Source organism: Pangasianodon hypophthalmus, chromosome 15 (assembly GCF_027358585.1).
Source record: "Pangasianodon hypophthalmus isolate fPanHyp1 chromosome 15, fPanHyp1.pri, whole genome shotgun sequence".
Classification (NCBI taxonomy): Eukaryota; Metazoa; Chordata; class Actinopteri; order Siluriformes; family Pangasiidae; genus Pangasianodon; species Pangasianodon hypophthalmus.
Genome location: NC_069724.1, coordinates 17216137 through 17288225, shown reverse-complemented (window position 1 = coordinate 17288225; position 72089 = coordinate 17216137). Strand labels below are relative to the sequence as shown.

The window sequence follows — 72089 nt, the reverse complement described above, 5'->3', positions numbered from 1 at the left end:
TCACTCTGTTCCCCTTGGTGTACTGACTTCCTATTTTTTCTGTCTCCCATAATCCCTTGCTGCTCATCTCCAAACCCGCACCAGCGTGTGGGTCACAAACACAGCGCACCCTCGTGTTGAGTGTGTATGTGTGTGTTATTGTCACTTGTGCCTAAACTCAGTCTTCCCGCATTGCCATCTTGTCTTTGACTGGGCTCGCGCTTTAATTTTTCTTTAGTTCCTTTTTAATCTATACGATGAACAAACATCTGTCATGCATTTGCACAAAGGTTTTAGCTGTACACATCCAGAATGCTCCTGACTATCTAGTGTGCACCTCTCTAGGCTACAGCACAGTCAGATGTTCATAATGTCACTCTAGTCAGAGATGTATGGAACGGTTCTTTTGTATTTTTGTGTGTTTTTGAGTCTGTTTTGCTGCAGCATTGTCCTTTAGTTTGAGTCATTTCTCTTCTGTTGCACTTCGTCCCCTTTTTTCAACTCTACATTAGTGTGTTCAATTTTACATTGCTCTTGTCTGTCATCTGAGATCGACTACCATGTTGGCTCAAATTCAATGGCCAATTTTGGATTGGGCTGCAAATGATAACCTTCCCACAAGGTCCATAAGTGAGTTAATAAATCTAATTGAATATCTGTTGGAACATAAGCAGCTTTGGGATCATTAACAAACTGCTTTAGATGCTAAGGGATAAATCAGTTTCAATTTCTTAAAGCTAACATTATACAAGTAGTTTGATAAATCCACTTCTAGTAGTTTGTTTCCCCTTATAGCCAGAGTTCTGTTAAGTGAATTTTAAGTGCACCATTATATAAAGCTAGTCAAATAAGTCACAGTACTTACAGCTAGCTGCCAGTTTGGCTCCAAAGTGACATAAAGATGGCTGCCATTTTGGCTCTGGACTAAAGCACAGTAAGTTATGTATGGTATTGCTGTAGTCCATTTAAAGGTCATTACTTCTGAAACAGCCAGTATTTAAGCTGGTTTATATACATGAGGTAAAGAGGGAGAGAGAGAAAGGTTTGAGTCATAACAATTGCCCAGTTTACATGCAGTGCTGCTCTGTTTTTCTTTACATTTTTAAATCCTTTTATGTTTTATGTATGTTCTTGTATTTTTGTTTCATAATCAAGGTGGACACACACACATCTTATTGTCTCTGCAGTGTTTCTTTGCTTATTATTGATGTAATGGAACCCCTCTGAACTTTGTCTCTCCTGAACAACCAACCAAAGAATGCAGTTTGTGTGAATGCATGTGTGGGTGTTTGAGGTATGAAACCCAGCAGACAGTAAGACCCCTGACAACATCTGAGTCACACACTCTTTGGGTGTATGTGTGTTTGTATGTGTGTTTGAGACCAGGCTTTAGTGTAGTGTAGCTGCTGTATGACTGTGTGTATCCTGGCAGGTATCTGGAGAGTTCTAATGGACCCCTCCTGTATAACACCACCACCTGCAGAGAACTGCGCCAAGAAATCACAGACATCAAAGTGCTGTCCACGTGAGTCACACACAACTCTGATTCCCAGATATCGGCAGCCTGGGCTCTCCTGAGGGAATCATGTTTCTAGAATGTTTCGATTAGAATGAGAAAGTCAGCGAAGGACGTTTATTCATAGACTTGCTATTTCCGTGCCAGCGTGCTCGCTTATCCTTCTTGCCTTCTCTTGATTCTCTTTTCCCAACATTAAATATATAAAAAGGCCTGATGTGTGCTGATGTATAGTAAATTGTTGTTGTGAGTTGAGTTGTCACTCTGTGCGTGTGTGTGTGTGTGTGTGTGTGTGTGTGCATGTGTGTATGTGTATGTATGTTAGGGTGAAGACATCAGAGTTGTTTGAAAGATGGAAAAATCTGCAGGCTTGTTCATGGGAGCAGAACAAAGAAGAGACCAGCAACTTCAAGTATGTACACACATAAACACACTCGTTCATCCTCATAGAAGTGTACATTTGTATCGTATGATTCCAGTTTTGCTTGAGTCTAAACCCACCCTCCGCTCTGCAATAGGATGTCTCTGTCACGGTGCTGTAATGCTCCCTCCTTCTTGTTTACAACGCAGAGGAACACACCATCCAGCACAAAACTGCGCTACGAAGTTGACACCAGTGGCATCTTGCACATCAGCCCCGAGATATTTAAAATGTTTCCGGAGGTTGGTGTATGCTTTCTCTCTCTCTTTCTTACACACACACGCACACACATATACACACACACATGCACACGCACACACACACACACACACACACACACACACACACACACACAGAGAGAGAGAGAGAGAGAGAGAGACAGACAGACAGACAGACAGACAGAGACTAAAAAACAGACAGACAGAAGAAAAACTAGCAGCTGTTGCCTAGCATCTACTTCATCTACCCACACCTAACAGCAATCTGGCAACTGTTACCTAGCAACAGTTCCACACTGGGATAATATCATGACAACGACTTTGCAGAAAAGTTGCATCTGCCTATTTTTTCTCTCTTCTCCTTGTAGGACATGCCTTACTCTAAATCACAGTTCAAGAAGTGTGCTGTGATTGGAAATGGAGGAATAATTAAAAACAGCAAATGTGGGAAAGAGATTGACTCTGCTGACTTTGTCTTCCGGTAAGACATTTTTTTCTCCTCTGTATCAGTCAGTGTCTTTGTTTACACTGCCTCTTTGTATGGTGTCTGCAGTCAAAATGTCTCTATGCATTCAGTATCCCTCTTTATGACCAGTGTCTTGCTATAGCTGTCAGATTGTCTTTGATTATTAATTAATGTCTCACAGAATGTATGGTGTGTCTCTTTTTCAGCTAGAGCCACTCTCTTTATAGTCAGTCTCTGGCTTTATCAGTCATATTGTGCTGGTAAACCATACATATCTGGAAACAGTGTTTAAAAGACTTGGCACTGTAATAACATTACTCCCACTGGCTTTCCCGCTAAACCCAACCTCTATTTCCTTTAGTCCTTTTAATATCTGGAGGAGTAACATCTGGAGCTTTCTTGAGCAATTTAAGTCTACAAAATGAATGTTTTTTTACTTTGCTATGCTAAACATAAAAACATAAAGCTAACACATTGCACAATACCTTTTGGCCATTCTACACACACACACGCACACACACACATAATATACACCGATCAGCTATAACATTAAAACTACCTGCCTAATATAGTGTAGGTCCCCAAACATGCCACCAAAACAGCTTTGACCAGTGGAGGAATGGACTCCACAAGACCTGTGAAGGTGTGCTGTGGTATCTGGCACCAAAATTTTAGCAGCAGATCCCTTAAGTCCTGTAAGTTGCAAGGTGGGGCTTCCATGGATCAGACTTTTTTGTCCAGCACATCCCACAGACCCTCGATCGGCTTGAGATCTGAGGAATTTGGAGGCCAAAGCAACACCTTGAACTCTTTGTCATGTTCCTCAAACCATTCCTGAACAATATTTGCAGCGCAGCAGGGCACATTATCCTGCTGAAAGAGGCCACTGCCATTAAGGAATACCATTGCCTTGAAGGGGTATACTTGGTCTGCAACAGTGTTTAGGTAGGTGGTACGTGTCAAAGTAACATCCACAGAGCATCACACTGCCTCTGCCAGCTTGCCATCTTCCCATAGTACATCCTGGTGCCACCTCTTCCCCAGGTAAGAGCACCCAGCCATCCACATGATGCAAAAGAACACGTGATGCTCTGATTGTAGGCGCTTGTGCCGGTAGACAGGGGTCAACATGGACACTCTGACAGGTCTGCTACACAGCCCCATATGCAGCAAGCTGCAATGTACTGTATGTGCTGACACCTTTCTATCATAGCCAGCATGAACTTTTTCAGCAATTTGTACAGTAGCTCTTCTGTGGGATCGGACCAGACAGGCTAGCCTTCACTCCTCATGCGCATCAGTGAGCCTTGGGCGCCCATGACCCTGTCGCCGGTTCACCGGTTGTCCTTCCTTGGACCACTTTTGGTAGGTACTAACCACTGCATGCCATGAACACCTCACAAGACCTGCCATTTTGGAGCTGCTCTGACCCAGTCGTCTAGCCATCACTATTTGGCCCTTGTCAAAGTCGCTTCGTTCCTTACACCTGATCCTTTTTCCTGCTTTCAACACGTCAACTTCGAGACTGTTCACTTGCTAATATATCCCATCTCCTGCCATTGTAACCAGATAATCAATGTTATTTACTTCACCTCTCAGTGGTTTTAATGTTATGTGCTGGTCCTAGTGCAGGTCCCAAGCCCAAATAAAATGGGAGGTTTGTGTCAGGAAGGGCATTTGACGTAAAACCTGTGCCAAATGAAACATGCTGTGGTGACCCCTAACGGGAGCAGCAGGCTATGTTTACATGCCAAGATTTTCACCAATATAAAATAATTTATTCCGATTGCAGATTCCTAATGAAACATTTATGTGAATGCTAAACAGTAAAAACAGACAGTCTTCATTTATGTGCACATTTACATGTAATCTGATCCAAAGTTATGCGTGTCCATGGAGTGTGGTTTATTGTCAGCGTTACCATAACAACATGGAGCTTGCGAGTCTTGTCAGTTTTTTAGTGATGCTGCTTATATTGTTAACAAGCTTTAAATTGTTTGCCATCTCAGCAAAATGTCACCCAAGTTTTACTTTTAAAATGAAAGAATTTGTGACTACAGTAAAATGGCTCAGCGATTATATTTGTCAAACATTCAGGAGAGCTATGGTTGTTGAAAATCAAAAAATGCATATATTAACTATCAGTATAATGCTTTTATTCATTTTTTAATGTTACCAACATTAAAGGCAATTGTTTGGGAATAACACAAGAAAGAAGTTCTGCAATCCAAAGGTGTATACATGATTTTGTTTTTTTAAATTCTGATTGAGTTGTCAGTTGGATTACTAGCAGATTATTAGGCTGCATATAAACATAGCCAAATAAGCGATTAACTTCTTGCCATGCTCTATAGTATTTATATAAATGCTGTTCAGGCCAAGTTGACCTTGATTTTGAATAAAGATTGCAAAAGGAAAAAAATCTAAGTGACTTAGAAAGGTTCATTATTGGGACACGGATGGGAAGAGTTTCAGTCACTGAAGACTGAAGTGGCTAGTGTTTCAATAGGAACAGGGACAGTGACATCTGACATCAGTTAATAGGGTCAGAAATTCAGTGGACATCGGACAATGGACATTCTGTGACAGTGATATTTGTGCATTAATATGACTTGTATGGAGAACAGAAGAGCAAGTGTTTTTCAAGTAACTGAAAATATCAGTGCAGCATGTGTTCAGACTGTCAGAAAGAACAGGCCATCTTCAAATACATAGAGAGGGATATTATAGTAAAATCTTGAATTGAAATGAATTATTAAAAGTGATTATACATTTGAGAATATAGTGGTGGAAAACCACAGACACTGGTCTACATAGATGTGGGGGAAAAAAGATAATATCAGATGAGTCATCCTTCACCATGTTCTCAAGTGCATGTGTGATGTACAGCAAAAGAGCGGTACAGCCCTGAACACCTGATCCCTACAGTGAGGAGATCTGATCGCTCTGTTATGCAGTGGGAGGCATTTTGCTGGTGTGGTTTGGGAAGAAGGAAGAGGCATTGCAGATCAATCCAGAATTATTATGACCTTTATCCTATGATGAAACATTTCTATCCTGATGGGAGTGGTCTCTTCTACACTGAAAAAATGATTCAGTGGTTCAGCAAATTTGACAAAAACAAATGTTTTTTTTTTTTTACACAAAAAAGCAAATTATTAAAATTACTTAAATGCTTTAAATTCTGTACTAAATGAATTCATGTAAATATGTGTCTAAAACCCAAAATGTATATTTTACTTAATTTACTAGGTTAAATTTAATATTATTTTGCAAGTGCACACAAAACTAGAAAAAAGAAGTAATGTTTACTTGAACTGATTGCATACTGAAGTGTGGATGTGGTTTTTAAACTTGATTTGCATATGCGGTCACGATACTTTAAACTGACATGGATGGGTTGTTTTCAATATTTCTTGTTTTGTGTTGGCTTTAAGGCCTAAAGCTATAGTATTATGAAATGTTTTGAAAGATCAAGTGTTTTGGGAACATTTTCTTGGTTCACCCTCTGTGTTTCCTTGGTCTCTTGTAAACTTTACTTAAAATGTTTTAGTTATATTTACTAAGATTTTATGTATGGAAGTTGTTACCACACTTTTCTTAAGTAAACTTCACTCCATTACTATTTTCAGTGCAGGGGTCAGTGAATGGTTTCATGAGTATCAGTGTGATCTTAATCATATGCAGTGAATATTTGTGTCATTGCAACCACATCACTCTTTTAGAGTCTTGTGGTCATTTATCTCACTTTTAGATACTTATTAGCTAACAAGCGTTTCTCATTTGTTAGAGTGAACAAGAGAGAATAGTATGGAATGAGAAATGTGCAACTACATTTTAAAATGCACAGATTAGAATTTTCTGCCTTCATTTGTATTTTTTAAATTTTTTAAGTTTCTGTTGAATTACGTGAAATAGAAATTTAATTCCAAGGCTTGAATTTGTTTGCAAGATTTCAAATTAAATTTTAATAACAAGAATAATCAAGTGTAGAAATTTAAAGAAAAATTTTGGTCACACAATCAATTTCAAATTCAGATTGAAGTTTTTAACACGCTGTATCTGGGGACGCTCAGATTTGATTGCCATCATTCAAATCAATGATGTAATATTTTGAAAATATTCATATGAATTTGCAGAAATTTGAAATAGATTGTGCCACCAATTGATTTTTCCATAGCTGATGTCGTGGCAAAGCAGAATAAGAAAATGAGTTACAAAAAAAGGGGGTTCTGGATGCCAAAAATCTATAGACTTTATTGAATCAGACAACAAAGCTGAGATGGTCTGCAGAGCATCTGATTTACATAGTCGTGGCCCATGCTTTTATACAATTCTAAAACGATGATCTCATCGGATGGAGTTTTCTCTTCTTTCATTCAATCACACACCTGCCTCTCGCCCCTATTATTTCAATATCCCCTTATCTTAGTTTTAGCCGTGGCAAGAGTTCAGTCAGTTTATGTTTCAAAAACAACATTAGCCTTCACCTTAAAAACACCACCTACAAGGTCACACCAGTTTGTTCTCACAGAAACATCCTTGTAGGATCATAGGCATAAAGTCACCCTTCTAAATGTACTAGAAATGGTACAGTGTAGTATATAAGTAAAGCTCTGAAAGTTAATACATGAGGTGATTTTTCAATTTTTCACTTTTCAATACTGTTGCATAGATACTGACTGATATAATACTGATTAACAAATGATATTGGTGTAGATAACAGGAAATTCCTCCATACTGATTATAAAAATGAATATGACACCTTGCTCACAAATTCAAGCCATGGAATAAAATTTCAGTTTGATAATTCAACTACAAAACTTCACCTACAAATACAAATAAACAGATTACAGATTTGTACATTTTAAAGTCAAATTGTAGTGCCACATTTCTCATTCCATAGAGAGCTGCATGTATCAGTAAGATGAAAATAACTGGTTCATATGGAACCTAGATAGGCTGTGACGTATTTGTTCTATTTTTAAAAGAGCACAGACAGCAAAGAAGACCTTTAAGCATTTCTCTGAAGTTGTTACTATAATTATAGGTGTTGTCTGCTAAAGGCCCCATCTCAAATGGTGCCCTAAACCCTGTGGGCCTCCTGCATGTCCGTACATATGACACTTTATGCAAGTACTTATGCAAGTCCTCAAGGGTGCGTGACTTAAAATACAGTGATACAGTGTGCAGTTCCACTAGCTTTACAGCATTAGTATTTCCTGTTTTAAATCAAAGCCTGCAGTTTGTAGTAGCGCCTGTTTGACATTGTATTAACATTCTCATTGTACTTACCTCAGGTTTACCTCAGAACAGCTATGAAGCTGCACGTTGTGCAACAGAGGAGATAGCCAACACTCAGCTTCCCATCCCACTTAGCTTCTGTACCCGAGAATAAAAAAAGATGTGATGGAAGCTATAGTTGCCTATGAATTTAAACTGCAATACTTAAAAAAGGTAAAACAACAACGATCAGAATATGTAAAAGTGAAACAAGTATTCACTGTGCTTCAGTAACTGTGGGCAATTCACCCCCCTCCAAACATATCACCCTGTTTCCCCCAACTCTGTGCCTGTGTGTGGTACCGTATGCCTGCTGCCAGTTGGCCAGTGTTTACAAGTGCAGCTTTTTCAGTTGTGGCCCCAGCTTTGACCACTGCCTTCATAAGACATTGGATAGGCTCCGAAATTGAAAAGATTTCACACGATGTTCCCACTCACCCTTAAACCAAATGTTCTCACCAGTGTATCATTCCTTTATGGTCCCCCGAGACTATTCTCTACAGTGTGTCTCTTGTTACTAGTTGGAGTGCATTGTATAACGTTTCTCAAGAAGAATGTGTGTTGTGAAAAACACACATATAGATATATAAAAGATGTCAATTGTTATAATGTGAGAAGAGACAACAATTAATTGAGATGACAATACAGTATGTATACAGCACTACATGTGTAAATATCAGAACAACCCCTGATGATTCACACATTGGGCCTGTTTTATGAGAGTGAGTTAAACAATCCACTGGTCATGACAAAAAACAAAAGACCAAAAAAATGGCCAAAAGTTCATGGACACCTGAACATAGCACTCATGTGTTCCTTTTGAATATCCCATTCCGTGTGCTGTTATAAAAACCTCCGCTCTTCTGGGAAAGCTTTCCACTAGATTTTGGAGCATGGCTCAGGCACTGATGTGGGGTGAGACGGCTCATACAGATTTAAAAACCATAAAAATAAAACACACAAATTCTAACATACTGTACAAAGATAAATGTTCTTTTATTATTTTTAATGGAGTTGCAGTTAAATAATGCTGCGAGCAGGGGGCGCTACAGCACTCTCAGTATCACACTTCCCACACCAAAGCAACCTTCGCCTGTGCTGTTAAGTGTTTCTAACCAGACTTAATGGAGTTGCAGTTAAATAATGCTGCAAGCAGGGGGCGCTACAGCACTCTCGGTATCACACTTCCCACACCGAAGCAACCTTCGCCTGTGCTGTTAAGTGTTTCTAACCAGACTTGGTGTATTTGAGGCATTGTTTCTCTATGAGCCTGAGTATATCTCCTGATGGGTCTGAGCTTGTCTATGAGCTAAAAGGTCTTTCATTATGGTTTACATTTCATTTGACCTTTTCAGAGTGTCTGTCTTCAGCAGTGTCCCTCTTCATTATGTTTTTTTTTTTTTATTATTGACCAAGATCTTTGATTGTCACTAATATCGAATGAATGGTCAGTGTCTTTCAGGGTCATTGTCTCCCTTTACAAGTCACAGTGTATTTCATTATAATGAGTGTCTATTATCACTGTCTGTCAAAGTGTCTGCCTTTTCCAATAAATAAACTGCCCTCGATCCTGACTAGCATAGAACATTTCCCTTGGAGCTACCACTTATTTCTCTTTTTCTCTCTCTTTCTCTCATCTCAGATGTAATATTCCTCCTATTTCTGAGAAGTATGCAGCAGATGTGGGAACTAAGACTGATCTGGTGACCATCAACCCAAGCATCATCACAGAGAGGTGAGCAGGGTGATGGGAGCCTCATAGGCACTGGAAGAGCATCAACAGCGCGTATGGGCGTGTGTGTGGGGGGAGGTTGAACTATATATTTGTCTATATTGATTTGGACCAAGTATTTGTTCACAACCAGTGAAAAAAAAAAAACAAAACAAAAAAAAAAACAGCACTGTATTGTTGATTTTTTTTATATTCACAACTCTGCAGTCTTAAATGCAAGGGCTGCTTCCTGAAACATTCCAATTCATATTTAACAAATCCATAACTAGCAGTTATCATAGAATATCAGACTTAATTGCTGAGCAGTGACTTGACTCATAATTGTTATTTTTTTTAAGTACAGAACAGTGGAAAGATCATGCAATACTTGTGCAATCAAATTTTGAGGATAATTAACATTTGAATGTATTTGAAAATAATTAATTCTCCAGTTATTAAAAAAGCCAACTATGCACAATATATATACTGATTTTATGTAAAACTTGGAGAATCTCTAATTAATGCACGCTTAAAGCCTTTAACAGAAGAACAGATGTGTTGCTTTGCAAAAAAATATGTACACAAATGAACTTGCTCATTTATACTGCCTCTCTCTCTTTCTCTCTCACTCACAAACCAATTCACACAAAAAAACTATATACACAAACAGGTTCCAGAAACTGGAGAAGTGGCGGCGGCCTTTCTATGATGTCTTGGCAAGCTACGAGAATGCATCTGTGGTGCTGCCTGCATTTTATAATGCACGCAATACTGATGTGTCCTTTCGTGTCAAGTATGCACTGGATGACTTTGGTGGCACCGCGGCACACAATGTTTTCTTCTTCCACCCACAGTACCTCCTCAGTGCACAACGCTTCTGGGCGGTGCAGGGCGTCCGTGCCAAACGCTTAAGCAGTGGCCTTATGCTGGCCACAGCGGCACTTGAACTGTGCCAGGAGGTACACCTCTATGGCTTCTGGGGATTCCCCATGAACCCAGCAGGCATATTCGTTACGCACCACTACTACGACAACGTCAAACCGCGCCCGGGCTTCCACGCCATGCCGCAAGAGATCTTCAGCTTCCTGCGCATGCACGCACGTGGAATCCTGCACGTGCATACGGGGGTGTGCAGGTGATGGCATTCACCACCGAAGCTGCTGTTTGTCAGCCTTTTTTTTTCAAGCGAGGCGCTTCCAGTTGAAAGCCAGTGGTGTGAAACTCAAAATGAGCTTCTAAGTGTGTTTGCATGTGAAAGACAATATTCTTGAGATGTACTAATGTGGTTTCCACTGAGATGACTTCTGATTGGGTTGAGTGAATTCAAGCCAGGGGTCGGATTTAGTGTCTGAAACACATTAGTGCTGTGTTTATGGGCAACCATTTTGTTTCCCGCTATGTTTTTGATATAGAGAACATATAATTTTGTCTGTGCCGTCGCTACATGGTGCCTGTTTTGTGCGCGGTATTTTGTGTAGTTGTTTTTTGTGAAACATCAAAACGGTAGTTTTATTCTGTGAAAGGGCCACGAAACCTCAATAAGCCTACACTTCTCTCATGCACACCATAGAACTATTTATCACTTAAATATAAATTACTTATTATTGTCAGAAACAAACTATTGATAATAATATTGTAAGCGCTTCTTTTTTCATAAGATATTGTTGCAACTCTAAAGACTGGTTGTAATAAAGTTCATGGTCTCAAACACAGCAAACATATTTGCATGGAGACAGGACAAAACTTTTCTTATTTAAACAAAACAAGCCAAAAAAAAAAAAAACAGTCTAAACAGCACTGCATTCAAAGTGGCATTGAAAATAATGGGTATGTACACAGAGGTAAAAGAGTGCTGAAGTGAAGGCTCTTTCAGAATGTTTGGAGTGGATACACATATATAAATATATTTATATATGGGAATAATATCACTACTGTATAATTTATTGACAGATGTCTGCAAATGTATCAGCACTCAGTAATTTCACTTTACAGCTGTTGGCTTAAATAGTTTGAGTATTTCTTAACATTTAATTAAAACTGTTATGCAGAATTTATGAAGCCTTTACAGTGTTAATTTTTATGACCCTTTCTCAATTATGGAGGATTTATCATATGAGACAGTTTTGACTCTGTTACAAGACTGTTTGGACCACCGTAAGCCTCACAGTGAACTGAGGTTTTCAGAAACAGATATTTCTACCAGATTAATGATTTGTATACACAGAACAAGTGTTTTGTCTGTATTCTTTTGAGGTTGCCTATACATGAGAACAGTGGGGACTCTTAGGAAAAAAAGACATTTTTAAAGAAAAAGCAGGCAACAGAAGACAAAGTGTGGTGTGCCACACAAGTGTTGAATTGAAATATCATATCGGAGATGAGCTTTTCCAAAACTAGACACAGACATGACTAATCAACTAAAAAAATAAATAAGCCTATAAATCACAACCATTCTAAGTCTTTTAGGGAAAAATTCAACTTTGGGTTGAATTGAAGGTTTTTTTGTGCCTGTCTGTCTTTCTCTTTTGTTCTTGGTGCCTTTATGTGTCATGCCATATTCCCTCCTTGGTGCCACCATACTGAATGGCATTCTTTTGGTTAATCTTGTACATTTTGAAATCTTTCAAACATATTTTATTCACATCATTAAGAACTGGCACTGTTTGACAAATGTTTAATGAGTTTCTGTGTGTGGGATGGGCTTACTTGTAAACTGTCCATCTTATGTTTACCTTTTCCGGAAGGTATGAACCATTTTGGAGAGAGCCAGCAACATTCTGTGTGTTTCTGCACACTCACCATTAGAAAATATGTACACTGTGATGCAGAACAAATATAATTGATTCATTATGCTCACATAGAGGTGGTGTCAGTTTCCACTGAAATGGTGAATAATTGATCACATTCTGAGGTTGATCAGTGTTAATCTGACTAACATTGTCTGATTTCTCCATGGAAGTCCCTTTCCAGTGCCAGACACAAACACAAAATCTTATTAAGCATGTTCTACATATCATTATCCCCATAGTAGAATCACAACTCGCACTTTTGAGGAATTAAATAAAATGACAAAAGGGACATCTGTGACATATGAAGAAAGCTTTCGAACATGGTTTTAATGTACTATGTGCAATATGCACTGTCTTTATCAAATGTGTAAATAAATTCATTTGGAATTACTGATTCTGTTCTCTGTCTCCATTCATCCGTCCACCCATCCATCTATCCATCCATCTATCCATCCAACCAACCAATCAACCCAGTGCATTATTAGCACTCTGTGTTTTTGAGCCCAAATCTACTGTATGTCCTAGTGTTTTTGCCAAATATGATTTTTTTCCGATGACTGTTGTCAGTACCTTGGACAGCTCTAATTTCTCTAAGTTATATTTGACAACATAACTATTAACAACAGTGACAAGGTTTCATCCACCCACTTGGAAATATAAAAACACTGGCTAAAGTATAAAGCGGTGTTGTCACTAGTTCGTCTATTTCAATGATGATACTAAACATGATACTTCAGGAGCACTTCACCAGAACGTGCCCACTGAAAGATTAGAAGGTCAGATGTCAGCGTTTTATTTGGTCATCTGACCTCTGAATTGTCAGCATATCATGCTCCTTAAGAAAATATGAATTATTTAACACACTATGCAGGTGTGTATAGCCTATCATGTAGCCTATACAGTGATGTTCAGGGGCGGATTAGATGAAACACCCACACACACATACAGCTTGCTCCTCTTGATCCAATACTGAAAGTTCATTAAGTAAATCCCAAGTTTATAAAATTATATATTGTTATAATATTTAAGTTACTGAGGATATTGTTTTATAATGCATGCTTATGCACTTATTCTGACTTTCAGTGCTGTAAATCAGTACAGGCCAGACTGACTGACTCACTCATACATAATACAGATTCAAACATTTCCCTTATATTTAACTGAGTAAAAAATTTGGTGTATGTGAGTCTGTCTTGGCTATCTCTGCATACTCTTGACTCTGTCTAGCCTATCTGTGTGTGGGTCATAAATATCTGGATACCTTCATGCACCATAGAATGTGCGTCACAAGTGCAGAAGCTCTGGAGGCTGGAGCAATAGAATTGTGTCAGAATTAGGCATCATATTAGGCAGTAGGAGTACACATGTAGGAAAAAGCTCTGCCCCCCTGCTATAGTCTTCAGTATTCTAGGTACTGATAAAGAGTTGTTCCCAACTCCACACATTTCATGTCCATATTGACCCTTAATGAGCATAAAATAGACACAAACACTACTCTCAGTATTCAGAAATATTAGTCTAATTGAATATTAAAGTCTCAAACAATTTGCTGTCACAATGCAGGTACAGACACAAGTGCACAAGTGGCCAATGCTTTATGAAGAAAAGGAAACAAAACAGAAATGTAATCCAAGGCAATGTCGAAATTCAGACAAGGGTCAGGCAATAAACAAACAACGTGAACTGGGCAAGCAAGAGCAAGACGAGGAAACCAGAAATGAGATCAAAATCAGAAAGACAATAAATAACATCTTGGTATAGACTGGTACAGAAACGTATGTGGTCTGTATTAAGGAGAATGTGAATGTGAGAGAGTCTGTGGTGGATGGGTGTTGTAGTCCTCGGCGGCCACGTTTGTAGACCGCACTGTCATCTGACAATTATAGTTAGCCGCCGAATCTGGCATACACATGACAGAACCCTCCCTCCGAAGTGCTACCTCTGGGAGCGAGCTTTCTTCTAGGCCTCCCCCTAGACGGTGGACCTGGGCGATTATGGTGGCATGCATGGAATTCCTGACAAAGTAGGGGATCGAGCACATCATGGGCTGGGACTCAGCACCTTTCCTCAGGTCCATAGCCCTCCCATTCTCTAAGGTTCTGCAGAATTCCTGACAAAGTAGGGGATCGAGCACATCATGGGCTGGGACTCAGCACCTTTCCTCAGGTCCATAGCCCTCCCATTCTCTAAGGTTCTGCAGCTTACCCTCTTGGTGCCACGAGTCTAGGATTTCCTTGATGGTGTAAGCTGGCTCACCTTCGATGTCCAGGGGTACTGGAGGGGTGAAGGGGGAATGCCTTCTGCGAGTGGACCTGGAGTGACCAGTTTAAAGCAGAAGGCATGAAAGGAACGGGCTAGGTGGCTGTAGCGTGGTAGGTCCAGCTTGTATGTGATGTCATTTATGCGTTGGAGAACTTTGAATGGGCCAAAATAGTGATGTGTCAGCTTTCTGCATTCTTCAGGGTCCCATAGGTCTCTGGTGGATTGCCATACCCGATCACCTGGTTCGTAGTTGGGTGTCTCTCCATGCCGACTCTCTGCAAATTTCTTGATGACTTGGGCTGCATGATTCAATTCAATTCAATTCATTTTTATTTGTATAGCGCTTTTTACAAAGGTCATTGTCTCAAAGCAGCTTTACACAAACAAAAGTAAAGTGAAGTGTGTGTGTGTGCCGTCTCTGATGAGCAAGCAGGGCGACGGTGGCAAGGAAAAACTCCCTGAGATGGTGATAGGAAGAAACCTTGAGAGGAACCAGGCTCAACAGAGAACCCATCCTCATATGGGTTTACACTGTAGTGTGCGTGTGTGTGAGCACAATGTGTGTTGGTGTAGTCCATGGAAAACAGCTGAAGCGTTTTCGTGGCAGTATGAAGTATTGCCAGTGGACAGGTCCAGAGTGAAGGGGGGGAGGTCTGGATCACCGGCAGCTCAGGAGTGTAGCTCGGCAGAAGGAGAAGGAAAGTGGTTAGGTACACTCACAGTCACTGTGTGGAGATAAAACTCAACATCCACGAGTCCCCCAGATCTACTCCTTTGATAAAAACACTAGTCGCTAAATGCTAGGTTAAATAAATAAGTCTTCAACCTCGACTTAAACACTGAGACCGTGTCTGCTTCACGTACATTAACTGGGAGACTATTCCATAATTTTGGGGCTTGGTAAGAGAAAGCTCTGCCCCCTGCCGTGGTTTTGGCAACGCGTGGTACTGATAGACAGCCTGCATCCTTAGAGCGAAGTAGGCGCGGCGGAACGTAAGGTACTAACATATCGCTTAAATACTGCGGAGCGAGACCGTTTAATGCTTTATAGGTTAGGAGTAATATTTTAAAATCGATGCGGAATCTTACTGGGAGCCAGTGTAATGTAGATAAGACTGGCGTGATATGCTCATACTTCCTAGTCCTAGTCAGGACCCTCGCTGCTGCGTTCTGAACTATCTGAAGCTTATTTATGCATCTAGATGAGCATCCAGATAGTAAAGCATTACAGTAATCTAATCTGGACGTGATAAATGCATGGACTAGTGTTTCAGCATCACTTAGCGAAAGTATATTTCTAATCTTAGCAATATTTCTGAGGTGGAAAAATGCTAACCTGCTTACATTATCTACATGCGCCTCAAATGAGAGATTAGAGTCTATAATCACACCGAGATCTTTTACTGTTAGACTACTTGAAACAGAGAGACCATCTAAAGTAACAGTGTGATCTCTAAACTTACTTCTAGCGGCTTGTGGTCCCAGTACCAGAACCTCTGTTTTTTCTGGGTTTAGCAGGAGAAAGTTGCTTAGCATCCAGTCTCTTATGTCTATCGCACATGCCTCAACTTTCTTTAACTGGCTATTCTCATCTGGCCTAGCTGAGACGTATAACTGTGTGTCATCAGCATAACAATGGAAGCTAATATTATGTTTACGGATTATGTTACCTAAAGGGAGCATGTATAACGTGAAAAGCAGTGGGCCTAAGACTGAACCCTGCGGAACGCCATATTCTACTCGATAACGTGCTGAGTGGTCACCGTTTAAATCTACAAACTGATAGCGATCGGTTAAATAAGATCTAAACCAGTCGAGGGCTGAGCCCTTAATTCCTACGACCTTTTCCAGTCTGTGAAGAAGGATATTATGGTCGATAGTGTCGAACGCTGCGCTAAGGTCGAGTAAAATTAATAAACTAATGCAACCCCGATCAGAGGCTAATAGCAAGTCATTGACTACTTTGACTAATGCTGTCTCTGTGCTGTGGTGGGGCCTGAAACCTGACTGATAAAGTTCATAGATATTATTACTTTGTAGATATGAAATTAGCTGCTGCGCTACTACTTTCTCTAATATTTTAGATAGAAAGGGAAGGTTTGAAATCGGCCTATAGTTAGTTAAGTTGTTAGGGTCAAGGTCTGGTTTCTTCACTAGTGGTTTAATAACAGCTAATTTAAGTGATTTTGGAACGTACCCATTGCTCAGTGAGGAGTTAACTATTTTAAGCAGGGGTTCAGTTACGGTTCCAACTATTTGCTTAAGAAGACGTGTTGGTACCGGATCTAATAGACAGGTTGATGATTTAGCAGAAGAGATGAGCGAGATTAAATCATTCTCTTCAAGAGGAGTAAAACTTTCTAAGCTCTGATCTATGGTTAGTCTATCCTCCCAGTCTATTGTATAATTTGGACTTTGGGCCTGTATCTCCTGCCTAATGTTTTTAATTTTGCTATCAAAGAATTTCATGAAATCATTACTTTTGTATGCTGTTATTGTGGAAATTTCTGTCGATGTCTTATTCCTAGTTAATTCTGCTATGGTGTTAAATAAGAATTTAGGATTACTTTTATTATTTTCTATAAGCGTTGATAAGTAAGTGGACCTAGCTTGCCTTAGAGCTTTTTTATAGGCTAAAATACTGTCTTTCCATGCTATTTTAAATGCTAGGAGTTTGGTCTGGTGCCATTTACGCTCTAGCTTTCGGGCGTTCTGTTTTAGAGAGCGGGTGTGGTCACTATACCACGGAGCGAGTTTCTTATCTTTAATTGTTTTTCTTCTAAGTGGGGCTACATTATCTAAGGTACAGCGGAATGTCGACTCTAAAAATTCTGTCGCCTGTTCGAGTTCTAAAGGGTCTGAAGGTGACCCTATACTAGCGGATAATTCTGGTAGGTGATTAATAAAGCTCTGCGCGGTCGCAGGTGTTATTGTACGGCTAAATCGGTAGCGCGGTTCTGTGTGTACAATGCTACTGTGACGCACACAAAACGAAATCAGACTGTGATCTGATATTGCCTCAGACTGCGGGATTATCACTATATCTGTTATATTAACTCCAAGAGATAATATTAAGTCTAACGTATGACCTGCTTTATGTGTGGATCCTACAACACACTGATTGACTCCCAATGAGTCAAGTATGGATGTAAACGCTATCTTCAGCGGGTTGCCTATATTCTCAAAATGAATGTTAAAGTCTCCAGTAATTATCGCTCGGTCCACAGAAACAACTAGGTTTGATAGGAAATCTGTAAATTCACTAAGAAATTCAGAGTACGGTCCTGGGGGTCTGTAGATAATAACTAACGGAAGGGACTGTGATGACTTATCATTAGCGACTGCACTTATGTTACTATAAAGTGCTTCAAATGAATTAAAGTTTTGTCCTAGTTTCTGTATGATGGTCAGATTATCCTTATGAATAACTGCGACGCCTCCTCCTCTACCGGTTAAACGAGGCTGATGTATGTAGCTATAAGCGGGCGGACTAGCTTCATTTAATGCAACATAATTGTTCTGCCTAATCCATGTTTCTGTTAAACATAACGCGTCATACTCCTGGTCCGTGATCAGTTCATTAACTAAGAGCGTTTTAGACTCAAGAGATCTGATATTTAGCAAACCTAGCTTTAGAGTAGAGGTGCAGGCTGCACTCTCAGTATTATTATCTAATGTAGGTATGTTTATTAAATTGCTAAAACAGACTTTATTCTTTCTTAATTTTAATACAGCACGGGGAACAGACACAGTCTCAATGCTATGTACCCTAGGTGACGACTCTAGGCAGCTAGCAGACGGTTGGGTTAAGCCAATTGTATCAGTCTGGTGAGTTGGACAGTGGCCATTATAATTGCAATCTAAGGTATGGCTTACCAGTCAGATGGTGCGTAGTGTCCTAGAGATGTTGTCCGAGAGGACCGCTGCTCCAGCTCTGCTTGGGTGCAGGCCGTCAGTGTGGTAGAGCCTAGGACGCTCCCAGAAAATATTCCAGTTATCAATAAAGGGTAATTTCTGGTCTTGACACCATGACTGTAACCATTCATTAAAAGCAAATAGCCTACTGAACCTCTCAATTCCTCGCTGGAACGTGGGAAGCGGTCCTGACACGATGATCCTCGTCGTGGGCGATGTGCTGCGTACCTTCTCAATCAGGCTTCTGAAGTCCTTCTTCAGGATCTCCGTCTGCCTCAGCCTGGTGTCGTTCGTGCCAGCATGGAGGACCACAGCTCCGATGTTCTTCCCATTCAGGATCGCGGGTACCTGTGCAGCGACATCGAGAACACGAGCACCAGGAAAACAGCGAGTGCGCACCTTACCTTTAGCCGTGGTAGCACGGACGTGCCGGACGATGGAGTCTCCGATGATCACCGCGTCGCTTTCCGACTCGCGAAGTGGAGCGAAGCGGTTCCTGGTCGAGATCTCGAAAACGGGTGGCGGCGGAGGGGGAGAGGTCCTCGCCCGGGTCCTGGCTCGTGTCTTCCGCTGCTGCTGCATCCAGGCTCCGTGGTACCCCGGTGCCGGAGTGAACGAAACCTGGGCGGGCCGCGACCTTGGTGCACTAGGCCTGGACAGAGAAATACGCGGAGTTGAGGTTTTGGGAGTGTTTGTTTCCCGCCGCGGATTTACCTGGGACAGGTGAGCGTCAGTCCGGGACGATTCCAGCACGGCTTTCCGCTGTCGCAGCTGGGCCTGCTTCACCTGTAGGTCGCGGATCTGTTTCTCCACGGCCTCCAACTCCAGATCCACCGAGTGCAGCTCGGGTGTATCCTCACCTGCACTCAAAGGCAGACACACAACCGACATGGTGTTTTAGAGCAGTAGTGTAACAGAAATAATCGGTGAGAAGCGTAAACAAACTTGTGGTAGCTGTGCTAACGGGCTAGCGATGCTAATGGGCTAACCGGCTAGAAGCGGGTGTTCTAGAACAAAATAAAATAAAACTAGTGTTATAAAAAGCGTTTCGAATGAGAATATTATAATATACTATCAGCTACTATAAATACTATAAAAAGTTTAAGAAATAGGACTCTACGTGATCTACGTGTTGGTGAGCTTGATCTCACACCTGCTCACTCTGCTGGAACCAGCTGTCCACTGTGGGTGAGTCTGTGGGGTTGGTGTTCCATAGAGGTGGCTGATAACCCAGGATGCGCTGGAAAGGTGTGAGCTTGGTTGCTGAATGCCTGAGGGAATTCTGTGTGTACTCTGCCCATGGGAGGAATTGTGCTCAGTCCGCCTGGTTGTCGGCACAGAAGGGGAAGATTGGATATGAAGATTATGGCTGTGTGAGACCATGGTCTTTGGGGTGTAGGTAGCAGGAGGACCTTAATTTTTACCCTCTGTCTGCAAAGGAAACACAGGCCATGGATGAATACATCGAGGAAACCCTCAAACAGGGCTACATATGCCCACTGCAAAACTTTCACTATGTTGTCTTTAAGCCATTTTGTTGGAGGTTTGCTTAGGATCATTGTCCCGCTGGTAGACCTAGTTGCGACCAAGTTTCTGGCTGATGTCTTGAGGTGTTGCTTCAGCATTTCTAGATAATTGTCCTTCCTCGTGATGATTTTCTGAAGTGCACCAGTCCGTTTTTCAGCAAAATACCCACACAACACAATGCTACCGCCTTCATGCTTCACAGTTGGGATGGTGTTCTTCGGATTAAAAGCGTCATCCATTTTCCTCCATACATGGCATTGAACATTAGAATAACTTTTTTTTTTAGAAGAACAAAAGTCTGATGATCACTTCAAACTTCAGGCAAAAAAGGCAAACTTCAGTCTGCCTTTTTTATGCTGGTCTTAGAGTAGGGGCTTCTTCCTTGCGTGACAGCCTTCCAGGCCACGGCAGTGTAGGATTTTCTTAATGGTGAACATACATACTTTGGTACCTGATGCCTCCAGCTCCTTCGCTAGTTCTTTTGTTGTCTTGAGGTTCAGTTGAACCTTCGTTCATCCCTGGGAGTTAATTTGTGCCTCTTTCCTGAACAATGTCTGTGTGGTTCAAAGATTTTTATATTTGCATACAATTGTTTGTACAGTTGTACCTTCAGTTGTTTGGAAATTGCTCCAAAGAGGAACTAGACTTGTGGAGGTCCACAAGTTTTTTGTGAGCCGAGTTGCTTGGATTTTCCCATGGTGTCAAAGGCAAAAAGGCATTGTCTCTAAATGTAGTCCCTTTTACAGCAACAGGTGCAATTCCAATTAACTAATTATGACAATTGGCCAATCAGAAGCCCCTAAAAGCCATTACATCAATTTCTAGAATCTCCCAGACTGGTTTAAGAGACTGTCACCTTGGTGTCTGTAAACTTTTTACCCTACAAAGGCTACAGATTACAGTAAAAGCTACAGTAGACTTTTGTATTTTTGACTGTGTTTGTTATGGTAATAAAAAAGTACCTAAAAGAGATAAATATCCTTACAAAATATTGTGATGCCACCTCTTCGACCAGTTAGCCTAGGATATTTGTATGTACGTAGCTCTATCTGGCAGTGCTAGCTTTATTTAAAGCTATGCACTCATTTAGTCTAATCTAGTCAAAGGTTTCTGTTAAACAGAGTATATTAAATCCCTTATCATTAAATCCCATATCATAATAGTCTCAATTACAAAAAGCATTTTAGATGTAACACATCTAATATTTAGCAGTTAACTTCAGCTCAAAGGTGATGACTGTGCAGTTGGTTTAATGTATGTATCTATAATTAGATTACTAGTACAAACATGAGAATTTCTACATTTTATATGTTTATGTTTTGTTCAGGGAACAGACACATTTTCAATATGGTGGAACCTACGTGGCACATGAAGGCAGATGGTTGGTTTAGATTTTTTGCCTAGCCCCATCTCTGCTTTGCACAGATTAACCAGGGTGTTCTAATACTATGAGATGTGCTACAAGGAATGAGAGCAGCACCTTCCTGAGTGGGATAGATACTGTGCTGCCCTAAAAGACCAGGGTTGATTTCAAATGTTGTCCTATTATCAATAAACTGTCCATACTGTTCAGACCACCACTTCCAACAGTTCAGTGACCACAACCTACTGTAATCACCATGTGGCAGCAGTGGACATCAATGACAAAGGTGTATATCAACTATTGACTCCTACATGGACTCCTACACCGTGGATATAAACCCTCTATATACCCCTGTTAAAACTAAAGTTTTTTTTAGGAATTATAATTAATTTTTAGAAAAAAATGTAAGATAAATCAGATCTTTTTTCCCCACATTTAATATGCTATTGCAAACCGGTCCCTGGAGGTCTAGTGGTTCCCGGCCACGGAACCAACCCCGGCCACTGGGGATGCGTGCAACAGTATGCTCTCTGTGTCAGTCAGAAACCTGGATAAAACTGGGGAGGGTGTGTCAGGAAGGGTATTTGGCAAAAGGTAAAACCTGTGCCAAATCAAATACGTGGACCAGTGATCTGCTGTGGTGACCCCTAATGGGAGCAGCCGAAAGAGGAACAACAACAACAACAATGTAATATAGCAACTAACAAAATTCAAGTGACAAACAAATAGAAATGCTTTAGGGTAAAAAAGAAAAAAACTTACAATAACCTAACTGCACAAGTGTCCACACCCTATTTTAATGGGGCATGTGACTGTGCTCAGAAATAACCAATCACATTCAAACTCATGTTCAGTAGTAATTATCATGCATCTGTCTTCAGTGAAGTTATTCTGATTAACCCAAACTAATGATCAATTGTTTCTGTAGTATTTCTTTTTGGTTCATTAGACTGGTCAAGCCATGGCCCGCAAAGAGCTTATAAAGCTTATACGGATATCATTGTTGAAATGTATCAATCAAGAGAGGGGTACAAAATAATTTCCAAAACGTTAGATGTACCACGGATCACCATGAATGGCATCATCATCAAGTGGAGAAATGGGGCACCACAGTGGCATTACCGAGATGAAAACTTATCAGTGAGGCTGCCAAGAGACCTACAGCAACATAAAAGTTGCTGCAGGAATATCTTGTAATTACTGGTCACTCCCTGCATGTGACACTCCCTGCATGTGACACTCCTCTTGTGTTCTTCACATGTCTGGGCTATGGGGTAGGGTGGCTAGACAGAAGCCCTTTCTCAAAAAAAATCCAAGCCCACGTAAATGCCAAACAATGTTGCAAAATGTGTTATGGTATGATGAGATCAAGGTAGAAATTTTTGGCATAATTCTAAAATATATGTTTGGCACAAAAACAAGACAGCTTATCAGCCAAAGTACACCATAGAGGGAATCATGGATAGCTCCAAATACCAATCTAGTTTGGCACAAAACCTGCAGGCCTCTGTTAAACAGCTGAAGAAGAAAAGTTTTACTTTCCAGCACAACAATTACCCAAACCACATCAACGAAGGAATGGCTTTAGAAGACGTAGATCAAAGTTTTGGAATGACCCAATCAGAGCCCAGATCTAAATCTCAGCAAAAACCTGTGGAATGACTTCAAAAGGGCTGTGCACAGGCAATCACCTCACAATTTGATCGATCTGGATAATTTTTGCTCCATAATGGAATAAAATTTCCAAATCAGTTGGTAGACCCTTTTCCCCAAAAAGACTGAGTGCTGTATTGCAAGCAAAAGCTTTAACAAAATATTAGTAAAGGGGTGTGCACACTTGTGCAACCAGGTGATTGTAGGTTTTTCCCAAAATAAAATTTCCATTTGTTTTTCACTCGAATTTTGTTGGTTGCTATATCACCTTAACGGTGGAAAAATGTCTGACATGATTTATCTTGGTTTCATCACAAAGACCTGCAATTTTAACAGGAGTGTGTAGACTTTTTGCATCCACTGTATTTTATAAAACCTGAACTTGACTTAGATTATCTACTTGTCTGGTCCCCTGGCTCCCTGTATATAACTAATTACAGCTGGTGCTGCTAAAGGCCTAGCTAATTTTACCTGTCAATGAATAGAGTATAAACTGAGCACTTTCAACAGACCTTTTAGTGGGTGCCTCGCTAAGAAGAGCAAACCTGTTTTACATGATTCAATGGAAGAAAGGTAATTATTGCGGATGTCAGCCCTTACAGGCTGGGAAATGGTGTGTTGCCACTGGGTTCAGGGGAGATGTGGTCCCCCAGTACAAGGTTAAAACACTTCAACCAGCTGGAATTGAAGGTGGTCCATTTGGCCCTCAGGTTCTTCTTCTTGTAGTCACTCAGACTACATTGTGCTGATCAGCTATATCAGCCAACAAGGCAGCATAAGCTTGATCAGCTCTTTCCACCTTGCACAAAGTCCAGTGGGCCCATCTGTGACAAGCCTCACTGAGAGCAAATCATCTGCTGGGGCTATACAGTGATGCAGTGTTGAGATGGAAGAGGTACATCCAGGAGAGTGGTATCTGCACCCAGTGCACACACCTGGGAAAGGTTTAGTGAGGTATGGGTAGGAAGTCTTTGCCAGTGCTAAAACTAACTGCTGATTGTTGTTATCCCTGGCAGAGCCAGACAGCTTTCTGGAACAGGATGCTCTGGGCCACAGGTGGCCACTCCAAATATTATATGCCTTTTCCCACCTACAACTATTTTTTCCCCACCCTGTACAGAATTCAGCTACAAGGCCACAGAATTCTGCTTCTGGCCCCAGGATGACTGGTAAGACCTTGGTTTGTACAATAATGCTCACTAGTGGTTGGAAGTGAATTGACCAGGCTGCAACTTGAAACTAATTGATAATGTACATGATACAAACTGTCCATGAATGGAACCATTATTTGCTGCAGAGAAGAACAAGAGAGGGCTCATGAGCTATGAGGAGGATGAATGTCCATGTGAAAGATAAGAAACCTGTAGTCCAGGTGCAAGATAAGTAAACAACCTGAGGCCAACTTGTTAACCTAGAGGAAAAGCCTTGTAACCTTGAATTAATCTGATCATCACACCCACTGTTCATTTGCCATGATAGCAAGACATAGGGGCTCCCTTGTCTAAACAGAGGCAGACCCACTGGGTGATGAACATCATCACCTTGGTCTGTAGACATCCTAGATGCCCAGTCTCTTCTATGACATGCCACTCTACAAAGAATTGTCTTGTTCACATTATTTAAAGGTGTGCCACTTCAGATGTGTCATCATAGACCGTCTTCATGTTCTACAAGGTTAACATCATGGCTCAGAGTGGTGTGAGTGGGGCTATCATTTCAGGGTATTCCTAAGATGGGTCCCTCATCACATCATTGGCACACATCTTTCAGGTGTTTCTCATCACTTCTGGAGGTTAGGAGGGGTGAAGTAGAATGCTAGTTACATACAGTATGTAACTGTGGTTCCATGAACATTGGATAACCACCAGGGAAGGTGCCTGTTTGATTGTGGTATGTATTGCAAAAAATCACTATGTAACTGTAGATGTAATGTAAAAATGTAATGTAACATGCAGGAGATATTATGTTTATGTTTAGGTAAACAAACCACTTTTTTCAGGCATTTCTCAGAGGTGCTCTGGCGTGTCTCTTGTAGAAAATTCCATAAGTTTGTAGAGCTGGTTGGACACTTCACAATTCTGACTCACAACTCACAAAGTTGTTGGAAATAATAATAATAATAATAATGATAATAATAATAATAATAATTATTATTATTATTATTATTATTATAATAAAATTTTAAGGGCAAATCTATGTTTAGTGTCTCTAAACCTAAATGTGTATATAATGCTTATGTGTTTTACTCTTAAACATGAAGCTCAATATTAAATTACAGAGAATAAGTGTGGAAAGACATAAGATGTTGTAAGGATGTATGGAAAGAGGAAACATAATCAGAGAGTTAAACAGTTGGCAGCATGACTATGTGATTATATGCACATGTGTATCATGTCCAGGTGTATATCTCATTGCTAATCTTCTTCAAATATCTTCAGGTAGTTCATCCTTAGGAGTATGTTATTTGTTTCCTTGAATTTTCATGAGTTTTATTATTTTTTTTTTTTTGTTTATTTACATTAATTTAATTGCTTTGATAGGACTGGAAGTATGTATTCTTAACATTGTGTTTCTGTGTGTGTGTGTGTGTGTGTGTGTGTGTACTTGAGTAAAGCTATCCATGCCTAATGAATAATGAAAGTTTTGAAGCCCATCCCCTCTCCTCCCCTTACACACTGTCTCTCTCTCTCTCTCTCTCTCTCTCTCTCTCTTTCTGTCTGTCTGTCTGTCTTTCTCTCTCTCTCTCCTTGTGCCTCTCAATTTTCACTAGCTCACCCCCAAGTTGTAACACGTTCATGTAGAAATATCAGGTGTTTTTGGCTGCCATTATGAACAGGATAAGCATAAACACAGAATGAACAGGAAAAACTGATGCAGAAAACCAGGCACACTCTGATGATATTCAATTCTTTTTTTTTGCTCTCTACATCAGCCATACAAAGCTGATATCTATTTTAATTCTTTTAATATATACATGTAATGAAAATACATACTTTACTGCGTGTCAGATTTGGACAAGAGAAAAAAATGTCCTCCATGAAGACAAAACAGAATAATGTCACATGTAATGTATGAATATGGATATGATAGAGGAGTGTCTTAAAGGTATAGCAAATAATTTGATGGCTACAATGTCATGTGACCTATTCCCCATCCAGTAATTATTCAGGAGCTCCACACTACACTGCAAGACCTGTAACAAGCGCCGCACTGAGGACCAGTTCCAGCTGCACCTTTGCACCTGGGGTCAGGCAGCGTCACCCAACACCACCGAAACAGACGAGGAAACACTCTTCATGCTGCTAGATGAATAAAAGATGCCGGCAAGAGTGAAAAAAAGCCCCGAAACTGAAGAAAGGGATGACGGAACAGAGGAGAAGAAGCCAAAGGTGAAAGGAAAGAGTGGGACCTCTGCCAGCCAAGATGCACCAGACAGTGAGAAGAGAAGGAAAAGACCCAAGAGCACAGCAGACAAGGGGGAGGAGAAGGGTGAGAAAGTGCAGAAAAAGAAGGGAGGGACAGATGAGAAGGTAAAGAAGAAAAAGAAAAAGAAAGGAGAGGAAGACGTGAAGGAGGATGCTGAGGCAATAGATGGAGAAGAGGATGGTGATGAGCAGAACAACAATGAACCAGTCAAAAAGGAAAAGCAGAAAAAAGAGAAATCTTCAGCAGTGGAAGATGGTGAGGAGGTGAAAAAAGAGAAAGAGAAAAAGAAGAAGAAGAAGAAGAAAGAGGCAGAAAGTGAGGTGGCAGCAGGAGCTGAAGAAGAAGAGGACATGGAAAAGAAGAGTAAAGACGGAAAAAAGAAGAAGAAGTCTGTAGAGGAGGCTGAGGATGATGAGGAGGTCCAGGAGGAAGAGACAGAAGAGGAAGAGGAGAACAAAAACAAGAAGAAAAAGGATAAAAAGAAGAAGAAGGGTTCAGAGAGTGATGATGAAAAGAAAGGGAAGAAAGGGAAGAAAAAGAACAAGCAGCTAGACTACTCTGAGCTCTACCAGCAGGAGATTCTGAATTATCACACTGAGGACTCAGATGGGTATGAAGATGAATACTATAAGAAAAAAGGTATAAACACATTTTTTTTCTTTCTTTATCTTTCTCTGCAAACATGCAAACAGAATTCTATTAATACATGGTATCACCTGGGATGTTTTTCAGGTATAACTCATCTGAATATATATAAAGCAAAGACAAAGGAAATGGAAATTCATAATGGAATTTGAACAAAGTATTAACATTTTTGTGTTGGTGTCATATTTCCAAGTATATCTAATTTTCTGTAGACTTCTGAAACCTTCATTTTCCTGGAAGACCTCCCTATTTGTCATTTTATCAAGCTCATTTTCATAGGCTAGCAACTAGAGGGCTATCCCGATAAATCATGGATCCCATAAGCTATATTTGATTAGCATCTAATTTTATTGCTGTGCCATTATTAACATAATAATGAGAAGAAACTTCAGATAAGACGACTTGTAATTAACTTTTATACACTATATAACCAAAAGCTTGTAGATATCTGACCATCACACCCATATGTGCTTGTTGAACAATCCATTCTGATAACTTCCACTCTTCTGGGAAGGCTTTCTACTAGATTTTGGAGCTTTGGCTTTGGGGATTTGCTTATTCAGCTACAAGAGCATTAATCAGGTCAGGTACTGATGTAGAATGAGAAAGCTTGGGGCACAGTCATCATTCCAATTCGTCCCAAAGGTGTTCAGTGGAGTTGAGGTCAGGGATCTGTGCAGGCCACTTGAGTTCTTCCACTCCAACCAAGTTTTGTGCACAGGGGCATTGCCATGTTGGAACAGGTTCGGACCCCTTAGTTCCAGTGAAATTGTAATGTTACAGCATACAAAGACATTCTATACAATTGTCTGCTTCCAACTTTGTGACATTAGTTTTGGGAAGGCCCACATAGGGTTGTGATGGTCAGGTGACCACGGACTTTATCCACAAACCACCTCTGACAGCTAGTGCCCAGGAGCCTGCTCTGATTGGCAAACTCTAATATTTCCTTATTTGCCAGTCATGGCAGAGGCACGGTGGCACAGGGAGAAGTTGGCAAGTGGCCAGCATTGGATTTGAACAGACTGCCACCTCTCTATGGGCTGAAACACAATGCTCTAATCGGTCTATTCATGCAGCCTCCTTATGTTCATACATTTCTAGGAGGAAATTGGTCAGGCGTGGCAATTAAGGACACCTTCAAGGAGACAATGAGTAAAGAAACAGAGGCTTGGTTATGAAACCATTTTATTTTGCCATTTGGAGAATGAGTGTTTCAAATACAAGCTGGTTGGTCATTTTATAGTGACCATCATTTCTATTAGGTTTGCTACATACTTATCATATGGCATGCAAAACAATTCAAATTTTTCTGTCTCAATTTTTCTCTCTCACCTCAATTCAAGAGTCAAATTATACCAAACTGCTGTTTATTGCTGACCCAACATATTTTCTAACTGAACCAGCAAAACTGAACCAGTCCAGTCTTAGACATTCTTAGACTTAGACTGGACAGAATGAAACTCAGACTCTCAGACTCAAACAGATTTCCTGCTCAACTCTCAAATCAACGATTCTTTCTTTTTTTTTCTTTTCCATTTATCCACACTTCTGGTTATTTCTGTCCATTTAACGTCTCTTTCAGAGCTTTCCAAGTACAATCTGTGTAGAACTGGAGTATTAGTATATTCTGGAGTGAAATGTGATCTTGTGAGAATATTGGGAGTAGACAAATGATCCCCTGAGGAACAAAGAATAAGATTAATAATTTGTAGGTTTTCTGGCTGAGATTGTAGAGAAGTCTTTGTAAAGTAACTGATGTTGTATGGACTAGTCTGCATGGCTCAAATTGCTTTACACAGAATAATATTAGTCTCTATTGCTAATAGTGGCTAAGATGATGGCTGGAATTATACAATGAAATGAGACAACTTTAATTTAATCGTTTAAATGGTTCATCAGATCTGGTTGCTTCAGGGAGTTTCATTTCTCGTCTGAGATCAACTCTTTGTCCGTATAAAAAGTGTTTTAGTTTTAGGCCTCAAAGACCTGATTCTAAACACTTTTACTTGGCAAAGCCACAGGGGTTTCCATGAAGGAGAGCCATAACACAAAGCTGACTCTTGGTGAATCTTTTTTTTTTCTGCCTGGCTGCCTATGTTAAGTCATGGCCTTTTACTTTCACCTAATTTGCCGTTACAGATTAACACTGAAGGAATAGAGGGATTGTGTTCTTGCTCCATTCTGGATTACATCCAGCAGTGCAAACACTGGTCAGGGTAACTGTATTTCAACATCACTTTTCAATGTGATGCTGAAATCAACATAGAACTTGAATGGACAGTTTATGTTGACATGGGTTTAGTTGTATACTGTATGTGGAATTTCTAGGACAGTAAATGCTGAAATTATTGAGGAATTATTAAAAAGTAAGAAAACAATACACAGGTCATATTTTAATATCTTGGGCACTTTGAGCAGAAATATTTAGATAAAGTATTTAAAGTGTTATTTAAATAATACCAATCAAAGATGTCAATGCTGTATTGCAGCTAATATATGTGACTTCTAGTAGAAAGGTGGTTATCAGTCACGTTTGGAGCAATCAGCTTTCCATCCCATTTAAAAGCACTTCTTACTGGGGCAGAGAAACAATGGATAATACCGAGTAGTTATAGCAGGTCAGATAAGGAAAAATGAAGAGCTGACAGTGTTCATTATCATTTGGGGTTGGAAAAACATTCAGTATTTAGTCAAACTAAATTGACTTTCTCTCTTTATGGTTTTCTCTTTTATAGTGTACGAGGTGGTGACAGTAACAGGTGACGTGAAAGCAGCAGGCACCGACGCTAATGTTTTTGTCACCTTGTACGGAGAATATGGTGTTACACCAAAGGTTCTCCTTGCCAGCAAGTGAGTTCACCAACCTTTTAAAGATTTGGAGATCATTCATGAATTAACTGTTTATGTTTTAAACTATTTTATATGACATTTTCTATTTTAATAGAGAATAAGCCAGAGTTAACCTGATTTTTAACATGCAGAAACTCAGACAAGCATCAGAGAATTTACATCCAGTCAGATCTGGAAAAGTTTTTATTTTCTGTAGTAAAATTCTCTGTGAAATAGCATGCAGTCCATTGACTTGACACCTTCAAATTATAAGGTTTTGTACTTAAAAACTAAGGTGAATACTATCTAAATGAATGGAGTTTAATGGTTGGTTTGGGCCATTTTATTGTCAATTACATTAACAAACTATGTTAAAAAGATAAATCTGTGTAAACCCAACCAGTTTTAGTGTTTTAGGTGTCACCAAGGGCTGGACTGGAAAGAACCATGTTTCCAATCCAGGCAAATGTATCAATTCCAGTACAATTTAATTTTGGTAAAAAAAATTAGACATGGTTAGACAATGCATGTGGAATGTAAAGGTGAACAAGGGAGTGATGATTAATTGTGTAATTCTGCCTTTCTCTCTGTTTTCTCAGCACTGAAAGGAGGTATTACCTTATTAAAAGGCCACTCAATAACTTGTGTGGCAGTGTATTGTACTTTGATGATGTATTTGTATATAGAGCATTCTGGGTGCTTTTATCATGACCTCCCATCCCATTCATACACACACAAACAGGCACACTACATACCCTTTCACACAAAATACAAAAAGCATCACATACAGTATTAAAACCAACTTAACTATTATGTCATAGTAAACAACCAAACTGACTCTCTTCTATACAGCATTACAATGTATACTTATTACTCAGTAATAAGAAGGAGAAGTAGATCAAATGACATCCTAATCTTATTCACAGCCAATAGGATAGGATGGTTATATTAATCTACTTCCAGTCTCAAAAAACTTAAAAGCTAACTCAGTCTGCATGTGTGATAAATTTTCTACATGCACGTTTTTGTGTGTGTAGAATTTATGTGCATGCTATAACCAGACTTTTGAAACTCTCCATGCATTAATCAATAACTCAGGAAATTAAGCAAATATTGATTAATCTGAGAGTGTTTCCTTGCTCAGATGACAATTTCATGTTGCATAATGACTAATAAAAAAACTTTAGATTAAATCAGATTGTGGGTAAAAAGTATGATGTATATCAGCTTGGCTTTTTTCCTGGACTTTGATTGGCATGAATCTAATGGTCAGAATGCAACATTTTGGAATTAAGATGAAATTTAGCAGTACTTCTCCAACTGCCTAAATTGCATCATTTCCAAAGTTTGCTAATGAGGTTTGTCAGTGTTGAATGTTGCGTGTGATTATCGTAATGAATATGGGGAGAGCTGTGAGCAATTTTACCTATAAATTTTGGGTGCTGCGATGTGTGTGACTTGGTTAAAGTGTTTTTCAACCTAATATCCTGCATCTGTAGTGTATAGGTGATTACCACAGACAAAAATTGTAACATATTTCCATGTGCCAAGAACAGCATTAAATGTTTATGTGAAACACATTTTTTGTAGACAAACTTCATGAACTTTTTCAGGAGAAGAAATTTTAAATTATGCAATACCAACATATAAAGCCTTTACCTTTAAGTGTATTGCTAAAGTCTTGTGTTCATTAAACTTTATAAGTACTTCTTAGCTTTCTTAAAACACTCTCCCATATATGTGTCATCATAATAGATTCATTCATTCATTCATTCATTTAACATTTTCCACTTGCTTAAATGGTTTTATTGTATAGTTGTAATTTTAATTTTAGTTTTAAAATTTGTTTTATATAGTCATTTTCAACAACTTCCTTTAGATCTCTATTATTATTAAGTAAGTTTTGAGCCAATGGGACTTCTGGTACATGATAATCACCAATATGCTACAGATGTGGTCGATAAAGATTAGGTTGAAAGGCACTGCAATATTCCTTTAATTTGGTCAGAGACTGAAGACATATTTGTAATTCAGAGAGCATGATTTTTAATTCATGAACTTTTTTTTTTTAATAATAGAGATGGTTTTACAAGAACCAAATGCAAGACACCACAACGTGGTCTCTCTTCTATCTAATTAATTCCTCAATTTGCATCACAGGAGCCGGGTAGCTTTTGAAAAGAACAAAACTGATGTGTTCCGGATTAAAACACACAATGTTGGGCCCATAAAAAAACTCAGGTACACACACACACACACACACACCCACACACACACACACACACACACATACATTGTATAACACATTGTATAACACATTGTGTCATATGATGCATTTCCTATCTTTCAGGATCGAGCATGACAACACAGGAATGAGTGCCAGGTGGTATCTGGATCGAGTCACATTGCTGGACATGAACAGGCCACACCTTCGTCTTTTCTTTGCCTGCAACCGTTGGCTGGCCCGGGACATGGGGGATGGACTTACAGTGAGATACCTCCTGGGCAGCCTTAATCCTATGAACATCCCTAAACGTAAGATACATTCAGTGGTACAGTACCATTCTGGTCCTAAATTCTGAGTGCACTAGCAATAACTATTTTGATTTAATTCCTATCAAAATCTAATATAGTTTTGTTAAATTATACTTCTCCAACAAGAACCTAACCTTGCCAAGACCTTTTAGTTCCAGTGAAGAGAACTCTTAATACTACAGCATACAAAGATATTCTAGACAAGAACCCGGGCAGTAGATAGACACTAGTGAAAGCAGAACCTAGCCACAACAAAACAAGAAACAAGGCATAAAGAAATTAAGAGAAAGTGGCAAAGCAGTAATATACAGTTAATGAGTACTGGAGAGGGAAAAGCATTCAGATGTAGAAAGAAAGTTGGCGAATAAAGATTTATGTAAACCCAGTTTGGATATCATGCATATACATAGATCCATTTACAGAATTTGGCAGAGGCCCACATAAACTTACAGAAGTGCTTTGTGTTCTCCATCACCCCACAGTGAGGAGACAGTATGAGTAGTTGTTATGCAAATATGGAAGTATGAAAGTTAGATCTTTGCATTTTATGGGAATCAAAATGTAGAAATGTTCAAGGGATAATTTTATAAAATATTTTATAAAACATTGATAATTTAACACATGAACACGTAATGCATACATTCTGGAATGTCATAATTTTGTGTCAGATATGCACTCATTGATACATTGCACTCATTGTGTGTGTGTGTGCATTTGTGCTCCTGACTTGTAGAGAACAAGTACATTGTCAGCGTGTTTACAATGGATGTCAAAGGTAGTGGAACGGATGCAGATGTTTATCTGACCATCTTTGGAGAGCATGGAGATACTGGTATGTGTGTGTGTGAATATTCACATATGATGTGCAATTATTTGATTATTCGTGAATTTGAGTATAGCTACATAATGCACATTTTGAATTTTTGTTACAGAGTATTTTTCTGAATGATGTCTTTTCACATGTGTGTATGTGTGTAGGGGAGAGAAAGCTTGTGAGTGAAGGGAAGGACACTTTTGAGAGGGGAAATGAGGACAAATTCACCATCGAAAATCCAAACCTGGGTAGACTGACAAAAATCACCATTGGACACAACAACAAGGGCTCCTCGGCAGGCTGGGGCTGTGATAAGGTACACACAGGTGCACACACACACACACATGTTCATACAATTATTCTTACATACTGTATGCAGATCCTAATACACATACACGTGTAATACAGTTACCCCTCTGTGTGCATCCACAGGTCTGAGTTCAATATCAACATAAATTTTTATTATTACTTTTTTTTTTTTATTAAATATCAAAAACTAATACAAAATATTACTCATAGTCTGCTTATTAACATATTTAAAATATACTTAAAACTAAGACAAATAAATGACTATATAGTTGTATAAAATCGAAGTATTCCTGAAATATTCCCTATCATTAACTGACAACACTTCTGTAAATGTATAAGTTCCGTTAGTTATTTTTTACTTGATTATAAAATAAGAAGTGATCTTAAAATCATTCCTGAAAAAAGTAAAAATGTATAATGTTAGGAATACTATTCACTACTCTGCCATAATGTGCATATGCACTTTAAAATTAGTCAGAAGTACAAAGTGTTACACATGCTCTATAGCAGATTACATTTCGGATATATTGAGAAGAATCAACCCTTCACAAATGAAAAAATATACAGCTTTCAGACAAGAGACTCAGACTTAATCAATCCAACTGACTAGAACTGCAACCAAACTGTCTGAACATTGCTGCAGAGCCTGCTAGTCAATATAATCAAAGACTACCTATTCTTCTTCATTTTTTTTTAAAGATACAAACAGAAATTAAACATCTTGTCAATCATTAATAGATATTCAAAGATTCGTAGTATGACACAATATTTTTTGGGATGGCTGTTACTTATAATTAAATAATAATTCTATTTGCAATATAATTTTTCAATAGTTTTTCCTATCTGATAAAATAAAAACTGTTCTTAGTGGAGAATCCAGACTTTTGGATGTATAATCATACTCCCACACACATACTCAGATACTTAATAAATGATTAATTTGTCCAGAGCTTTTGTCTGTCTGTAATTCATACTGAGTGATTTTTAATTCATGCAGTTTTGATTAGATTAGTGAGCCCCTTTCTTAAGAGTTTACCCAAGAGACTATAACATGATATGGTCATGGACAGAAGCTCCCTCACACACAATCAACTTTTACATCGCTATCAAATTGTGTTGTGTTCTAGATTACCTTGGATTAGTTGATTAAAATTTGACTACACAGCTCATAGAAACATGGTTTAAATATCATATCGCATAGCAATGTATTCTGTTAATGTCCGTTCCATTTAGAGGTTAGTCCACCTGAATTAGTTGATTAAAATTTGACTACACAGGTCATGGAAAAGTAATTTGAAAATCATACGTCACAGTAATAATGTGTTCTCTTGTCCTTTCAATTTAAACAGCATATACTGGCAAAGAAAATAGAATGTATTTCTATTCTCTACTTGTTTCATCATTCTTTTGCTAATACTACTCTTCTGTTATTTTACTCTTCTGTTCTGCTTTGAAAACATCTTTATTAACATTCTGAATTCCATTAAATGTATGGATCTTGTTCCAAAAATCCATAATAATGTGCCTTTCTCTATGACATTACCTAAAAACCATAAGCTTTTTTCACCCTAGCAGACTTCGTGGAAACAGTATACATACATGCATGCATACATACATACATACAGACATACATACATCTTTTTTCAATTATTTCAGTTTATTTATATTTGATATTTGGATAGAAACAATGCTATTAATAGAAATTGAGAATTAAAATGGTGCAGCAGCTAATATAACAGAACTGGTATATTTCACTGTATCACTCCTCTTGTCTGTGTTCACTACATAAATGTTTAAAATCTAGCAACAGTACGTTACATTGAAAGTACACTTACTACAGGCCATCTGTCAGTCTGTGCGCTGGCATGGCAACACGCAACACTCTATACAGCTATGGCTTCTTTGGGATATATTTTCACTGACGGAGAAAAAAGAAAAAAATATTTGGCCACGTTGTGTCTGAAGTGACAGTTACTCTATATTAATTTTTTCTTTATCTGTTGTATAAAAGCAATACCACTCATAATCATGCTGTTGTACTGAATATCAGCACGGCTGTGATGACCTGCAGCCTCGTGTGTGTGGTCGAATCACAGCCACGTTGATATTCACTACAACAGCACACTTGCTTGTGCGATATTGCTTAATTATATTCCATTTTGTAACAAATAAACGTAAGTATATTTATTAATGATAGAATAATTGCAGAAGTGTGCAGTACAAATGTAACTTTCTTCCAATGGCATTTACCAGAGGTGGGGTTTATATTGTATGCGGCCTTTATTTTGTGTGTGTATGTGTGTGTATGTTACAGGTGGTCATAGATGATTTGGGTAATAAGGAGGTGTATCAATTTCCTGTTGATGCTTGGTTTGACATAGCTGAAGGTGATGGAAAAATACAGAGAGATGTGGCAGTAGGAGCTACCCAACCCATGGGTATGTATGTGAATGAGAGAACGAGAGAGAGCGAGAGAGAGAGAGAGAGAGAGAGATAATAGGAGAGTAAGAAAGCAGGAGACATTGAGGAAATAATGAAATCTCATTGACAGAAAGGAAATCTCATTGAGAGAAAGAGAGAACATTCAACATTTTAAATTCATAATTAATGAAATACCATGTGAAATGTCATTATATGTGTTTGTGTTTGTTTGTTTGTTTGTTTGTAGCGATGGTGTATGTCGTCCAGGTGATGACTGGAGATATTCGGGGTGCTGGCACCAACTCAAAGATCCATCTAGTGATGTATGGCCAGAAGGGCAACAAAAACAGTGGGAAGATATTTTTGGAAGGTGGAACATTCGAGCGCGCTCAGATTGACATCTTTAATGTGGAGATTATGGATCTGATCAGTCCACTCAGCAGAGTCACAATCGGCCATGACAATGCTGGAATCAGCTGTGGCTGGTACTGCGAGAAGGTGTGTATGTGTGTCTGTCTCTGTGTAAATATATTTTTGAGGGTCTTTGTGAGCATACATTAAAGAAAGAGTGCAGTTTCTGTAATTATTTTAAAACTCTTTTTTCCATATTGTTTAAATTGCACATTGAAATAAAACTGTTTACAATTGTTAATTGTCTTCCTGTGAATTCAAATAAGATTGCCTGGGTCAAAGGGACAGAACATTAAACAGGATATGTAAGCCAATATTATGTGTAGCCATTCTATTTCTATTGTCTTTTTTGTTTGTTTTTCTCAGGTGACAGTGTATTGCCCTTTTACAGGGATTGAGCAGGTTTTCCCCTGTCGCCGCTGGTTGGATGAAGATGATGGAGATGGTTTGGTAGAGAGGGAGCTGTATGAAATGGTCTCACTGCGCAAACGCAAACTGAAGAGTGAGATATTTGTCCATCTGCCATGTGCTTTTCTCTCTAATCATCCATCCACTGTTTCTTTTCAGTGATTTTCTCTTGCCCAAGTACAGCACCACCATACCCCATTGTAATGCTAATGTCGGTGGTTGGATGAAAAAGAACTTTCAGTTGAATCATCAGTCATTGGCTGTGCTTCCAAATGTTGTACATATTTTCAAGCAGATTTCTGTCATAAAAAAAAAAATGTGAATCATTGTGGGTTTTCATCAACTACTTTTATGTTGATTATTCAGGAGCAATAAGATAATGTCATGATTTTCAAGTCAAGTGGAGTTTATTGTCATTTCAACCATATACAGTCAGGTCCATAAATATTGGGACAGTGACACAGTTTTGGTAATTTTGCCTCTGTACACCACCACAGTGGATTTGAAATGAAGCAGTCAAGATGTGACTGAAGTGTAGACTTTCAGCTTTAATTCAAGGGGTTTAACAAAAATATTGCATTAACCATTTAGGAATTACAGACATTTTTTACAGAGTTCCTCCATTTTCACAGGCTCAAAAGTAATGGAACAAACTAATATAATCATAAATATTAGGATTATTTTTATTACTTGGAGGTAACTCCTTTGCAGTCAATGACTACCTGAAGTCTGGACCCCATGGGCATCACCAAATGCTGAGTTTCCTCCCTTGAGATGATTTGCCAGGTCTTTACTGCAGCCATCTTCAGTTGCTGCTTGTTTGTGGTTCATTCTGCCTTCAGATTTGTCTTCAGTAAGTGAAAAGCAGCTTAGTTGGGTTGAGGTCAGGTGACTGACTCGGCCATTTAAGAACATTTAATTTCCAAGCTCTTGGGCTGCTTTCACAGTATGTTTTGGGTTGTTATCCATCTGTACTGTGAAGCGCTGTCCCGTCAGTTTTGCAGCATTTGACTGAATCTGAGCAGAAAGTATAGCTCTGTACACTTCAGAATTCATCCTGCTACTTCTATCAACAGTCACATTATCAATAAACCCCAGTGACCCAGTTCCATTGGCAGCCAAACATGCCCATGCCATAACACTGCCTCCACATGTTTGACGGATGATGTGGTATGCTTTGGATCATGAGCCCTTCCTTTCCTTCTCCATACTTTTCTCTTCCCATCATTCTGGTACAAGTTAATCTTGCATCAGAACTGGTCAGGCTTTTTTTTTAGAGGTTTTTTAGCAAAGTCTAATCTGGCCTTTGTGTTCTTGAGTGTTGCCAGCGGTTTGCATCTTGAGGTAAACCATCTGTATTTACATTCATGAAGGTGGCTCTTGATTGTAGACTTTGACAATGATAGGCCTACCTCCTCCAGAGTGTTCCTGACTTGGCTAGATGTTGTGAAGGGGTTGTTCTTCAATAAGAAAAGAATTCTGCAATCATCCACTTTAGTTGTTTTCTGTGGTCTCCCAGGCCTTTTGGTGTTGCTGAGCTCGCCAGTGCATTCCTTCTTTTTAAGAATGTACCAAATTGTTGATTTGGCCCTCCTAAAGTTTCTGCTATCTCTCTGATAGGTCTGTTTTGGTTTTTCAGCCTAATGATGGCCTCCTTCACTTGCGTCAACACCTCTTTGGACGGCATATTGAGAGTTCCCATGAACAGCTACCAAATGCAAATTCAACACTTGGAATCAGCTCCAGACCTTTTATCTCCTTGATTTATCATGATATAAGGAGGAAACAGGCCACAGCTGGCCATGAAACTGCTTATCAGTCAATTGTCCCATTACTTTTGAGCCTGTGAAAATGGAGGAACTCTGTAAAAAATGTCTGTAATTCCTAAACGGTTAATGCAATATTTTTGTTAAACCCCTTGAATTAAAGCTGAAAGTCTACACTTCAGTCACATCTTGACTGCTTCATTTCAAATCCACTGTGGTGGTGTACAGAGGCAAAATTACCAAAACTGTGTCACTGTCCCAATATTTATGGACCTGACTGTATAGCCAGTTAGTACATAGTGAAATGAATTATTATACTATTTCATCACTATTTATCATTATTGTTTTGTTTTTTTCACCCCAGATGCATATATATGATTTTATTTAATTTAGGTTTTATTTTGAGCTTCTGGCATTTCTATTCAGGTTTTATGTGCATAAATAGAAAAAAAAACTTCCACTAAATCCACTACAAGCAAGGGAACATCAACATGGTGTGTTCAGTCATTATTCTTTAGTGGCTCAACAGAAGAATTTCAAGAAACATGTGACATATCGTTGTTAATCATCTTATTAACTAAGATGATCAACGGACTAACACTAAAACACATGGAAACAAACACTCTTTCTGTCTGATATGTAGAGTACCCATGGTCACTGTGGATCTTTACATCGGATATAAAAGGAGCAGGTACAGATGCACAGATATTTATACAAGTGTATGGGGAAAATGGCAAGAGCGACGAGATGAAGCTGGAGAGCAAATCAGACAGCTTCGAGCAGGGCCAGTGTGACAAGTTCATGGTACTGAAAATGACCTGTTCTGCTATTGTTATTATATTACATCTGTAGTTCAGGTGTGCATTTATTACATTTTATTACCTGTTTTTTTAACAACATTTTCCCCCGGTGGGCTGTGGTAGATTTTGATGCCTGAGATTGGGAAGATAAGGAAGCTGAGAATTTGGCATGAGAAGAGACACCCATTCTCTGGCTGGCATCTAGGCAGAGTGAGCATGACTATCTATCCATCTATTAGTTCCTGTGAAATAATTTGTTGTATCTGTGCTGACCTTAGTGGGTGTTTGTGCATGCAGGTTACCATAATGAAGACCATGACCAGAGAGAAATATAACTTTGCCTGTAATCGCTGGCTGGACATCAATGAGGACGACCAGGAGATCATCAGAGAACTGCCAGCTACAGGAGTCCATGTTCCAGAGCCACTGCCATGTACGAGAATCCCAAAATACAACCAGTTCTTTTAATTTTATCAGTTATCAAAAGCTAATACAGTTGCTACGTTATGTATAATACATATAAAGCTTGCAATGCACACCTGCTTTGCACATGGGCATTTTCTTCACTGAGCTTGACTGGTGCCTTTGTTTATCTTATATCTCATAGAAATCTAATTGTGATTTTTATATATGTTATCTGCTCTCACCTCACAGAAGCTTATTTTGGCCAAACGTGGTGATATATAGCTGGTGTGAAAAGGCAGAGTCAAATATTAACAGAACAGACAACTCACAGGAATTGCAATGTGTGCAGTACTATACTCAAAGTATAATAGTGGACAGGTGTCATAGGTAGCTCAGGTATGGTGACCTAGCTAACAAACTATTTTCTTAACACTGTCGGTGTAATGGCAATTATAAGATAAAAACATATCATGTTTTGTCTAGTGAAAATGTTGACTGGCCACTAGATGCTAAATCAAATTGAGATGAGGATTTCTCAAACAACAAAGATTTGGGCTCAATTCAAAATAATGTTTCCTTGAAAAATACAGATTAAATGTGTAAACCTTTGGTGTGTGAAAACCTATAACTTGAATTGCCTGTGGCATTTGATTGGGGAAAAAATCCCCAACAAAAAAATCATTAATTCTAAACAAGCTTAATGGATAAATATTCACTTTACTACCTTTTGAGCACATTTGATGATGGGAAATTCATTTTTTAATATTTGTTTTTTTGCTTTTCTGACATATTCTTCTGTGACATGGTATCATTGTACCATTATTTTGTCTTTCAGTGGTGAAATATCGAGTCACTATCTGCACTGGGAATGTAACTGGCAGTGGGACAGACGCAAGTGTGTATATGAGCTTGGTTGGAGACCTGGGGGACACAGGAGAGAGGTTCATGTTCATGAGCAAGACCAATGTCAACAAGTTTGAGAAGGGGAATGTAAGCTATTCTCATATTCAGTAGTCAGTTATAAAAGTGACAACATAAGCTCACAACAAATTTTAAGCAGTGAAATGTATGTATGTATTTAAGCAGTATGCAGTCCTCTGTTTTTGTCAAACATTCAGTTGGCATGCATGTTCAAAAATGTTTAAATTTGGTCTCATTTTTCCATAACACGAACTGATTGTAGTTCCAATAATGATAATGAAGTTTAGATGCTGCACTTTGTGGATTGCTCTCAAGAAGGGCTTCTTTTGTTGCACCCTTCCAAACAGCCTGTGACGGAGATTGAAACTAATAGCTGATTTTAAATCTTACCTTTCAACCTTTCCAGATATTTCAGACTTGGCCCCTTGAGACTTAATTATATTTTTAACTAATTATGTAATTGATGGTTGTTGCAGGTCAACACCATCAGTCTCTTTTGTGTTAAAAGCACAATGTTGCATATGTTCTTGAGAGAAAATACTATTATTTAAAAATACATTCATTTAAGAATTATTTTGTCAGAGATAAGGTAAATAGTTTTTCCTATTGTGTTATAGTCCTTCTTTGCCCATGCGAGCTAGCTAAGGGCGACTAGCAAGTTAGCTAACTAAGCTAAGCTAACCACCGATTGACTTCTGGCAGATTCCAAATTCCAGACACAAATATGACTGTCAGCTATGAGACAAGCAATTTACTTTTATTCCACTGTCAGAGTTACAGTTTGGTTCAGTATGTTTGGAAAATGTTTCAGTAAATACAGGAACAGCAATGGTGACATGCAAAGGTTAAATTTGGCATAAGGGGGATCAGAGAGCCAAAAAGGACAGACTTCATCTTATGATAATACATTTGTGATCCCTATCTTTTGTCTCTCCCTTCCTTTGTCAAGATAGTTCAACTGACATGAGTGTAGCGACTGCAGACAAAGTACCAAAGCATACCAAATGTAGTTTCTTATATTGTTAAAAAATGTATTACATCCCTAACACTCTTTTTCTCTCTCTGTTTGCCTCAGGCAGATGAGTTTGTGATAGAGGCTGTATCACTCGGGATCCTCAGGAGGGTGAGAATTGGCCATGATGGCCGGGGTGGAGGCTGCGGATGGTTCCTGGATAAAGTGCTGATCAGAGAGGAGGGTCAACCAGAGTCCACCAATGTAGAGTTTCCCTGTAACAGGCAGGTCAACCATCCAATCACATGAAAAGCTATGAGAGTCCCACACAATTACACAAATTATAAACATTTTCATATGTACTATTTGCAAGAAAGTGTGTGAGAAGGGTTATAGAAATGTAAGAACATGTGGGACTATGGGTGTCTATGAAAATGCATCTGTGTCTTTAGACCTGTGACTGCATATGTGGTGGACAACATGGTTTCATCAAGTCCTGTTATAGCATAATAAAGTCAAGAGTTCAATAAGAATATCACCATTCTGTTTGCATTTGCAAAGTAAATGAAAATGAAATAGTATTGCTGAAGAAACATTAAATATTTCTGATCCTTAAGAAGAGTAGACAGCATTGGAGCCATAGTCTCCCTGTTTCAACTGGCAATCAATTCCTCAACCATGTTCTGATAAAAACACACCGGTGACAAATTAAAGGAAAAATTGGTGTCTCTTATGCTGTGAGGCATTTCGCTGGCATGGTTTGGGTCCACTATTCTCCTTAGAGGGAAGAGTACTGTAAATCAACATAAAGTTCTTCTGACTGATCACCTTTGCTCTATAATAAAACATTTCTATCCTGATTGGAGTGCTCTTCCATCTCCATCTACAGGTTACAAGGTGTCACTGAATGGTTCGATGAGTATTTAAATGATGCTATGGATTTCACAGTTACCAGATCTCAAACCCAACCGAACTGAAATTGAACCTAGGCAAGCTATGGAAGATTTTGGACTGACATGTTATACCTTGCTGTCTACCACCATCACCCAAACTGAGGGAATATCTTTTGGATGAATGGTGTTCATAACTCCAGTCCAGTTCTTCAGAGACTTGTAGAATCATTGCCCTAGGCCTCGTAATCAAAAGTTAGCAAGCTTTGAGTGTCTGTGTGATCTGTGTGTGAGTAGTTTGGTGTATAGGAAAGTGTGTGTGTGTGTGTGTGTGTGTGTGTGTGTATGAGAGAGAGAGAGTGAGAGGTTGTGCGTAGGTGTGAGAGTGGTGTTTAAGTCCTTATGTAGATGAGGAAACAGTGCCTGGTTACTAATGGAGACTAAACGACGGAAACACGATGCGCTGGAAACACTAGCTAGACCAGAGGATAGTGTTGAGTTACAAACACTCACACACCTCTGTCTCTCTCTGTCTCTCTCTTCTCTGTCTCTCTCTCTCTCACACACACACACCCATTTATCCTACCATCCTTGTGAGGACATTCCATTGAGATAATTATTAATACAGCTAATTATTGCTATGACTACACCTGAACCTAACCCTAATGTTAACCTCAATATACAAATATCCACTCCAGACAAGATTTATGAAATGATCAGGTGTTATGAGTCAGACATACATTAGCAGTCATACCACATACAGCAACAAATAGTGACTTAAACCTCTCTCTTACACACAATCACTCTTCCTCTTTTTCTCTGTCTTTATGTCTGCCTCCCTTACTCACTCTATCTCTCTGTAGATGGTTGGATCGTAGTGAAGATGATGGACAGATAGTGCGGGAGCTGGTGCCCAGTGCGGATGGCCAACGCTTGTTCAGTGAGTTCACACACACACACACACACACACACACAGAATCATTACCATCTAGCCCAATGACAAAATCAACAATTAAATGTGTGTGTATGTGTGTGTGTGTGTGTGTGTGTGTTAAAGATGTGAGTTACCACATCGCAATAAAGACAGGCAGCATTAGCGGCGCGAGCTCAGACTCAAAAGTGTTCGTTAAGCTCTACGGCGAGAAAGGCGACACCAATAAGATTCTGCTTGTCGCCTCAGATACTAGCCACAATAACTATTTTGAGACCGGCCAGACTGACATCTTCACTGTGGAGACCGTTGACCTTGGCAAGGTGAATCATCTTAAATGTGTGCTTACTTTATAAACTCTCTTTGTGCTTACTTTATAAACTTCTATGTATGAACATGGTATATAAAATATATAATATTGATTAGCTCATACTCACAGGTAATTCCTCTTTTTAATTTTCTTTCATTTTTCTTTCTTGTCATCTTTGTCTTTCTTAAGTTCCCTCTAGAAGAAAAGTTAGGTGTGTATGTTGGCATATTTACAATTATGCCAACAGTGGAGAGAACATTTGGCAGCTGCCTGCAACCGTGAACCTAATACACACTTCTATTTACTCTTATTCATTTGATGGACAATTTTATCCCATCCTGTGTGGATGAAATCTCTTACCCACATTGTTACAAGCAAAATTAAGTGTTACCGAAAAACACTTGTACGTCACTAAAAAGTAACATATTTCAGTAATAGCCCAGTGTTCAGAAAAAGATATCATCAAGGCTTTTACCTGCAGACACAGAAGCAAGTAACTTCAAGTTCTCCAAGATGCTCAAAACATTCAACCATTTCCTCCAGAATTTCTGTGATTATGCTTTCAAAAAAAAAGAAAGAAAAAAAGAAAAATATAATAGAAATAATGAAATGAAAAGCTTATAAAAAGACTATAAATAACAGAAACTGAAAAAAAAACTCAATCAATATTTGTTATACACCTTTAAACTGCATAATTTATTTCAGGTACGCTGTCATGTAGTTTTAAGGAAATTGGCTGGATGATATGTATCTGCATGATTTTATGCATTGTACTGCTGCCACATGACTGGCTGATTGGATAATTGCATGAATGAGCAGATGTACAGGTGTTCCTAATAAAGTGGCTGATGAGTGTAGCTATACAATAGATATGCGAAGTTATTGCACTCTTCTTGTATCTATGTGCTGTGACTAACTCATATTTTTATTGAATTTATGTGTTGACCATGGCTCCATGTGGGCGGGACCTGCAGATAAATCGACTCCTGATTGGCCACACAAATGAGGGCCTGCAGGCAGGTTGGTTCCTGGACAGTGTGTTGATCTGGGTGCCAGTGCACGGCCTTCAGTATATGTTCCCCAGTCACCGCTGGCTCTGCAAAGACGAGGCTGATGGCAAAGTGGAGGTTGAGATCTATCCAAGCGAAATACAGGATATTGAAAAATGTACAAGAAAACACACACATACACACTATTGGGACTATTGATGATGGTATAATGACATAATGTGATACAAATATCAGAAATAGTTACAACATTACCTTTATGTTATAGTGATAGAAACTTAGTGCTCACTTTATTCACCACACTCGAGTGGGCTGAATGTACCATTCCATGTCAGGGAACAACTGGGAGACTGTAAAGCCCATAACACATACTACAATCCAAATCCTGAGGATAAAATGCTTTCCAAAATACTGCTACCAAATGAACCTTCTGAGATTCTCTTCAGTGTGCCCACTGATATGTATTTTGTGATTGCAGTAATTAACTATGAGGTGACAGTTGTGACGGGGGAAGTTTTTGCGGCTGGCACTGATGCCAAGGTGTTTCTGCAAATCTATGGTGAGGAGGGCAAGACTGAAGTTATTCAGCTCCAGAGCCGCTCGAACAACTTTGAGAGAGGGACCACCGAGATCTTTAAGGTGTGTGAACATGGGTGTTGTACAAACCTCAATATAGGATCAGAATATCTTAGTCTAGTGTTTTTATTTCTTGAGTTAACAAAAACTACTCAGGTGACTTATTATTCAATGATTTTTCTTTTTTTTTACCATATTTTTATATGATATTTATTTTTATATTTATATATATAACATAGTGTATAGTATAGTATAGTATTGTTAAATATAGTATATAGTATATTGTATATATAGTATGTAGTATTGTTAAATATAGTATATTTCAGTTTATGATATGTTTATCTCAAAGGCATTGCAATTACGCCACCTCTTTCCTTTCACTGGTAATGTCAGATTGAGGCTCTGGATGTGGGGCGAGTCTATAAGATCCGTATTGGGCACAATGGAGCAGGATTGGCTCCTGGCTGGTTTCTGGAGCACGTAGACGTGAAACGGCTCATCATGGCCATGGTAAAACCTGAGAAGAAAGATGAGGAGAAGAAAGACAAGAAAAAGAAAAAGAAGAAAAAGGTGAGCAAAGCTACAGTTAGACAAGACATTTGACACCTTATGAACATAAATTATTTTAGCCTTAGCAGTTATTCTACAAAGACAAATATGTTCACACAAGAAAGATAGAAAGATAGAATATATAGAATTCTATATATATATATATATATATATATATATATATATAAAACTATCTTTCTGCTTCTTTTCTCTCTCTGTCCCTCTCTCCTTTTCAATGTATAGGAGGAAGACGAAGATCCAGGTGAGCTAAGAGAGGTGGTGAAGACATTCCACTTTCCCTGCCAACGGTGGCTTGCTCGGGACGAGGAAGATGGAGAGATTGTTTTAGAGCTAATGGCTGAGGATTACGAAGATCTGGAGGGTATGTAGAGGGAGAGCGACAGAGACTGGGAGAGAGAGAGAGAGAGAGAGAGAGAGAGAGAGAGAGAGACAGACAGAGAGAGAGAGAGAGAGAGAGAGAGAGAGTTTCAGTACTGTGTTTTAGTATATTTTCACAAGAACTGAAGCACATTAGGTTTAACAGATTATGGCCATTGTATTTATACTTTTGTGTGTGTGTTTTTTTTCCAGAGAACACATATGAGGTTCACGTATTCACTGGGACCATGTGGGGTGCCGGGACAGATGCAAATGTCTACATCAATATCTATGGCGAGATGGGGGACACGGGCGAGAGAAAGCTGCGCAAATCCAACCATTTCAATAAGTTTGAGCGTGGACAGGTGACAAATTTTTTTTAACCTAAGTTGATATTTAAAAAATAATATTCGACAATCGATTGTTTAATAAAATGCCAAAGTCTTATAATCTGGATCCACAATACACTGTGACATGTAATTTCTTCACTTATACAATTTTTTTCTGTTTAACTGAGTGGCTTTACTTGCTTAGCCAAACTTCAAATAAATAGCCTAATCTTACAAACTAGCTAACTTAGCAAATGATACATGCACAAGCTAATGTCAGTGACTCTTGTAACTGGTAAAATGATAAAATAACATTTTACACTAATGCCTTGAGTGCAATTTCTTGCCATTACATTTAAATGCATGCATCATTAGGGATTATGCCTATAGACAACTACTTATTTTTCAGAGAAAGGAGGCAATACCAGTATGGCATCTAGGTAACTTCATGTCATTACCCATAGAATCCCATCGTCAGCTACGTCTCTAATATGTATATCTGTGTCTGGTACACACACTAAAAGCCACATATGCAAACCTATGTAGAAACATTATAAACAGAATCACGAAAAAACGGAAACAAACATACACATGCTGCCAGTTTGACCTTTGACCTCTCTCAGGTGGATGTGTTCACCCTCACGGCAATCGATCTAGGGCAGCTGAGGAAGCTGCGGATTCGCCATGATAACAAACAGGCCAGTGCAGGGTGGTACCTGGACCGTGTGGAAATTGTGGACATGAAGGAAGAGACGACGTAAGCATGTCTCTCACACATGCACATGAAAACAACAGCACACACTTTTACTATCACAGTTACACAATCTACACAGTTACAATCTTTAGGAGGTGCTTCTATTGACTTGTTGAAATCTTTTGGCTCTTTTAGCTATACACTCTTTTGCATACACGCAAAATAGTGCACTATGTTGTACAATGTGTAGGACTATAAGACTGCCACTGAAGTCAGTTCCCCTGGGCCCTGAGCATTGATTTCCCAAAGCTGGTCCCATAGAAATATCACATAGTTGGATCCCCAGGTAAACCTCAGATGATCAATGTACAATGGCATCACAGGACGCCCCTTAAAGACCCATCTATCCCACTAATATAAGCAACCATCTGTCCCACTAATAGACACACCCACTGATCTATAGTCTATAGACAGACACTGATTTTAGAACTGATTAAATAAATTCTCAACACTGTAATCAGACCTTTGGATTTGTTTCAGGTATTTTTTCCCCTGTCAGCGATGGCTAGCTGTGGATGAAGATGACGGACAGTTAGCACGTGAGCTAGTTCCAGTAGATGAGGCATTCATGATGAAGGAATCTGACCATGGATCTCCAGCACAGCTTGGCCTTGAGCAGAAAGGTCAGCCCATACAGCCCACAGCAAAAGAAAAGACATATAAAGCATCATAGGACAATTTTATACAACATACTTTTCTCTATTTGTTAATTGGCCTCATATGACCCTTGAGGCCAGTGAGAAGATGGAGAACAAACTTTGATTGATTACTTGATAGAATTCATTCTAATTGAAAAGAAAAAATAATCAGGCATTTCTTGGTGGAATTGGTCACTAGTGAATGATTTTGCTCAACATAATGGGTGGCACGGTGGCGCAGCAGGTAGCAGTGCAGTGCTCCGTCATGAATGCTGGTAAATAACTGATTGAAGCTTTCAAGGAAGTTCCATGTTTTATCTATTTATAGATTGTTTGTATCTTTAGGGTCTATTGAATTTAAATTTCTGCTTAAAATATACATTTATGTATAAATTTATTTATATATAAATATATAAAAATATTTCTTACTATCTCTGTCACTGTGTGTCAGTATAGTTATAGTTCAATATAGCTAACAGTAAATGTGTAGAGTAACTGTGCTTTATCTTCTATGTATGTGTTGGTAGCCATGTCGACCACATACACCATGCGAATAAAGACAGGGGACAAAAAAAATGCTGGAACTGATGCCAATGTTTACACTATTTTATATGGGACAAATGATGACACAGGTAAGCATCAACACTGTGTGTGTGTTAATGTGTAAGATAAAATAACTACAAAAAATACGAATGTTGTGGAGTAGCTGAACTTGAAAAGATATTGAACAGTATGCCATTATTAAGAGTAGAATATGCATGTGTGTGTAATTAGGTATCATTAATCTGAAGGCCTCAAAGACCCATAAGAACAAGTTTGAGAGGGGTATGAGTGATGAGTTCACTATAGAGGCAGTGGAGCTCGGCAGCCTTAAAAGAATCCGCATCGGACACGACAACGCAGGTACACACATTCACTGGCAAATGAAATCGCAACATATAAAAATCAAGTGACAAACAAACAGAAATGTTTTAGGGAAAAAAAGAAAAACAAAAATATTCCAACACCCACTTTGTATAAGTGTGCACGCCCTTATATAATTGGCAGTGTTCAGAATCAATCAATCACATTCAAACTCATGTAAAATACTAATTAATATACACCTGCCATCAATGACCTGAAACACACCTCAAAATCAACAAAGGAATGGCTTCACCAAAACAAGATCAAGGTTTAAAATGGTCTAGCCAGAGTCCAGATCTAAATCCAATCAAAAACTGTGGGGAGACCTGAAGAGGGCTGTTAGAATGCTTTTGCAAGGAAGAACGGCAAAAATATTGCTAAGTCAAGATGTGCCAAACGGAATGACTCTTACTGAAAACGATTTAATGCCATAATAAAATCTGAAGGTGCTTCAACTAAGTATTAGTTTAGGGGTGTGCACACTTAGGCAACCAGATTATTGTACATTTAAAATTTTTTTTTTCAGGTTGCAATTTCACGATAAAGGTAGAAAAGATTCTGACATGCTTTATCTTGGTTTAATTTTTTTACATTACAAAAATCTGACATTTTAACAGGGGTGTGTAGACTTTTTATATCCACTGTACACCATGGTAGTACCATGAGCTTCCATTTTATGACCATTATTATTTAGTTGATACATCTCCTGTACATAACTCTGTACTTTGATGTACTTACATTTATGCAGTATGTATAGTCATGGTTATATATATATATATATATATATATATATATATATGTGTGTGTGTGTAATATGTGATATTATATATATCACTCATGTGAAGTACACAGTATGAGTTGCTAAATTTTCACAAACACTGGACATATTTGTAAAGTGGATCAGTAATTCTAGTTAAACTCGTAGTTAAAGCAATATGGCTCAAACAGTAACCACTTGTACTAAAAAAACTCTAACTCTACCCTAACTTTCAGTATACACTATATTAAACATTATTCTAATTGCAGATATATCTGAAACTTGCGTATAAATGTTTGGTCTGTAGCATATGTATGTGTATATGTAGACATATTATTCACATATATTTGTTTTCTGTGTGCATGTGTGTTTGTGTATTTGCATGTGTGTTAACACTGTAACAAATCGCTGTTCTTTTTACAGCAAAAAACAAAAGTACATACTTTTCCTTATTATATTAATCAGATGTATGAGCTCAGTTAATGAAACTTTAGTATATATATATATATATATATATATATATATATATATATACTAAACTACTAGGCTACTAGGCATGGAGTAGAGTGTAGGATATATAGTTTATAGTAAATTTGTTTTATGCATTTCTATCTGGGAAGAGAGAAGATCTGTATGGATTTCATAACATTTAATACATGCATAGCACTCACTAATGATGCATAACTATTAATGACTGTTAATATATGCAAATGCAGGCTATGTCATCATAAAACACAGACCACAGGTATGATAACAAGGCACATTTCAGCCTGTGGATGCATATGCATCATTAATGACAATGTTACATGCCTTTTCATCTTGACCTTTAACTACTATATTTAGATAGAAATTTGTTCTAACTCATTTACAGAAAGTTCCTCTAGATTCCCTAGATTTGGTGTAAATATTACAGACAATTATTTACAGTGTACTTGTGCATGCATATGTGTGTGTGTGTGTGTGTTTGTGTGTGTGTGTGCCTATCTATGTGTGTATTAGGTAGTTCTCCTGGATGGTTTTTGGACTGGGTGGAGATTGATGCTCCATCTATGGGCCAGTGTTTGTGTTTCCCGTGCGGCCGCTGGCTTGATAAAAAAGAAGATGATGGGGCCATTTTTAGAGATCTCTACCACAACAAGTTACAGACGAGACTTTACACACCCTGTACGACACACACACACACACACACACACACAAAGCCGCACACACAAAGCAAGCTTATTAGGGTTAATCCGGAAACTGTCTTTGGTACACAAAGCAGGGGTCAACATTCCTCGTGGGCAACAAGTGGTGAAATCCCTAACTGAAAAGTCAGACAGTTGATGCAGAGGTAAAACCAGTAAAAGTGAATACTTGGAATTAAGAATAGGTGGTAGAGACTGTGCAGAGTATGAAGGGCAGACAGAAACATAAGTCAATAATATAAAAACTTCAAACTGTGAATATTAGGTATTGTTTCCAGTATGAATTAATTTGTTACTCGGTGAACACATTTAAATTTATAACATTTAAGTTAGCCAAAGTGCTGAGTCCCAAACCCAAGCCCAAGTTTGGTAACTGGTTTTAGTAAGTTGGTATAACCATAGTTTATAGTTAAAATACCAAATTTCCAAGGAACTAATATGAAATGAAATGTAAAGTATTAAATTGTAAAGTACTCACATAACCTTATTACATAAATAAGACAACAACCTCTAAGTGGCATTTATTTTAAACAAAATAATGATTATATACACCTTCTCACATCCATTCTGCATATACTATGTTGTACTAAAATATATTTGGATAGTCAGTTACCATATGATTAATTATCATGGATATTTTACCTCAATTAAAACATAAAAACACACACTATGCATCAAAAATGCCAAATATGCACATATACACCCATTGTAAACTGCACACACACACACACACACACACACACACACAGATGTGTAACCCAATGAATTATAGAATTACAGTATGTCAGCAGTATGAAATCTCCGAGTTCATTATACGTTCATGTATGTCCGAGGCGAGTGCTAGGGAACCCCAGCGTCCCCTAAAATTTCATTCAAATGTGACAGTGAAATGTTTCTACATTAAATGTAGAAATGTGTCTATATATCATTCATCACTCTTGGTGAAATTCAATATTTTAGCAAATCAAATTATTAAATATCTCACTTCAATATCACACTATTGATTCATTTACAGTAACATAAACTGTTTCCGTTGGACAGCACAGTGTGTGAAAATCTCCTTTGAAGCCCCTGACACACTGGTCAGTGAACTGCAGTGTAGCACGGTTTCTATCTGCTTCTATAGCAGTGCAAGTGCACTGTGTTTTAATGGGAGAAAAGAATAACGCTGATTGGACAACAGAGTTTTAATATGTCATTTTTGGGTCCTGCCCAGACACACAGCTTCACTGGAGGTGAATGGGTGTGTGGGCAGGTGGGTTTTGCATTTCTTCTACATATGATGATTGGGAGATCTCTCAAAGGGGCAGAACCCCGTAATCAGCCACCAATCACTGAAATGGTAATGAACATGACTGACATATCAAACTTGCTGCAGTAGCTTGCCAGTAGCATAATGCTTAACAGTTTTACACGACTAGTATAGTTTGCTATCTTATCATTGTAATTGGCAAATATTGTAAATATATTGTAAGTATAACTTTATACTTGATTATTTGCCTTTCTTCAGATTCTTCAGTTGAGCTAGTTAGTTAGCAGCTTAACCTGCCAAGCACTACTAATTTTGTCGATCTGATTTTGGAAAAGTCTTTTGATGCTCTTACGTATGTGAACAGACTGAGAATTAAACAAGAGGCCAGACCAACAGAAACAGATAAAAGAGTACACACACAGATATATACTTCAATAGCTGACACCTGCGTTGCCCAAATTTTACAACCCACAATCTGCCACTGGTGTATGTGTATGTGAGAGAGACAACTAATACTGTAAAATCTCTGCTGAGTGATGTTATACAATCTCAACTGTCATGTTCCAGATGTTCCATATGAGATTAAAATCTTCACCAGTGATATTTTTGCGGCGGGGACAGATGCAGATGTCTTCATTGTCCTTTATGGGCAGAATGGCATGTGTACATCTCAGAAATCACTCTGCCTCAACAAGAGAGAGAGGTGCATGTATTTTGAACGAGGAGCTGAGGATATGTTCATTGTAGAGGTAAAACACACACAGAACTGATAGAACATTCAGTGGTTTTATTTAAACATGTTTTTTCAATCACAAAACATTGCAGTGCATTTTTTCCCCTATAAAACACTGGTTTCTGTGTGGAGAGCAAATTATTAATTATTAAACTTTTCAATATGACAATTTATTTACATTTATTTAAAATAGTGGTGGTGGCAACAATTTTTGCATATTTATTTTTAAGCCAAAATGCCATTATTTAAAAATTAGTTCTAGTGTGACTGACTTTTTGTCACCATGTCATGGTCATGATGATAATGACAGAGGCAATGGGAATGAATGTGTTGAGAATTTTGTCTCTGCAGCTGGAGGACATCGGTGACATCATTGAGAAAATCAGGATTGGTCATGATAATCGTGGCGTGAACGGGGGTTGGCACCTTGACAGAGTGGAGATCAGGAGACTGCTGAGAAAAGGAAAGGTACTGAAATTTCTCTTTCTCAAAGCTAATCTAGTTATCGTTCTACCACACTTTTACAACAAAAGTTTAGTAAACGGTCTCTGCTCTGAGGTTTATGTTGACAATGTGCCAAAGAGCTCTATCTAGCTTGGAAAAAACAATTAGGCTTTTTTAAAACTTGAATCTTGAATCTTTTAAAACTGTTCTAATACTCTTGAATCCTTTTAAATCTCATCAATACTAAACCTTTGACTGCTACAGTCAATAGTTTAAGGATGTCTCAAACCCACTTTTTCCATTGTCAAAAAATGGAAATGTTTTTGTCCTAGATGCTCATACCTGACACTGATCTAATACTTACACGCTTCTGTTACCGAATTACACAGAACATTAGAGACATAATGTCAATTTGTCAGTTTGACTAGTTGTCTAGTTGTGTCCTGTCTTCATGTGCAAGATCTGTTTAATGGATACAATATGTCAGTAGACTGGACTGGAAAATATGTCAGATCTGATGCAATCCAGGCTTTCAGGGCAGTGTTTTAGAATTTTACAAACATACACACTATATGGCCATTTGTGGACACCTGACCATTACATTCCCATCACCCCTTTTGCTCTTATAATAACCTCCACTCTTCTGGGAAGGCCTTCCACTGCATTTTGGAGCTTGGCTCCAGGGATTAGTAAGATCAGGCACTGTCAGGCGAGAAGGCATGATATCTTCCGCACTAATCATGGCAAACCATGCCTTCATGGACCTTCCGTTGTGCACAGGGGCACTGTCATGCTGGAATATGTTTGGGCCCCTTAGTGCCAGTGAAAGGAAATTCCAATGCTACAGTATACAAAGACATCCTATACAATCATGTGCTTCAACTTTGTGGCAATAGTTTAGGGCCATAGAGTGTCATAGAGTGTACATACACATCTGTACTCAATACTGGATACACCCATAACAGTTTATAGTGGATTTTCAGTTTCAGTTTCAGTTCCATGTGGATTTTCAATTGTGTATAAGCAATATGTGTTTATATGTATGTAGGGTTCTGAGACGGCTATATTCCCATGCGAGAGTTGGCTAGCACACTCCGAGGAGGATGGTGAGACAATACGGGAGCTGGTCCCCTCTGACATCATCATTGAGAAGTTGTCTCGAGATGGAGCACTCAAAAAAATTCAGACTGAAGTGGATGATGCACTGGAGAGTATGTACTATACAACAGTACATATACAGAATTCATACATACACACAAGTGTGTGTGCATTAATTTAGTTCAATTCTTTACTGTGACTATAACACCTATGAGATGGCATCTGATCATGTAATTATCACCAGTATTCTGTCACATTCAAGATCAATTAAATCAGAAGCCCTCCTTCTTCAGTGTGATGCCTTCCGTCACCACTGGGGTCCAACAGCATGTCCTAGGATTAGGGCCATGACAGGCACTGACAGCCTTCAGGCAACAGCTTCTTGCAGCTGCTTATGCAGTTGACGACTTAACATGGCTCATTCAGTCCCAATGTCATTGACCTCAGTCAGTACAAGGGAGTCTTTTTTTGGTCTTGGGAGTTAAATTTGTCTCTGAATGAAGTATCTGCCATGTAAATCTGGCTGATGCCCTGTGAATCCAATGAACCCAACTCACCACCACGTGATGATCCGTTGACAGCTTTGTGTCCAAAACATGCAATCACAAAACTGATCATTAACCTTTGGGCCAAGATGCTCTGATACCAAGTATACTTATGAACAACTTTGTGTTCACCCTTCGTCCACATGTGTAGGAAAATATCACAGATGTGTTTCCTCTTATTGGCTAGAAACACAACCTTCCATCCATCTGAAAAACAGGGGTTTAAAATTACTCATTACTCAATACTTGCAAATCGTTTCTTGCACATTTGGCAGTTTTGTCAGAGAAGAAAAGAAAGAATGCTGAAAGAACACTGCCGATTGCCACATTACCACATGCCATCTTGTGGACATTTACAGATCTTCATCTTCAATTGCAAAATTAGCTATAAATATTTGTAAATATTATAATTACAATACATGCTGAACAGGTTTACATCCTATTGTTGTAACTGTATATTCATAAAAACAACAGTAATTCATAGTAATTTTCCTTGGCAATAGTGGACATTCAAAAAAATGGTCCCATGTTTCTGTGTGTGTGTGTGTGTGTGTTCAGTTCATATATATTCAGTGACTGTGACCACGGGTGACGTGTATGGGGCAGGCACAGACGCAAATGTATTTATCACTATATATGGAGACATGGGGGATTCGGGGGAGCGTAAACTCAGCCAATCCGAGAACAACAGAAACAAGTTTGAAAGAGGAGCGGTAAGACACACAGTGCAAAGAGTGTTTCACAGTTTATTAATACAAGATTTAGGAAATATTACACTTACAGCACCTTTCATGTCAACCTGAGCATAATATGTAAATACTTCATCATTTTTCAAACTAATTTCTATTCACAAGGACTGCAGTGTATTTGCAGTTACTCTAAGATTTTTGACATGTATCTCAACACTGAAAAAACAAAACAAAAAAATAGTGGAACTCAAAACTCACTTAATGGAACATTCCACACACTCTAACAATAAAGACTGTAGGATAAGACAGAGATAGATCAGGTTTGTCTCTCTGAAGCTTTTCTTATGTGAGTGTATGTAACATTCCAACACTGTAGCAATAGAGTATAAAGTCACCCTGGATATTTACACTTTCCTAAAGGTTTTATTGTATCCATGTGCCAGCAGACCCACACATGTTTGTAACACATAAACACAAATTTTCAATTTTAGAGCTTAGATGGCTTTTGTAAGTGAGTTTTGTTTGTTGAGTTTTATTTAAATTATGGTATTATTAAATTATGTTCTTTTTTGTCAGTACAGATAAATGTGTCAAAGTTCTTGTCCATAGTAATCGCACATATACTGTGGTAGATATGCAGGAAAAATGCTGAAGTTCAGCCAAGTGAAGTACTCCTTTGTTATAATATTTATTCATCATTTATATATATATAAAAAAAAAAAAAATTTACCAAGTTCCAAACTATTCCCCATCTACTTTTTGTATCACACAGGAGCTAGGAGCTACACAGTTTAAACCTCAACTTGCTCAGAATCTCTGCTTTCACTCATGCAAGACTTTACAAAAATTATGTTATTGTACCTACTGCTTTCAGCAAATAAGGACACACTGTTTTGGACTAGCTATGGGACTGGATTACCTACTGACTGTTCTTTGACTGTTCTCTGATTGGTCAGGTGGACACGTTCAGTATTGAAGCAGTGGATCTTGGCGAGGTGTTCAAGATCCGCATACGCCATGACAACAGCATGCTAAGTCCCGATTGGTACCTGGACCAGGTGGAGGTTGTGGACACGGATACAGATGAAGTGTTTCTTTTCCAGTGTGAGCGCTGGCTGTCTCGCAAGAAGGAAGACAAGCGCATTGAAAGAGTCTTCTATGTCAAGGTGTGTGTGTGTGTGTGTGTGTGTGTGTGTGTGTGTGCGTGTGTGTGCTTGCATGTATGTGTGTGTGTGTGTGTCTGTGTTTTAAAATATGTACCATTTTTCACTCTGTATAAATGCACAGTGCAGTCAAGTAATTGAACATTTACAATATTTTGCCTCTAGACTTCAGCTCCTTAAATTTGAAATGAAACAGTGTGCTCTAGTTTTGTGACCTTAAAGCAAACAATATGCATGTGCAAAAATCAATAATAAGAGTTGGCAACTGAAGTCCAAAAGTTATGTGGGGGAAAGTTTTTGTTTTATGCAGCAGCATAAATCAATTTTCTGAGTGCCCCATTTAGATGCAAATGGCCTGCCTCTGAGCATGAACTACATGCATCCTCCTATTGTTTTGCATTTTATTCATTTTTTTTGTATCACATACCGTCAGTTACTCTATATGCATAAACTAATGAAGTCATGCGATAACATCATGAAATCATAGGGTGTGCAGGATGTAAAATGGATATAATCCATTTTTATCACACTTTTAATTTGCCATTTTGATTTGTGGAATTAATAAAATGTTGCCAATGTCTCCTGTAAAGAAAACATGCTGACAAGATGAGCTTGCTTCATATGTTATACTTACACCCACATTATATTAATTCATAATTCATATTAATTTATCCATATATTACTTTAAAATAGGACCTTGACTTGAGATGAGCAGTCTCTCCTCCCCCACACTTAATACTGGGACAATGGACAGTGGATAATGCTTCTAACCACCAGTGATGCAATGCTGGGGTTCACAAGGGGCATGCGGTTCATTCCAAACCTGGTAGTGTCTGACATACAGTCCTCTCTGAAAGTATTGGAACAGCAAGGCCAGGTCTTTTGTTTTGCTATAGACTGAAAACATTTGGGTTTGAGATCAAAAGATGAATATGAGACTACAGAACAGATTTTTAACTTTCATTTCCTGATGGCTACAGACAGGCCAAGGCAATCACCAGACTGTAACCCAACTGAGCATGCATCTCAAATCCTGAAGAGGAGACTGATTTGAGGCTTGCTGGCTGTGTCTGTCAGCTGCTGGATGCTGAACCCTACACTCTGATGGACCCTATAATGAGAAGTATGGTTCGGCTGTCAGTTTGAGTTCTGGTTGAAAAACATCTTCCAACACAACAAGAGACATGCTGTCCTTGTGTGTCTTGGTCCAGCACCACAAGGAAGGGCTCAGACCTCAGGCTATTAGGAGGGCTTTGTAACAGCATCTGAGCCACATGGCTGTACTCAATGTCTTCACATTCTTAGAAATTTTCATCATGTTTTTTTTTTCTCTGCGTGTTGGCCAGTGCCGAGCCCGAGCTTTTGCGATTCATGGCCTGGCCAGGTTGGCTGTGTGTCTGGTAGTCACAGTTGGTGAGTTGGCTGTTGGCATAAGAATAGCGGTGGTGCAGGGGGCCAGCATGTGGTGCAGGGAGCCTCCGAGCCAAGGGTTAAGTCTCGCAAATGTTCGTGCACTGGCTGTATGAATATAGATCCATGGCAGGTCTTAGTATAGTGCGGTCTGCTGGGACCAATAACTGTGAGTCTGTAGATCGAAGGTGGCATATGAGTGGTTTCTGGTCTTGCAAAAAGGTCCAGCTGAAGGTATTAGCCGATGAAGGGAGTCCGTTCCAGCCTATTAGTGCTGTTAGCTCCGGTTATGAGAGGGAAAAGGGAGGAGAGCACCACTCTGATCCTGTTAGCACCGGTGCAGCTGAATGGGTTGGCTCAGTGGGTAATAAGTTGGCAGTAGAGCAAGGAAGGGAAGCACATGGAGCTCTGATAGCTCAGAGCATGAGCATGATATACGCATGCGCACAAGAGTGTATCCAGGTGTTAACAACGTTAGGAGGGGTGAAACAAAACTGTCAGCTATGATTAATACTGCTCCTCGCTCAAGCTGATATCACACAAGAAAACTAGGCTTAAATTCAGGTTCAGAAACTTGCATAAGTGAGACACGCCTCTGCTTTGCTCAAAATCCACCCTGCTTGCACTCTCACATAACTTCTGAATAGTGCATAAGTTTGGGGTTGCATCTACATACTGTGTGCTAATGTGTGCTAATTTAGTATTAAATCTTCATTCTCTGAATACAGCTCTTAGTGTCTAAATTATGGACCTTAAAGATGTCAATAGGAATTCCTATGTCAATAGGAAATAGGGATTAAGGTGAATAGAATACCCTAATCTGTGTCTGTTATGTGTATTATCCACCAAAGCTTACTGTTGACAGACTAAATTGCATGACAGAATTGTTCATAATGAATTGTTGTTAATAATAAACTACATTATATTGAAAAATAATTTTTTTTCATATTGGTTTTGTCATTTTTTTAAAGCAATATGCCACTTGAGGGCATGCATTGCAGTGATTTTATCACAAGTAAGGGGGTTAGAACGGGCTAAGATTGCCCTTACCCATCATAAAATCACTGTAATGCATGTCCTCTTGTGGCGTATTACTTTATTGTCATCTTATAAATATTTGTCTCTCCATAGATATTTCTTTAAAAATACAAGTTCTGCATGAATTAGGTACATTCACTGCTCAGTATAAAAAAAAGTTCAGGGTCAAATTATTATTATGATTATTATTTTAAATATTTATTTTCTACCTCTCTCACTCTAAATGTTTTCAGTTAATGACTGAATCATTGTACATGTGTATGTGTGGTTATGTAGGGATTCACAGGAGAAAGAGAGAGTGCATTCTGCCCTATAAGGAAAGTGACCAACCTGGACAGCAATATGAATAAAAAGAGCAAAAAACGAGCCACTGAGGAGGAGGAGGAAGAGGAGGAGGAAGAGGAGGAAACCTCATGTAAATGGACTCACACACACAAACACACACACACGATACACATGCCCACACAATCGTACAATGACTAATTAAAAATATACTTGCAGTGCTTATTATAGCCATTTTATATTACAGTATGTCTGCTTGTGTGTGTGTGTGTTTGTGTGTGTGTGTGTGTGTGTAGTGATACCGTATCACTTGACAGTGAAAACAGGCTCTGATCGTGAAGCAGGGACCAATAGCCGTGCTTATGTCATCATTAAGGGATCAAAACAGAGGCAGACTGAGCTTATGTGGCTGGAGCTGGAAGTGAAGAGTGCCTTCACACCCCAAGCACTCGACTATTTTACCTGTTATGGTAGAGATGTAGGAGAGATTAAAAAGGTGGAGGTGAGAACACACACACATGCATACAGTCAGTTGAGGTCCAAATCCCCATTTTCAATGCCATGAATAATAATAATAATAATAATAATAATAATAATGATGATGATGATGATGATGGTACCCAGACCATCACATAAAAGCACGTAAATTTGTAATCACAGATTGTATCAATTTGAATCACTATGTCAATTAGCAACAATTTGCTACACTTAGTGACCGAAGAGCAATATTTATAATATGACATTATGGCTGAGACTTTGTGAGGGGCAGGTGGGAACAACAGCTTATTTATTTCTATACTTATTTATACCTATATATCTATATTCAGCATAAAATAGTGTGCAACCCTGTGTTTACAGTAGAAAACAACAAGCCACTGTTGTGGTCCCCAGTTTGACTGTTATCCTCTTAAGTATTTCCTCCAAATTATCAGGCAATCCCAAGTGCAGTTAATGAAATGAGCTATAGCCTTAGTAAACTGAACATTAACATCAGGAGCATTGTGAGTGCATTTTGTGCATCTAGTTTGAGAAATATAATTTCATGACATTGTGATACTTTATTGTAGTGGATAAAATAATGACCTGTTATTGGTTATTGGTAGTGGACTCAAATTTTCAGAACCCACTGTAAATACAAATGCAGAAATATTCAAGAAAGCACAACTAACTTGAGGTGTGTGTGTGTGTGTGTGTGTGTGTGTGTGTGCGTGTGTGTAGTTAGGTCATGATGGTGCCACCGCGGAAAGCTGCTGGTTTGTGGATAAGTTCTCTGTTGCTGTGCCGACTAAAGGGATCATGTATGTTTTCCCATGCAAGTACTGGCTGGCCAAAGATCGAGGGGAAGGATTAACTGCACGCGTGTTTAATGTCATTGATGCAGATACAATCGGCATTTCGCGCAAGGTATACACCCACACACACACTTTCTCACACTGGCACATTGTTGATGCCAGAGCTTTTGCTAAATCTGGAGCTGCTTTCCATCATTTTTGGTGGCTGTGACTTTGGTGGGTGTGAGCAGCATGTGAGCATTTGATCATGAGTTTCTGGTCCAGTGCTAGGGTAGAAGCTGACTCCACAGCCAGGCCAGCGGCTTGAAGTGCCCTCAAACATGATCCCCATCCCGTGACACTTCCTTCAGTTTCACCGAATCATATGACAAGGGTCCATTAAGGTCACTGTGCTGCTGGGTCAGTATGGCAGTCATGTAGTCATTGCACTCATGAACTTACAAGGTGAAAGGTCTGCTGTTGTCCGAATACCTTGGGCTGATGCTTGACACCGAGTTTGGGTCAGCCATCTGGATATCATTCAGTTGCAACTTTTTCCTTGGCATCTTTTTTTTTAGCCTTCAACATGCTGTTCATGTTGGTAGCTTGGTAATTTCAGCGTATGAGTCTCACCAGTCAAAGAACCAAACATGCTCTGGCATTCATTATTGTTTTTGCCTGATTGTGATATTTTCAGATGTGTTTAGTTGGACCTATTTCTCAAAATATTGACAAATTAGTAATTTATACAACCACGGCCATGAAAAGGTTAACGCAGTTACTGGTGACGAATGAATGGTGGGTGGTTGATAATGTAGTAGATCATTGTGTCTTCTACTAGTTTTAACAGGCCTCATTTTCACTGGTGGTCCAAAAGGAGACACTGCCTTTGGTGATTCTTCTTTTACAGGAACGTCTATAGATAGCTCATAGCAATTGTTATGTCTCTTGGCTTGGTGTCTGAATCTGAGTTTGTGTGGTATTTTGCTGCATTCGCCATCAGGTGGCAGTGCTGTTCTTCTCTTGCCTCTCCAACTTTTTTTGAGTGGCGTGGGTAGCAGGGGGGTTAAAGCAGATGGGGCTGCTGCTGTTGGAAAATGTGCTGGAGAGAGTTTGGTTTTGAGCATGCTCCATTTCTTCAGCACTGTTCTCCCTTTTCGTTGTCTTTCCTCCTCCACTGCTTCTTTCCACCCTCTGTGCTGTTTTATTCTTTCCCTCCAGTGTGTGATTGTATTGTGTTCAACCCCATGTTCTGATGAGAATTAAGGAAAAACAAGGCACAAAACTTAAGTGTGTTTATAATAAATAATGCTCATTAAACAGAGATCTGTTATGATATTTCACTACATGAAATATAGTGTTAACTGTGTTAAGTTGGGGGCATCAATGACACACAGCATACTCTGTAGTCTTAGCTATGAATTTCTGCTATAGAGACAGATTCTATTGTCATGGCTTATACAGCTAATATACAGTTAAATATTCAATCATTAATGGTTTATATAAAAAATAACGTGTATAGGGGGTATGTTATATTTTAATAAGATACTTATTTATCTATTTAACTATTTCCTTACTTCAGTATCAGTATAAATCAGTATAATGAAAATAGTTAATAAACAACTTGTATCCTATGTATAATGGTCAGTATTGAAATTGACACTGTCATACAAATGTTGATTGCATATAAATATTTAGCTATTTATCAACATAGATGGGGCAGTAATGTTGCTAGAAAAGCTATTAGCTAGTTAACTAACTACATTTTCTAATAGTAAGGTAGCAATGTTGCTATTTTTATATCAAGTACTTGGAAAAGACAAACTATTTTATTGACTTTGTAGCACTGATGAACACTACATTTTATTTTCTTAATCCCTGTTGGCTGAATATAAGGCTAAAGGAGTTTTTCTGGTTGCTGATGAGACCAAACTCTCAGGCAGCTTGTTTTAGGTATTAGGCATTATGTGTATTTTGCAGATGTGGTGAAATAATGGATGGATCTTTCATGTAGTTTAGCTCCTTTTATCATTTTGCCTGCAGTGTAGCATAAACTACCTTCATTAAAAGAAATTTGTTTACATATGTTTTTACATGTGAAACACTATTCCTTTGTTTACTTGTATTCAAGTACATCAGAACTTGCCCAGGTGAGTTGCCAAGATGGCCACTAAGTGTACAGACTTTATTAGAAGGACTTTATTATCCTTCTGCCACTGAAAAAATGTATTCAACAGTTTTTTTTATAGATTATTCATGGTTCCAATGAAGAAAAATCAATATAACTTGTAAAGTGAAAGTGATACAATCTACATCCACACATTCTAAATATATGGTGATGTTATGGCATGCTTATTAATTATTCATGACTTTCTCTAGCTCATCCCAGTTAAAAATAATGCCTCTTGCCCTGTAGGTTATCTACGAGGTAACCGTGGTTACGGGTGATGTCCAGCATGCTGGCACAGACACGCAGATCTACCTCACGTTGTTTGGAGTGTACGGCATGTCAGAGGAGATCCTACTGCCTAAGTTAGAAGACAGGTATACACACAATCTCTCTCTCTCTCTCTCTCTCTCTCTCTCACACACACACACACACACACACACACACATGCACACACACACTAAAAGGAGAATGCAAATATACTCATACAGAAGAAAAACAAAGATGAGGTGTGAGGTGTTTTTTTGCATGGGTGTGTGGTCCCAGGTTTGAAAGATGTCAGACTGACACGTTTAATCTAGAGATAGAGGACATCGCTCCACTCCGGAAAATGCGAGTTCGCATCGATGGCTCTGGAAGCAGACCTGACTGGTTCCTTGATAAGGTGTGTCTGTGTATTACAGTCTTCGTTACAGATCATCTCTGAATGAAAACACAGATGCGTGACAAATTAAAGGAAATCTGATAGCTCTTTTATGCTTTAGAGAGCATTTGACAGTTCCAGAGACTTATACAATCGATGAAGCTGTTCTTTGAAGCTGTTCTGATGGCTTGTGGTCTCTGCACCTTACTAAGACACTGCTGATTCTGTTTTCACCTTTAATTTGTGACCCATCTGTAAATATGTCTATGAACATCCATGAACAGTACTGTTTTTCCTGATCCAGGGTGTGTGTGTGTATGTGTGTTTGTGTGTAGATTGTTCTACATAACCTTGAGACAGATGAGGTGGCATTGTTTGTGTACGAGGATTGGCTGTCCCGCACATATGGACCCAAACGCACACTTGTATGTGAGATGCCTGCAATTATTGACGATGAAGAAGTGGTACAACTCACAACATACAGTATCGCAGTCAAAACCAGTGACCTCGCAGGTACACAACTCTACAAACCCCTACGCTGCACACAACTCCACATTTCATACAACTACACACAGATCTATAAAGGTGATGCTGCGCATATCTACAGACTAGCCACAGCTACACACAAGTCTATGAATGCTACAGTAAACACATTCACACGTAAATGACTTGTACTACACTGTTATGTTTTAAGGGTGGGAACAGAAGCTGAAATGTGAATTATGTTTTAGGTGCGGGGACAGATGCCAATGTATGGATGATTATTTTTGGTGAGAATGGAGACACAGGAACTCTTGCTCTGAAAGAAAGCGATAACACCAACAAATTTGAGCAAGGCTTGACTGACACATTTCACTTTATGGACATGCTCAGTCTTGGAGAACTCTCCAAAATCCGGGTGTGGCATGACAACACAGGTGAATGTTTTAACAAGTGCACAGTTAAACCATGCAATGCTCTGACAAAATTTAATCATGTGTATGTACAATATGCATTGTATGACTGTTAGCATATGTATATCTGTGGTAAAACTTTAATTTAACAATTGTATTTGAATACAAAAAAAGCATTCTACAGTATTTTATTTAATATCTATATATATATGGTGTACCGCAATATTGTATATTTAAACAGTGAAATTTTGTTCTAACATTGTTACTTTGTGGTGCTGACTGTACATGTGTGTCTAATGAGTATGAGTCTGTGCTATCCTGAATATCCCTATGCGTGTAACTGATTGTATATTGTGTGTATATCTGTGTTTCGTGACAGGGCTTGCTGCAGGGTGGCATCTGGAGTCTGTGGATATTCATGATGAAACCATGGGGAAGAAGTTTCGTTTTCGTTGTGACCGCTGGCTTGCAAAAAAGGAGGATGATGGGCAGATAATGAGAGAGTTGGCCTGTGCTAACAATGACGTTCTGGACTTTGACGAGAAAACAAGTAAGATGCTCAAATACGCACACACACATATCACTACATGCATGTCCTCATCCACATTACCACAGTATGTTTACACATGCTACTTCTGAGATGCCAGTGATCCTGACCCCTTCTGCTCCCCGGACCTGCCTGACCCATCCTGATGCCCTACTTCTGGTTGGAGTTCTCATCGGTTGAGTTCGCTCACTGCTGATGGGGGTGGCCCCATATGGATGGCCTGAAGAACCGTTGGATTGCTGGGGATGGTGCCACCTGGGGGCTGTGGAGATGGCTTGGGGATCACATATTGGGAGCTGTACTGTAATGGCTTGGGACTGTGATTGTTGTAGTGGCTTTGGGGCTGCAGTTGCCACGAGCACCTTCATACTCAGGACTCCATCAGTGGACGGTGGATAGATTTTAACCAATCGGACTTCTTGCGAAAACTGTGATGAATTTACTGGTTGCACAATTGCACTATTTGCCCATATAGTACACAATAATAGAAGGGATTTATTTATAATTGCACTATCCATTGCACCCGGATGAGGATGGGTTCCCTTTTGAGCCTGGTTCCTCTCAAAGTTTCTTCCTCATATTGTCTCAGGGAGTTTTTCCTTGCCACCGTCACCTCTGGCTTGCTCATTATATATTTTTTTAAATCCATTTACAATGACAATGTCCATTGTTAAAAGCGCTATACAAATAAAATTGAATTTAATTGAATTTTATTTTCAAAAATCACTGCATGTTTACCTGTCCCTGTCTCTAATTTAGTAAAAGTATGTTGGTGTAAAAACACTTGATAACACAAGTGTAAGTACAAGCAGAGGATTGAGCAAAATATAAGGTCTTGTCTATTTTATGGGAGGCTGAAGGTTTTGTGGAGTTTTGCATGATTTCTCTGTGTGCACATGATTTCCCGACAGGGATGTCTTCCTACCTCCGTAAAACATGCTGTTAAATGAATTGGCGACTCTAAATGTGAATGAGTGTGTGAATGTGTGTCTGCATGGTGCCCTGTGGTGGACTGGCATCCCATCTGGGGTGAGTTCCCACCTTGTGCCCGGGATAGGCCTTAATGAACATGCAGTTTGGGGACTTTCTACTTAAAAGTGTAATATACGTCATCAGCATGAACATTTTTATAACAATTTAATTTTTTTTTGTATACATGGTATACATGTTACTCAGGGATAAGCTTCAACCCCAATGTTTGTCACATATTTCAAGTTTTTATTTTTAAGTCTAAACTCTGTCACTTCTCTGTTAGAGTACGAGGTTGTCACAATAACAGAGGACACGGATGATGCTGAGACAAAAGAGAACGCCTGGATCATTCTGGAGGGGAGACTGGGAAGATCCAAAGAACTTACGATGGAGAACTCCACCAAAAAGAAACGTTTTTTACGGTAAAAAAAAATGCAGTCTTGTTCCTTGGAAATGGTTTTGGTCAGTTTAGCTTACATATATGAAAGAGAGTCAAGACTGCTCTTTTGTTCATGTCTGGTGTGTGCACACTGCTCTTCTATTTTATTCATCATCAAATGCAAAAAAAAAAAATGCTTTTTTAAATTCATGATTGATTAACAATCAGTGAAAAAGTCACATCTGATTAACAAAATATGGTGAAGAGTGAACGAACTAGAAATTACTTTACAATTACTTGGTGTGTGTGTGTGTGTGTTTCTAGAGGTGCCACGGACCGGTTTGAGTTCTCCTGTAAGATCCTGGGTGACATTGTCAGTATCTGCCTGGGCCACAGCCCCAAAGATGGCAAGAAGAGCAAATCAGAAGCCTTCTGGAGAGTTGAGGAAGTCATCATAACAGAGAAGAACCTTGGCAACAGGTTAGTGATCCCTGACCAAAGTGCTGGACACTGGTAGTTTATACTAAACTCTAAACGATATTAAACATTATACTAAACTCTAAACGATACTGAGATGCAGTGCATGGTGGAATTGCTTGTTCTGTCTCATATTTTCACAAATCCCTATGCCTTTTTTACATACACTAGGAACACACTAGCCTTGTGCCAAAATTACATTTTCATCTTCCAGTTATTGCCATACATGCTATCACAATATTGTATTTTCATTTTGAAAAGATTATGTGTAATTGTCTGTGTAACTGTCTCAGGCAGTTTTTTTAACCAAACAGTAAACTTGGAAGGCATCAAATTTGGGCCTAAAGGGCATCGGACATTTGTTTACTTGCAATTGCTCACTAACTTCTTAGATGAAATTAAAAAATGCAAATAATATTTTTAAATGCAGTTGCCTTTTGTCTCAAAAAACAGGTTGACCAACAGCCTGCCGTCACATTACGTTAGCTACGGGCCCAGATATCTATGAATGCAAATATCACTGCTAATCGCAAAACTTTTGTAAATATTTGAAAACATATTCCTCGGTGGAAGGGAAGAGAGTTAATGCACCTCCTATATAGAATGAGATTACCCTCCTTGAGAAGCAGATGTGACATTGTATTTAGCTTTTGACCAAAATAAGGAAACTTATTAATATTAAATATTATGGTATATCATAGTAGATCAGTGGCAGCTGGTCAAGGGCTACAATCTATCAGTAGCTTGACAGTGAAAATGTTAGGGCTGAGCAATGCATTATATCACATGGTCTCATCGATGCCATAATAAGAATGATGTGGGGCAAACTATTACACACATACTTGAAAGCAGACAGGTAGCCTCATTTGTGATTTCTACTTTTTTAGTGTTTCAGGTTTATAATGCCATACTGGGTTCATGCCATGTTTCCTCCTGATACCAAACATGTTATATGAAGAAATGTTATAACCCTTCCTTTCTAACCAATATACACTAATTTTACACTTTTGTTGTCTGCCCTTTTGTTTAATTTGTTTGCTTAGTGTAGCTACATTTTGTTTCTCTTTTAAATGTATTTTGGGGTTAAAAAGGATAATAGAGTCAATGATCCACCTTGACCACCTTGTTCACATTTATTACATATGCTCAAGATCAAATTAAGTAGTGTATCACTTGACATGACAGTCACTGATAGGCCACGTGAATCTACAGTCTGGGCAAGAAAGAAATCAGCCCCAGCCTCGCTTCTTCATGCCGTTCTGTAACTTTTTCTTACAACCGGTGGTGGTACTATTGTGCTTTGGTTCCAAAAAAGTTCAAAAATCCACCTTTGTTAACAGTGAAGAATCGGTGGTGGATTCCAAAATGCATGAAACCTTATATTTTTTTACCTTTGACCGAAGCGGGGCGTAGCCATGCTGGCCCATTTATACCAGCCAGTCCTGCTGTATAGGCTATTCCTGATGGGTAGGACATAATACATAGTATAACTCTTTATCCTTCCCTCCATTTACTGTCTCTTGTCTTCAGGTACATCTTCCGCTGCAATACCCTCATCCCTCTCTCATCCAAACGTGATGACTTCCAGACCTTTGAGTGCACAAAGTTCATTGAGAGCTTTGCCAGCAAGGCACGTAAACTGGTACCTGTCACATATGAGCTCATTGTGATCACAGGTGATGAGAAGGGTGCAGGCACAGATGCCAATGTCTTTCTTACTATCTTCGGCACCAGTGGTGACTCGGGCCGCCGCCAACTGAAGCAGAAGTTCCGTAATCTATTTGAGCGTGGGCGCACTGACCGATTCAGCATAGAACTGTTGGATATGGGAGAGCTGCTGAGAGTCTGCATTGAGCATGATAACACAGGCATCAGTCCTGGTTGGCTGCTGAACCGGGTTGAGATTACCAACACAGCCAATGGGGTGACCACTGTCTTCCCATGTGACAAATGGCTGGACAAGAACCAAGCTGACGGCAGGATTAAGAGGGTTCTTTACCCCAAGTATTGATGTCTTGGGATTCCAACAAAATATGAATGCACTAACAAAAGGCCAATGTCAATGTCAAATATCAATGTTGAGAGTATAACAGATTATATCAGCACATGCCTAATGCACAAATGAGTGAGGTAATGAACATGCTTACAAATGTGCTGCCAAATGGGATTATGTGGGCTAATAATGGTATTTTAAAGTGTCCACATTAATAATATTGCACATGTTCAATATTGAGGTATAGCATATAACAGACTATTCATATATACATAGCAGAAAAAAAACGAAAAGTAAAATGAATACTAACACACTACAAATGTGCTAACAAACATCAATCCTCATGAATTGAGCACAGGTAACAATGTTATTTATATCTGAGACAAAGATATTTTGCAATCTTAATACACAAAAGGGAAATGGGAATGATTTTGCTAACAAATGTGCTAATGAATATTCCTCTGGATCAGAGTTCTCAGGTGTCAGTTCTGCCATAGTACTGCACACTTTTTCCCTTCCTCTTGCAGATTCAAATTCAATGATTAGCTTTAATCTTAAAACACTAAATCACAGTGCTGTTATACTAACGTTATTAAATACACACTCTCAGGGCATTGACTATGCATGTTAACTGTGTGTGATGGAAAAAGATGATTGCACTGGATAATTGTGCACATGCATGTGAGATAACATGTTTTGTATGAAAGAGAGAATGATATTTTATAATGCTGATTTTTTTTTATCCCTTTTTGACAATATCTAAGTGTTTCTACCTCAATGGTACTCCACCAGGAGAGCAAACATGAATCATATTGCGTCCAAATTACCTGAAGCACATGAATAACCCTTTAATGTTTAGGTAATCGGTTTAAAGTCATTCGATTCTCTTTGATAAACCATTCTTTAACTTTCCTAATGACATCTCTGGAGCTCACTTGAACTGCACTAGTTTATTTTTTGCCATCCTTCATCACACACACAAATTTTCATAATTATCCAGCTCTTCCTGAGTTAAATCGTGTCTCTTTTTAGGAAACCCACTAAACTGTGTAATGCATGGGAACTATGGGAAGCCCGACAGGGTTGTTGGACTAAAATCAACATAAAATCAACTTGTATGAAGTGATTGATAGAAGTGCTTGTTTAGATAGTTAAACATGCTAAACATATTTCAGCAGTAAGTATGTATAAGATTCTTTGCCAGAAACACAATGCTAATCTTAAGGTCCATTTATGCCGATAAATGCTTTGTCCAGTAGATCATTAAGCACAAATATGGGTAATATACTATTACTACTAGAAATCTAAAAATAAACAATACACACACACACACACACACACACATTTATATATATAATTTCGATACATTTCAATACAAGTTTCATACTATCCATTTTATACTTGAATAAATGGTTGTACAGTTTTTTTTATAGTAATTTGTTGTTTTATTTACCTGCAACCAAATTGAGAAATGTATATGCTGTTTTTATGTAGATTTATATGTGACATTAATATCTTAAATAATCTAGACACACTTAAGAAAACCTTAATTTTACAGAAAATCTATCAAAGTGTAGATAACTTACTATACACCTAGTTGCATACATCTAAAGTTTAGTTGTTGGGGGTTTTTTGTAAGTAAAATTTTAATACTTAGTTATACTCCAATGTATTTTTTGTAGTCATGTATCAAAATTTGTAGCTGTGTTTAATATTAAATCTCAGATTATGACATATCCTCTCAGTGTTCCACTCAGTGAAATGAAATACTTGACAATGATTATGAACACTCAGATAAAAGGATTCTTTTCATAAAAGTACTGTTACTATAAAGAATTTTAAGAGTTACTTACACAAATTCAATTTTTGGTATAGTTTTACATAGCATTGAAGATGTAATTTATACAAGTTTAATTTATACAAGTAAATATTGTATATTGCTGAAACTGATGTCATTTAACTTTTGATGTCATTTTTAAATTTTGTGTTGAGCTCAGGAAAATCTGTGATGCTGGGATGATGTGCATGTTGATCGCTGTAAATTCAATAAAACAATTTTAAAATGACTGCTTCTTCTGGTGTAAGATATAATATATCAAATATGATATATCTTATATGTATTTCTGTCAGTTTCTTATTTTGACCTTGACTGTATACCTCATGTTATAGAGAATTGAACAGTGAAAAAGAAAAGGGCATAAACAATCCTCTTATATTTTGCTATTTGGTCTTCTGTCCACAACAATTCCATGTTTGGTGGTGTAATTTTTCCCTACCCCTTTTTCCACATTGCTGCGATCTTGCAGACAGATCTGCCCAGGCCCTGTCACTGGTTCCCGCAATGACACAAGTTTATGTAGGAAAAGTGTAGAAGTATACTGTGTACTCTATACTGGCAATAACATCATGTACTGTGTACTGTACTATAACATCATGATTCTGATGCTCATATTCATAAATTGCTCATATGCACATAAATTCCTGGTTACACAATTGCACTATTTAACTATATAGTATACAGTTATAGAAGGGAAATTATTTACAATCGCACTATTCAGTGTCACCAAGATGAGAATGGGTTCCATTTAGAGTCTGGTTTCTCTCAAGGTTTCTTCCTCACATCATCTCAGGGAGTTTTTCCTTGCCACAATCACCTCTGGTTTTCTCATTAGCGATAAATTCATAAATTTAAAATTTATGTCTGGAATTTATATATTTCCATAAAGCTGCTTTCCATTGTTAAATATGCTATACAAATTAAATTGAATTGAAATGAATCATACTGTAACATCATGTACTGTGTTTGAATACTTACAGTCAGGTCCGGAAGTATTTGGACAGTGACGGAGTTTTTGTGATTTTGCCTTTATACACCACCACAATGGATTTGAAATAAAACAATCAAGATATAATTGAAGTGTAGACTTCAAGCTTTATTTTAAAGAGGTTCCACAAAAATATGGCATTTACCATTTAGGAATTACAGCCATTTTAAGCAAAGTACTTCCATTTTCAGGAGCTCAAAGGTATTTGGTCAATTGCCTGACAAGAAGGTAATTGACCAGGTGTGGACCATTCCCTCGTTACTTCAAGACAAATAAAGCAGATGAAAGGTCTGGAGCTGATATCAGGTATTGAG

At 38.7% G+C, this 72089-nt stretch overlaps 3 protein-coding genes across 10 annotated transcripts in view; 2 read left to right on the top strand and 1 right to left on the bottom strand.

Annotated features, from left to right (window-relative positions):
- Positions 1-12777, top strand: part of st8sia5 (ST8 alpha-N-acetyl-neuraminide alpha-2,8-sialyltransferase 5) — a 20624-nt gene extending 7847 nt beyond the window's left edge. For 3 of the 4 annotated variants that reach the window (XM_034311414.2, XM_034311415.2, XM_034311416.2), the window contains 6 exons: positions 1412-1504; positions 1821-1907; positions 2014-2158; positions 2503-2615; positions 9526-9618; positions 10265-12777. In XM_034311414.2, the coding sequence (XP_034167305.1) occupies positions 1412-1504; positions 1821-1907; positions 2014-2158; positions 2503-2615; positions 9526-9618; positions 10265-10733 (1000 nt within the window). In that variant the 3' untranslated portion in view covers positions 10734-12777. The remainder of the gene's footprint in view (positions 1-1411; positions 1505-1820; positions 1908-2013; positions 2159-2502; positions 2616-9525; positions 9619-10264) is intronic. The other variant, XM_053240150.1, reaches the window with a different exon arrangement.
- Positions 12778-13918: 1141 nt separating this feature from the next.
- On the bottom strand, positions 13919-19664 carry LOC128320361 (uncharacterized). 5 transcript variants are annotated; one of them, XM_053240154.1, is made up of 3 exons: positions 18715-19664; positions 18522-18612; positions 13919-15326 (listed from the first exon to the last, which is right to left on the bottom strand). In XM_053240154.1, the coding sequence occupies exons 1-2, from the start codon at positions 19449-19451 to the stop codon at positions 18525-18527; spliced, it is 825 nt and encodes a 274-aa protein (XP_053096129.1). In that variant the 5' UTR covers positions 19452-19664; the 3' UTR covers positions 13919-15326; positions 18522-18524. The 5 variants fall into 5 exon arrangements, with proteins under 5 accessions (XP_053096129.1, XP_053096130.1, XP_053096126.1 ...); XM_053240155.1 differs by having other exon boundaries at positions 13920-15232; XM_053240151.1 differs by having other exon boundaries at positions 13924-15326; positions 18522-19663.
- Positions 19665-26265: 6601 nt separating this feature from the next.
- On the top strand, positions 26266-71016 carry LOC113535434 (lipoxygenase homology domain-containing protein 1). Its single transcript, XM_053240442.1, has 42 exons — positions 26266-27168; positions 29913-30027; positions 32167-32247; positions 32357-32541; positions 33275-33373; positions 33520-33671; positions 35979-36102; positions 36333-36583; positions 36863-36998; positions 39314-39474; positions 39594-39680; positions 39768-39903; positions 40711-40865; positions 41872-42032; positions 43502-43578; positions 43696-43892; positions 44854-45046; positions 45365-45525; positions 45856-46032; positions 46255-46393; positions 46603-46754; positions 47342-47475; positions 47953-48095; positions 48638-48742; positions 48885-49013; positions 50770-50934; positions 52774-52955; positions 53291-53407; positions 54432-54594; positions 55585-55739; positions 56672-56881; positions 59603-59741; positions 59905-60110; positions 60827-61012; positions 63296-63423; positions 63593-63710; positions 64025-64202; positions 64421-64606; positions 64962-65132; positions 66385-66523; positions 66805-66960; positions 68488-71016. The coding sequence occupies exons 1-42, from the start codon at positions 26421-26423 to the stop codon at positions 68966-68968; spliced, it is 7278 nt and encodes a 2425-aa protein (XP_053096417.1). The 5' UTR covers positions 26266-26420; the 3' UTR covers positions 68969-71016.
- Positions 71017-72089: the final 1073 nt, after the last annotated feature.

Bases quoted from the DNA above. Each gene is read 5' to 3' on its own strand.
- LOC113535434 (XM_053240442.1), top strand. From the start codon at position 26,421: ATGCCGGCAAGAGTGAAAAAAAGCCCCGAAACTGAAGAAAGGGATGAC. The intron at 46,394-46,602 runs GTATGTAGAGGG...TTTTTTTTCCAG, and splicing joins GGATTACGAAGATCTGGAGG to AGAACACATATGAGGTTCAC. The intron at 64,203-64,420 runs GTACACAACTCT...ATTATGTTTTAG, and splicing joins CAAAACCAGTGACCTCGCAG to GTGCGGGGACAGATGCCAAT.
- LOC128320361 (XM_053240151.1), bottom strand. From the start codon at position 19,451: ATGTCGGTTGTGTGTCTGCCTTTGAGTGCAGGTGAGGATACACCCGAG.